Source organism: Sceloporus occidentalis, unplaced genomic scaffold (assembly GCF_023333645.1).
Source record: "Sceloporus occidentalis isolate IW3139 unplaced genomic scaffold, rSceOcc1.0.p SCAF_188, whole genome shotgun sequence".
Taxonomy (NCBI): Eukaryota; Metazoa; Chordata; class Lepidosauria; order Squamata; family Phrynosomatidae; genus Sceloporus; species Sceloporus occidentalis.
In genome coordinates this window covers 363,683-435,771 of record NW_028317168.1, presented here as the reverse complement: position 1 = coordinate 435,771, position 72,089 = coordinate 363,683, and the positions used below count along the sequence as shown (strand labels likewise).

Genomic DNA, 72,089 nt, shown 5'->3' with positions numbered 1-72,089 from the left:
TTTTAGGGGGCGGCCTATATACGGGGGCGAGCCAATACGGTAAGTAGTGTATTTTAATTCTTTAACAGGTTTAATGAATTTATATTATTATGCATACCCTTTAAATAACAGCATTAAACCAGAATTTTTTTTTTTACTTTTGTTGTCATCAAAGATACATTCCATACGTTTCATAAATTATTTAATGAAGTTTTCAACCATATGGTTAATGTTAACCCCTTAAAGCCCAGGGGTTTTCATAACCAAAGGACCAAAATGTTTTTTTTTATCGTATGTTTGTTAAATCACAACTTGCACAAATTATTACTCTTTTTGTTCAGGAGAAGTAGGGCCTTCTTTTAAAATCATAGTACCGTATTTGCTCGATTATAAGACGACCCTGATTATAAGACGACCCCCCAAAATCTGAATATTAACTTAGGAAAAAAGAAAAAGCCTGAATATAAGACGACCCTAAAGGAAAAAAGTTTTACCAGTAAATGTTAATTCACGTAAACTATTTTTTTTAATAAAAGCTATGATTGAGAAAAATATTTTTTTTGTTTTTATTTCTTGTATTTTCCAGCCTGTCCCCCAGTTACGCACATCTGCCCCCAGGCTTGCCACACCAATATGGCACTGTGGCCCATGATATGCCTTTTAACCCTCTATATGCCACTGTGCCCCATGGTATGCCTTTTGACCCCCTATATGCCACTCTGCCTCCAGAAATGCCTTATACCCCTATATCCCATTCTGGCATTTAGGGGGTTAAAATGCATATTATGGGGCAGAGTGGCATATAGGGAGGTATAAGGCATTTCAGGAGGCAGAGTGGCATTAAGGGAGTTAAAAGGCATTGTATAGAGCACTCTGCCTCCAGAAATGCCTTATACCCCTATATGCCACTCTGGCATTTAGGGGGTTAAAAGGCATATTATGGGGCAGAGTGGCATATAGGGAGGTATAAGGCATTTCAGGAGGCAGAGTGCTCTATTAAATGCCCCCTTAACGCCACTCCAGAAATGCCCTATGCCCCCATTTAACTAACACACACACACACTCTCTCCCCCCCCTCCCCTCCCCTCTCCTCTCTCCTCTCTCCCCTCTCTCCCCTCTCAGCCCTCTCTTACCGGTGCTTCCAGCCGGGGCAGCGGGTTGACGTCGCCTTCTGCTGCAGCCGGAAGGAGGTGGAGTTGGCAGCGGGGGTTTGTATGCGTCCGTCGCGTATACTTTCCCCGGCTGTCAGAGATCAGAGATCTCTGACAGTCGGGGAAGGTCTACGCGACGGACGCAGACAACCCCCGCTGCTAGCCACACCTCCTTCCGGCTGCAGCGGACGTTGTCTACGCGGATCGCGTAGACGTCAACCCGCTGCCCCGGCAATACAGCAGGAAGCACCGGTAAGTGTGTATGATGGGGGGGGGGTGAGACAGGAGGATCCAGGTCCCCTGCAGCGGTGCGGGGGATCTGGATCTTAGTCTCCTAATCAGACTCTATTTGAGGTCTGATTAGAAGACGACCCCGATTAGAAGACGAGGGGTATTTTTCAGAGCATTTGCTCTGAAAAAAACCTCGTCTTATAATGGAGCAAATACGGTAATACATAAAATATAATAATTATTAGTGATAATTTAAAAACTTATACTAAAATAGAAAAACAATGACCCAATATGTGTTGTCTGCCACCCTTCTGGCTCTCACCAAAGGTGATACTCTCAACCAGAAAAAGGAAAATGCAGGCTACGTCCAAACAATCAGCTTCCAGATGGGTGCTCAAGCATCAAAAGATATCTGAGAGATCCTAACTCCAGGGGCGTACCTAGAGTATTTGGCACCTGGGGCTGATCCTGTATGTGGCACCCCCCCCACCACACACACACACTTTAAAACGGCATAGCTTCTATCGTTATATACTGGCGCAGGCACTGAAGGTGGTACAGCATTACTGTTATCATATACTGAGGCAGACATTGACGGTGGTACAGCATAACACCTATCACTATATACTGAGGCAGACATTGATGGGGGTACAACATAACACATATCACTATATACTGAGGCAGACATTGACAGTGGTGCAGCATAACACCTATCACTATATACTGAGGCAGACATTGACGGGGCACAGCGTAATCCCTATCACTGTACATTGAGCCAGAAATTGACAATAGTGCAGCATAACCCCTATCACTATGTACTAAGCTAAACATTGATGTGGTGTAGGCTTACCACTTCAGTGTCTGGCTTAGTACATGCACCTTAGTAGGGATGCACCGAAATGAAAATTCTGGACCAAAACCGAAAATTCAGCATTTACGAAAATGACCCCCCCACCATAAAAAAATAAATCTCACACCTTTATTTAAAGTAAGTAGCACACCAAAATTGGACCAAAAAATTAAATAACAATAACATTATTACATGTGAACTCAGCAATGGAGGCATAGAATCAGACATACAAATCCTTTATTTGCAGGTATAAAATAATAATGTATGGAAACATAGCATTGCAGGTATAGATCAACTGGAAATCACATAAAAACTCAGCAATAAAGGTATAGATAAAACCCCCTAAATTGCAGGCGTAGATGATAGGTTGCACAACCCAAAGCCAGCTCTGGCGTCCACACCGCCCATTTAGAACCTGATCAGCACCCAAATTCCACACATAGGACTTCCCAGCTTTGTCCCCAAACAGCCCAGCATGAGTCAACTTTGTCCTCAAACAGCCCGGCCTGTGCCATATTTGTCCCATAAACACCCTGCCTGCGTCATCTTGGTCCCCAAGGCCCAAACATCCTGCTTGTGCCATCTTTGCCTTTCCACAAATGAGTTATACATCTATGATACACACAAACACTTTTACAGTCGCTCACTAATTCACACTTTCATTCACATAATTAATTCACACAATCATTTATTCTCACTCATTCACACAAATTTACACGTTCATTAATGCATTCACACAAACTAATTATCTCCCTCATTCAGACAATTTATCCACACATTCATTCATTCTCTCACGCATTCTCACTGTTTATTTCAATATACTTACTACCATCGTTCTCAATATCTACATTTCCCCCTTTTCTACCTCTTCTCACTATCTACCCCCTCCCCCTTCCTTCTCACTATCTACCCCCTCTCCCTCTCTTCTCACTATCTACCCCCCTCTCGCTGGTAAAAAATATTTTTCCTTTGTTCAATTCTTTAATCCATTATTATATAAAATATTGAAATTGTATAAGGACTTTACCAACACGAGATCCTCAATAAGCTAATGCTTAGAACAATAAACAAATGAAAAGACAAATGAAAAAACAAATCAAGAAATCCATTATTACAGAACACATCAATAAAACATTTATTCATAAATTCATCTGCCCATTTATCCACTTTATTATAATCTGAAAATGTGTTTGCTTCTCCATTTGACTCCATAATAGAGTCAAAACAACTTTAATTAATCTCTAATAGCAGTATAAATGACACATGTTAGTCAAATACCCATTAAATATAGGGCTGCGACAACTAATCAATAAAATCAATAATAATCGATAATTAAAATCGTTGCCAACAAATTTATTGATTAGTTGAATCGATTTTATCGAATATAAGATGCGGGTTTTTTCAGAGCAAATGCTCTGAAAAATACCCTTCGTATTATAATCCGACCTCAAATAGAGGTTGGATAATAACACTAAGATCCTGATCCCCTGCAGTGCTGCAGGGGACCCGGATCCTCCTCTCTGGCTGCTGCTACTCCTCCGCTACTGTCCTCAACTTCTGCCGGGGCTTCTATGATGGAGCACCAGTGTGATATGACCTTCCGGTGCTCCACCATAGAAGCCCCAGCGGAAGTAGCGGCCTGCAGCGGTGGAGGTTGTCTGTGCGCATTGCGCACCGGTCGCCGGCTGCCAGAGAGGTGGATCCTCCGATGCATGCAGACAGCCTCCGCTACTGCTGGCACTTTCACTGAGGCTTCTATGATGGAGCACCGGCGTCACATGACCTTCCGGTGCTCAGTCATAGAAGCTCCAGCAAAAGTGTTGGCCAGCAGCAGAGGTTTGTCTAAGCGCATCGTGCAGATGCTCACCGGCTGCCCCCGCTAGACACCAAGCAGTATGGAGCTGGGGGGGCAGAGTGGCATATCAGGGGCACAGTGGCATATAGGGGTATATGCCATATTTGGGGGGGCAGAGGGGCATATTTGGGGGCAGAGGGGCATATTTTGGGGTATAAGGCATATCTGGGGGCAGAGTGGCATATAGGGGGTTATATGGCATATAGGCATATATGCCAATATGGCATATAGGGGGTATAAGGCATATCTGGGGGCAGAGGGGTATATCTGGGGGGTATGAGGCATATCTGGTGAGGATGGAGTGGCATATCAGGCGGTATAAGGCATATCGGGGGGGGGGAAATAATCCGGCAACTACTTGATTATGAAAATAATTGTTAGTTGCAGCCCTAATTAAATATACTAGCTGATAAACTTCACTAATCATAAAAGGCATGTGACATAATATCACAATATTATGTCACATGCCTTTTATGATTAGTTTAAAGCTAGTGGTTTGTACTTAATTTGAAAATCCAAAACACCTCTGGCGCATCTCCAAATCACCTCCTCTAGGAAATCCGTTCAATCCCCATAAACTTAAAAAAAATTGAAGAATGTTTTCCCAAAGGGGATGTGTCTATTTTATTAATTATGCATTCCTTAAATTCTGGCGTACTGTGACCTATATATTGTATGCCACATTTCTGACACTGTATTAAATAGATGACATATCTATTAGTACAATTAATGTACTGTTTGATATTAAACATTTTGCCATTCACCGAAGAGGAATAATATTTTTGCTTATTCACATACTGGCAACATTTACACACCTTGTGTGCAAGGGTACATTCCTATAGTTTGTATACACTTATTTACATTAGTTACATCACCTGAAAAGCATGATGGACATAAAATGTTGGCAAAGACTGGTGGTAAAATGTGTGGATGGAAATAGTTAAAATACTAGCATTTGAAATACCCTGGGGTGTCTAGTCTTCAAAAATATATGGCTTGATGGGGTAAATTGCATTGGCTGCCTTCAAAGATGTTCCAAATAGCACATAGGGGCCAAATTACCAGATTTGGAAAAAATGGTTTTGAAATGGCAAAACACTACTTGGAATTATTGCCTCATAACATGCAGAAAAAGCAAAAAAACATAAAAACATTGGGTATTTATAATCTCAGGACAGATAGTAGAATCTACTAGAAAAAACCTGTATAATGATCTGAGAGTCAAAAAAAGCACTTTGGTAGTATAGAAAACAGTTCTTGTAATTTCAGCAACCTCCTTCTTTCTGAGAAAGTAAACCTAGATGCTTGCAGCAAACAATAAATGATTCAATATAATTAGCAAATTAATTAATATTGCGTAGATCAGGCTAATTTTTTGGAATTTAAAGTGCTCTTTAGAGATTGGAGACTTTATTCACTATCCCTTTTCATTAAACAAAGTTACTGAAAAGCATTTGAATAAATAAAAAAAGCTCATATGACCTTCTAAACTTAAAGTGCATTTTACACGCCTGAATGTCCAGCTACAGAACAACCTGAGGGGGGAGAGAGATTATCTATGGGTCAGGAAGGAAAGGAGGAGGGAAATGATTGCAATGGGATATGCAAGCGGGGGTCTAATTTACATGGTAATTGCCAAACCATGGCAAGATTTAGCATCCTGTGCCAACATACCACACAAAAAAATTTACATGCACTGTGTTATTGTTAAAGTGCTGACTATGAAATTTCTTTTATGCTCTTTGATGCTACAATATAACATTCCTGTTATTATTAGCAGGGAATTTTAACAGCCTTGCACTGACAGCAATTATGTTGCACATACACAAAACAATAGTCTCACATCACAAATAAATCATTTGCCTCTCTTAGGTTCCAGCTCGTTGCTGGCTGGATTTCATGGTCTGGTGACTCTGTGTGACCCCTGGTACACTGTTGTTCATAAACTGCCTTAACAAAAAAAAAAAAAAGATTAAAAATTGCAGAGTACCTTTTTAAAGGAGGAACCACATTCTCACTATTGCTGTGTTTCACTTTGCAATGGAATATGTAGACACCAAATTATTAACTAGTATGTTAAAAACTGTGTAGCTTTTAAAAATGATTCAATACTTTTTGAGTATCATGCTACAATTGTAAACACTACCAAGTTGTATCTTACACAAAATCATTCTCTGCCTATTTCAATACATCATATAAATACTACATTTGCCAATTTTGTTAATTTGTATAAATGTCTGAAAATGAGGAGGGAGTTTTCATTTAGTTTGCATTTTGTAACTTTTTTTACTTTCTCAAGCTCTCTTGCACACACATTCTTGCTCTTTCTTGCACGCTCTCATTCTGTCTCACACGGCCACTTCCCTGTCCCCATCTTCTTTTTTCACAGCTCCTCTTCTTCTCCTGCCTCTTCTTTCATTGTCCAATTCTCCTTGGTATCAGCTCCGTTAACCAAGCCTCCTGGAGCACTTCCGTAAAAGGGCGGAGCCACCGTGCACACCCTCTCACCCAATTGAAGGAATGGGGGAGAGGCTGTCCCTGTGCCTCTGCCCTTGTGTGGAATTACTTTGAGAGATCAGAATAACGTGACTGGATTCACAAAAAAAGAGAGGTCCATGTACACACGTCTGAAAAATACATATAACTTATGCGGTGCTGTAGTATTTCTTGGTGCTCTTTATAAATAAAATAATACACTTTTTATCTTGTGGAACAAGATTAGATCCTGTATTTAACCTGTTTAAGACAATATTCTGATTATTCATTGTTAGGTGACATTATTTTCCCTGTGGCAATATAAAACGTGCAAGGGATATTGCAGTAGTGTTTAGTCATAAGACATGTAATATTATCCCCTTCACGACCTTTGCCGGTTCAGGACCGTCATGACAGGAAGGTCACTAAATGACCTTTGACGGTCCTGAACCGTCAAAAAATTAAATAAGCTTAGAAAGTGATCAACGATCACTTTCTTCGCTTAAACGGCGTTACTGTAATGCCTCGATGTGGAGGCATTCAGTAACGCCGAGATCGGCATCGGGGGCCATGTCTGGCCCCTCCCCGGGGCGTCAACAGCCGCCATACATTGTATGGCGGCGGACGCCCGTTTTAAAAGCGTTTAAATGGTGTCGCTGGAATGCCTCGATCAGGAGGCATCCAGCGACACCAAACACCTACCTTTGGATGGGCTGTGACCGCTCCGGAGATTGGTCACAGCCACAGCTGCCGGTGATCTTCGCCATCAACAAGATGGCGGCGGCCCAGGAAAAAAAATAATAAAGAAGAAAGAGTTCGCTAGACGGTCTCCTGACCCTCTAGAGAACTCTGGCTCCACTTGCAGGTTGAATACAGGTACTGCATTCAACCAAGCAAGTCAATGGAACCCAGCTTTCTAATCACTATGTGATTAGTAAAATATTAAAAAAAAAATTTAAAAAAATGGAAAAAATTAAATAAAAATGTGCTAACATTTAAAAATAATTATGCAGTGTTGTCACTTGATGTACCAGCAAAATGTGTAAAAAAAATATAAGTATTAAAAAAATAAAATAAAATAAAAAAATAAAGTTTATTATTTTGAGCAAGTGCTAAAATTTCTCAAAAATCTCAACAAAGAGTTAAAATAAAAGCACTTCAAATACCCAAGTGGTGTCTAATATATATAAAAAATGGCTGATGGGGTAAATTGGAGTGGCCGAGCTCAAAGATAGGGCATAGGTACAGACTGAACAAAATGGAGAAAAAAAGCGCACTTCCCAAATGTGGCATTTTAAATCTCAAACAACCCGACAAACCCATGCATGTCGGGTATCACTGCACTCAGGAGATGTTCCTGAACACACATTGGGGGGTTGTTTGACAGTGACATATACCAGAACCTGTATATCTATAACTAAAGTACAATTTGTGTTAAAAAAAAAAAAATTACTATTACAAAGTTTGACAAAGTGTAGTTCTATAATTAGTGCATGGAAAGGGTTAAAATAACAGCATTTGGAATACCCTTGGGTGTCTAGTTTTAAAAAATATATGGTTTGACAGGGTTAAATTGAGTTAACCGGCTTCAAAGATGTTCCAAAGAGGAGATGGAGGCAGACTGACCAGATTTGTTAAAAAAGATTTGGAAATCATAAAACGCTGCTTGTACTTATTGCCCTATAACTTACAAAAAACAGCAAAAAAACATAAAAACATTGGGTATTTCTAAACTCAGGACAAGTAGTAGAATCTATTTAGCTAGTTTTTTTACTTGCTTTTTTAGGTGAGTAAAAGATTTTTCAAATAAAAGTCATAACATGTGTTTTTTTTTCAATTTTTCAGCATGTTTTTTTTATTTTTTTTTATAGTAAATAAGATGATACGATCAAAATGGTATCTGAAGAAAGCCCATCTTGTCCTGAAAAAAACAATATATAACTTATGTGGGTACACTAAATGGGTGATGAGAAAATTACAGCTGAACACAAGCACCACAAAAGTGTCAAAACAGCCTCGGTCCCACAGGGTACAAAACGAAAAATGAGCACGGTCCTTAAGGGGTTATTTGTTAATTTATTTTAATAACAGGTGTCTCAAACATAGTGATCCCTACTGACATGTATATTTCTACAAAGCATCTACTGTAAGTCTTGGCATCTAAGTGGGATAGGAATAGCAATAGTTATATCCCCTCTTACAGTTTTCCTATTATAACTTCCACAAAAGGCCCCCTCATTACTTAAAACTTAAGGTTCGGATATCATTCAGGAGAGCATTCCCAAAGGGGAAGATCCCTGACACCTTCTGGACTTCAGCATATAAATTTCCCCAATACTATATATATATTACACATATTATATTGTCAACAATATTTATCAATGGAGAATAAAAGATGATATCATAGAAAGATAATAAAAAAAATAGCTTGTCCACAAATTACAGGTTTGGCTGGAAGCATAAATGGGCAACTGTCGTAATCAACTAAACTCCACTCAGGAACAGGGGAAAAGTGTCATGGCGAGCCAGGAGCCGGTAAACAGAGTTAGTCTGTTTTGACAGGAAACACACAGCACAACAAGAGCCAGGAGTGGTAACAAAAGGGTTAAAGCCAAAATCCAGGTCAGGTCACAAAGCTGAGGTCGAGCTAGGCTGCAAGAATCACTGGTAAATATCACGGAAAAGGGTCTGGTGCACGGTCAATAAAAATAGTAACAATGCTAAGGTATAAGGAAAATAATCAGCTGATACCTGAGCAAAGTGTATAGGGAGGCCAAGGTTTAACCGCGACAACTGCTGATTTTTTTTTTGTACCATTTGTGACAATATGTCACGTTTCACCATGCGCTAGCTGGACTTGTTCAAACTTTGTTTTTCCATTTTCATTTGCCGACCACTAGTGGCCGCCCTGGCCATTCAGGACCTCTCAGACCAATTATCAGGCCCAGCTGCAGTGGCTTACCTGATCAAGTCAGCCTTGATAAACCTGCCCAGCCCTGCAGTCTGGGCCTTGACATTGAAGTTGGAGGACTACCTGTTTGGTTCCTGCCTTGTTCCAGTACCTGCCTTGTTCCAGTACCTGCCTTGTTCCAGTACCTGCCTTGTTCCAGTACCTGCCTTGTTCCAGTACCTGCCTTGTTCCAGTACCTGCCTTGTTCCTGTACCTGCCTTGTTCCTGTACCTGCCTTGTTCCTGTACCTGCCTTGTTCCTGTACCTGCCTTGTTCCTGTACCTGCCTTGTTCCTGTACCTGCCTTGTTCCTGTACCTGCCTTGTTCCTGTACCTGCCTTGTTCCTGTACCTGCCTTGTTCCTGTACCTAATGTTTGAGGACTACCTGTTTGGTTCCTGATTTGTTCCAGTACCTGCCTTGTTCCAGAACCTGCCTTGTTCCGGTACCTGCCTTGTTTCAGTACCTGTCAGTACCTGCCTTGTTCCAGTACCTGCCTTGTTCCAGTACCTGCCTTGTTCCAGTACCTGCCGTGTTCCTGAGTTGCGGCCAGCGCCCCACTAAGTGGACTCCCAATAGGAGTGCCCTGCATTGCGACTCCCAGGATGACTGCCCACTAGCGGACTACCCTGGTTGAGTGCCCTGCAAGTGGGCAACCTGCCGTGTGCCCTGCAAGTGGGCAACCTGCCGTGTGCCCTGGAAGAGGGCTTCAAGCCGTGTGCCCTGGAAGAGGGCTTCAAGCCGTGTGCCCTGGAAGAGGGCTTCAAGCCGTGTGCCCCGCAAGTGGGCTTATCTGCAGTGTGCCCCGCAAGTGGGCTTATCTGCCGTGTGCCCCGCAAGTGGGCTTATCTGCCGTGTGCCCCGCAAGTGGGCTTATCTGCCGTGTGCCCCGCAAGTGGGCTTATCTGCCGTGTGCCCCGCAAGTGGGCTTATCTGCCGTGTGCCCCGCAAGTGGGCTTCCTGCCGTGTGCCCCGCAAGAGGGCTTATCTGCCGTGTGTCCCGCAAGTGGGCTTCCTGCCAAGTCGAGTGACTTTGTTTATCTTGATGTACCATCGCATTCAATACAACTCTTAATCCAGATCTGTTGTCTGTGGTTTATTCCTGCGCCTGTCTGTAACAACCCCAGACCATAATGCATCGTGGGGTACAGACAGAGCCCCTCGTATCCCCTGCACCTGGGCTCCTTATCAACCTGTGTCCTCGGTTCGTGACACAATATCTGTTTTTAACATACGGTGCTCGTATTTAGCTTAATTTTTCTTCTTTCCCATTTACTGAACCCACAGAAGTTATTTATTGGCTTTTTTTAGGACAAGAAGGAATGTCATTATTTTGATTTTATCATATCATTTACTATAAAAAAATGGTGAAAATTTGTGAAAAAAAGTACCTTTTCTGACTTTTACTTGAAATTCTACTATTTGTCCTGAGTTTAAAAATGTTTTAAAGTTTTTTTTTGTTTTTTTCTGCACGTTAAAGGGCAATAATTACAAGTAGCATTTTGCTATTTCAAAACCATTTTTTCCATATCTGATAATTCTGTCCCAGTGTGCCATTTGGAACATCTTTAAAGCTGGCCAATGCAATTTACCCAAACCAAACAATATTTTTGAGGACTAGACACCCCAGGGTATTTTAAATGCTAGTATTTGTAGTCTTTGTCAAACGTTGTGGTAGTAATTGTTTTTTTCACACACATTTTAATTCAGGTGTGAATTTACAGGTCCTGGTACGTGTCACTGTCAAACACCCCAATATGTGTTCAGCAACATCTCCCGAGTACAGTGATACCACCCATTGATGGGTTTGCCTGGCTGTTTGGAATTGGAATTGGAATTGTGCCTTTTTTCTAATTGGAATTTTGACATGTTGAAAATTCTGAACCCATATCCTATTAGGGATATATTTTAAGCCTGTCAGTTCAATTTACCCCATCAAATCATATACAGTATCTCACAAAAGTGAGTACACTTTAATATAAATTTATATGTGAGAAATTACACTCTGCTACAATGTTAAGTAGTGAGTGCACAGCCTGTATAACAATGTAAATTTGCTGTCCCGTCAAAATAACTCAACACACAGCCATTAATGTCTAAACCTTGGCAACAAAAGTGAGTACACCCCTAAGTGGAAATGTCCAAATTGGGCCCAAAGTGTCAATATTTTGTGTGGCCACCATTATCTTTCAGCACCGCCTTAACCCTCCTGGGCATGGAGTTCACCAGAGCTTCACAGGTTGCCACTGGAGTCCTATTCCACTCCTCTATGACGACATCACGTAGCTGGTGGATGTTAGAGACCTTGTGCCCCCGCCCTTCCGTTAGAGGATGCCCCTGTAAGGAATGCTGGTGAGGAGTCCAGTATGCAGCATATACTTGGGGTTAATAACAGGAATCAATATCAAGACAAGGAAGAGCTCTATTAGGCACATAAAAGGCATAAATGCAGGACTAGCCTAGGACTATATGATAACAATTGGAGATTTAGTCACATCATATGGCCATAGTATGCTTAGCCCACCACTACACTAAAGTACTCCAATATTCGGTGGGTCATAGCGCTAAACCTTGCCTATTGAATCACTAAACCTGAAACTAAACATTGAATCTAAACACAGAACAGAGATAAAACATACCTAGAGACTTCAGACTGAGACAAACATAACAAACGGGTGGGTCACAACTTATAAAGGAAACAAAAGCTGAAGCTAAGACCAGGACTGAAACAAAGTATCAGAAGTAATCGGTAGAGCACAAGGAAATCCAGGAATGGATTACAGCAAAGGGGGAACTGTAGCGAGACAGGGGAACTGTAGTAAGACAGGGAAAACTAGAGATAAGCAGCTCTGCAGCCTGAATGGGGCCTGACAGCCCCACAGATGCTCAATAGGGTTTGGGTCTGGAGACCTGCTTGGCCAGTTCATCACCTTTACCCTCAACTTCTTTAGCAAGGCAGTGGTCATCTTGGAGTTGTGTTTGGGGTCGTTATCATGTTGGAATACTGCCCTGCGGCCCAGTCTCCGAAGGGAGGGGATCATGCTTTGCTTCGGTATGTCACAGTACATGTTGGCATTCATGGTTCCCTCAATAAACTGTAGGTCCCCAGTGCCAGCAGCACTCATGCAGGCCCAGACCATGACACTCCCACCACCATGCTTGACTTTAGGCAAGACAAACTTATCGTTGTACTTCTTATCTGGTTGCCGCCACACGCTTGACAGTATCTGAACCAAATAAGTTTATGTCGGTCTCATCGGACCACATGACATGGTTCAGGTAATTCATGTCCTTAGTCTGCTTGTCTTCGGCAAACTGTTTGCAGGCTTTCTTGTGCATCATCTTTAGAAGAGGCTTCCTTCTGGGATGACAACCAAGCAGACCATGGTATTCTTTAGCTCAAAGCAGCAAGGTGAATTGTTCAGTGTAGGACTCGCCTAAGAGGTTTGCTGTGACGTGGCAGGCAAGCTTCCACTTTCACTTTAGTGAAACTAAAAACCTCCATTTGTCTAAATAAGCATAGGGATTTGGGATAGTGCGCAGGTAACTATTTTTTGGTGTTTACTTCATGTATTTTGGGCTGATGAATACTATAGCCATTGCTGCAGTTGAGTTATTTTGAGGAGAAGGGGTTAAATGCCACAGGGTTAAATGCCATTGTGATGTCACTGTAAAAGACACATTTCCATGGCAACCCTAGATTGCGTTCCTCTCTTTGCCTGCCTCCGGTGGCAACGGGGAGGACGTGTCATCATAGGAACCCTGCACACTTCCATGTCAGCGAGTAGGGGAGGAGAGGAGACATGACAGAGTCTCCTTTCACCGCTAGATTGTGGCAGCGGATGAGTAGCCTATTTATGACAAAAATAATGTCTGCTGCAGTCCTTGTAATACACTACAATAGCCGCTACAGCTTCTCCAATCCACCCTACAAAAGTACATTTTCTGCACTAAAATAAACTAAGTTAAAATCAATTAACTTTCAGTATGGTAGGTGATCAATGAGCATCAATCTCAGCCTCTGCTAAGCTGTCACTATGTCACGCTCCAAATCTCTTCAGTCTGTAACAGCTGCTACCGGAAAGTTAAAATGGCATCAGCACACTTATAATTTAATCTCATGCTTGTCCCCTCGACTCCTAAAGTGAAAAAAGTGAGTGAAAAAACTCAAACAGGTTTTTGGACCAATCAATCACAGCCATTACCATCAATTAGACCACCACCCCGTTTTCTTGGCTACTTCTACCTATCATTGATATGTACCTTCCTATTCTCTCTTATCTGGCAGGGTGTCAAAAGACTGTTGTAAATTTGAAATAGCATCTATATTCAAAAAAAGGATTAAAATCTCAGTGGGGGTAGTTAAAAACCTGTGAGCTTGACATCTGTGATAGATGTGTTATCTGAAGATTTGTTAATCATGTCAGGACCAGGGCTTTTTCAATACCCTAAGGACCAGATTTTTTTGTCATTCATTTTTACCATATGTTTGCTAAACCTTGATTCTCCTTTTCCATATTTGATGAATCGTTTGGAAGTGAGCTAGTCACAAGTGAAAACGTCTAGGAGTAACAGCTTAGCCTCAAAGCTTTAGACTATGCACACACAGAGCAGGGCTGCCAAGTTCTGAAGTTTGTAGCACCTAAAAATCACCTGTCATATATAGCATTAATCAATTCAGAGATTTGTCATAGGAAAATTCTCCAGTTGGGCAGAAGTCGTAAGTTGAGTAACTCAGGATTCTGCCCTTGCCCGTGTCACAATTCGTCACCCATACTGGTCCTGGTAAAGCCTTAACCTGCATTATTTCTGAGATCAGACAAGACCACGTGCTTTCAGATTGGAATGGCTGTAGGCCTATGCCTCATTCCAGGGCTGTTTCTTTACAGGCATTTTATGCCCCGGGGGTTCATTCCAGATAGATTTGTGGAAAAAGCGTTTCTGAACATTTCTTTCTGCGCAAATCTATCTGCATTACTGGCCACTTGGTGCACTCCCCCCAAAAAAGGTGGAGAATGAACCAGGAGCAGTGATGTACTTGGGGGGCACACGTGTCCCTGTGGTTAAATGCGAGGCTGCTGACAGCCACAGAGAAAGCTGCGGGAGAAGTAAGTGAGTGAGCGAAGCAGGGAGAAGGAAGGAGTGTATGTGTTTGTGTCTGAGCATATATGTATGTGTGTGTGTGCCAGCATTAATGTGTATGTATAAAGTTTTGAGCATTGACAAGGTTGGCACTGTTAAGCTGTCTGGGGACAAAGATAGCACTGGGAAGCTGCTTGGGGACAAATACGCCACAGGGAAGCTATTTGGGCATACGATTGCATTGTTAAGCTATTTTGGTCACAAAGATGCCACTGTTAAAATGTTTGGCACTGTATGTATGGCGCAAATGATGTGTGAGTGTACAGTTAATCGTAACGTCCCTCTGTTTGGTCAAAGTGGAGAAATACAAAGTTATCTATTTTGAAAAAAATGTCCAGATTAGACATTAACCTCTTAAAGAATGTGGATGTAATATTACATCTTCAAAACATGACACTTAAAGGACAATATGTAATATTACTTCCTCTGCTACCTTCACCAATCATAGCAAATTCCTGCCGCCATCAGAGGGGACTACTCCTGCTGTCTGTCTGGAACAGAGGGATCCTTGCACTGCCGCAATTGTGTCAAAGCTGTGTTGTGCAGCTCCTATCATGTGATTGCAGGTGTCTTCAGTCCTATGGAACTCCAAAATCAAAAGAGTTAAATACAAACACATTAAAAAAAAATCTTCCACAGCACTGACCTGGAAAACAACAAACATGTTTCCAAGTTAAGTGCTGTCAGTTAAGGCTCTATTGTAGTTCAAACCAATAGGAATGATCTGATCTTTATGACAACCATGTAATGACCCCTCTCCCTCCCATCTGTGACAGCTATCATAGAGATACACATTATTAGTAAATAAAAAACATTTATTTTTTAATACATAATTAACTATTACTACCGTAATTTGTGACACTTGAGGTCACTGATTATTGATCTGCCTCAGCGACTGTCAGTAGCCAAAACTTGTCACAAGTGATCTGACAGCAATTATTAAACATATTTAGTTTTTCACCAAATTATCTGATCACTGTTTATCATTCCCTAACACTATAGACTAACCCTAACATCTAACTGTACCTAATACCATCACTATCCACTAATAGTACCCCCAGCACTATCCCTTAACCTAACCGCTAGATATACTTACTAAACTGTTAATGTAATTATTTTTGAGCTAGTTTGCTTTGAGACGTAAAAAACATTATAAAAAGAGAAGACAACAAAAGCAGTAACAGTTGCCCCCAAACCCAGGGAAGGAGCTATAGCAAGGATATACTCCAACATGTAGCTTTTGTCCTGATATGTACAAGAAAAGTCTAAGAAGAAGACCTCAATATCCTGTGGTCTTGTTAGATTTGTGGTTGTGGCAGTCTATCTAGAAAGGTAAGTGTGGTGTTGTCAGGATCCACATGGATTCAAACCTGCAACCTTGTGGAATATAGGTGACTCACCTATCCACTACTCCACCGGGTGGATCTTGGATCATAGTCTCTTTCTGCCTCTCCTTGGACCATGCTGTTCCCTAATGCTCTTGAAACACCTGCCCCTCGTTTGGTCAATTAAGGCTCAATATAAACCAGGCATCAGCCTAGCCTCATTGCTAGAGCATTGTCTTCCTGGCCCTGTATACTGACCTACCGCGGTTCTGTATCTGATGTCTGTGTATGAATCTTGGCTACTTCAACTATCCCGATTTGTGTACCAGACCCCGGTGTATCCTAGACGTACCTACCTGTTCGGCTGCTTCCTAGCCGTGTGCCCTGCCTGAGGGTTTCCTAGCCGTGTGCTCTGCCAGTGGGCTTCCTAGCCGTCTGCCCTGCCAGTGGGCTTCCAGTTTCCTGCCTGTTTATGACAGAAACCTAACTATATTTTGTTTTTTTTAAGTTGCACTGGCTATGTATAGTTTTTATAGGTGAAACCATAAACAAATCTGTCTTTTTTTCTTCATCTAAGATTTGTTTATATTTATTCACGGTTTAACCCCTTCAGGACCGGGATTTTGATACTAAGGTGTCGCTAAAGGACCGGAGCCGTTTTTGTGTTTTTGCCATGTCTTTCTTCAACTGTAATTTCTCTCTTATCAATTGGTGCACCCACACAAATCATATATTGTTTTTTTCAGCACAAGTAGGGCTTTCATTTGAAACCATAGTAAGCTGGGTAGTACATTGTTTTGTTTGAAAAAAACTGGAAAAAGTGGGGAAAAAATGAAAAAACGCATTTTTTTTACAGTTTTGTATACATACAAATTGTACACACATTAAACCAATGGGAAAAAAATTATCCCAAATATATTCATTAACTTGTCCTGATTTGGAAACCACCCAACATGGCCAGGATTTTTATCTATTTTGACCAGTATAGGGCAAATATTGCAAGGCATGCATCACGTTTTTGAAATGTAATTTTTTTCAAATTTGGCATGGCAGTCTAATAACTGCAATAGTTGTCACAGATACTGATTACCCCCCCAAAATTATATGTTTATGAACAGTAGATAAGTCAAGGTGTACAACTAGGGTCATTTTGACACTTTTCAAACAGGGATTTTATCGCCAATTGCTGCCAAATTTTGAGGTATTTTTATATTTTTTGGGGTTTTTTTGCATATGTTGCAATGTTGCTTTAGATTTTATATTATATTTTGTATAGAATATGTGCAACTGCAGAACAAAACACCAAATTGTGTTCACCAACATCCCCCGGTTCCAACAAGGATTCACATGCATGGTTCATGCATTTTTTGAGGAAGCTATGAGGGCAAAACTGGAACATGCGCATTTTCGTTTTCACATTTGGAATTTTCAGAAATTGGTTTCCTGGGCCCATATCCCATTTGGGACATTTTGGAAGCCCCCTGCTGTAAATTACCCCATAAAAGTATATATTTATGAACAGTAGACAAGTCAAGGTGTTCAACTAGGGTAGTTTTGACAGTTTTCAGCTAGCCTTTTCTTCACTGATGTCTGCCAAAGTTCACGGAAAATTTATTTTATTGCGTTTTTAACAAATACATTTCAATGTTAAAATTTATTTCTTGCACAGCATATGTGCAACAGTGGAAGAAAGCACCACATTTTGTTCACCAACACCCCCCGGTTCCAACAAGGCCTCACATGCATGGTTCATGTATTTTTTGAGGAAGCTATGAGGGCAAAACTGGAACATGTGCATTTACATTTTTTTAAATATTTTTTTTCATCAGATTACTTGTAAGTGACAGGTTTAGGCCGCTGACATCAATCAGGGAGACCGATCAATAATCAACGACTTAAAATGTCACCGACAAGTGATCAGGTAATAATTATGATTTTTTCATTTTATTAATAATTTGTGTTTTTTCATAATTACCCTAGATGACCCCTCTCTCTTTGTAGAGCAGGGTCATCCGTGGGCTGCCATAATGATCCGATCACTCCTATTGGCCAGGGGCGATCTGATCAGCCCAGCATTTGACCTGGAAGCACCCTGGACTTTCAGGTCAGTGCTGTTATTTTTTTTTTTATTATTATTATTATTATTATTTTATTAAAAAAAAATTTATTTTATTTTTTAATTATTATTATTATTTTTTACATTATTTTTTTTTAACTCTTTCAATGCTGATGCTCCATTGAAGCACAGCATTGATTGATATTTAGTCCCCACAAGCTTGTGGGGACTAATATTAACCCCTGCAATGCTGCGATGGGGGTCATACACAATCGCAGCATTGAAGAGGTTAATTGAGGAAGAGGGGGGTAGGGGTTAACTGAGGAAGGGTGGGGGTGGGGGTGGGGGGGTCTGGTCTCCACACTCATGTGGAGACCAAAGAACCCTGTCTCCCTGTCCCTGAAGCTGCCTCTGGCAGCTGGGACACAATCTCCAATAGACTGGAGATTGTAGGGGAGGAGTCTCTCTAATCAGTCCTACAGGACTGATCAGAGGACTTCTGGGGGCTCGTTTTTGCTGTTGCTGGTCTGCCTGGGCTTCCAGGCAGACCACCAGCAGCAGAACCCCCTAAAAAACGGGAATTAACCCCTTCAATGCCGCGATCGCCGCTCTCATGGAGCGATCAGGCAGCAGGGGGGTGTTGGATTTTTCTGCAATCGCTGTTTCTGCCTACAAAATCACTCCGTGGGAGTGATCGTGGGCTTGGGGGCGGGCTTAGACAGGCTGTGCTGTCTGCCCAGGAGTCCTGGGCAGACAGCAGCAGCAGCGCCCCCACGATCACCGCGATTGTGGTGATGTGGGGGCGTTTTTTGGAGGAGACGTACCTGGTACGTCCCGGTCTACCGGTGACTGTTAACCAGGAAGTACCAGGTACGTCCCGGTACCGAAGGGGTTAAAATATACACAGGTATATGTGTACGGCTTGAAAGAAAAAGCTTACTTCTCTTGTGAAGACCTAGAAGCAATACTCAACTTCCGCCATACACTGTTTTAAAATAGTTTAGAAGGCAATCAACGATCGCCTCCTAAGCTCAAATGGTGTTGCTGAAATGCCTCTATAGCGAGGCATTCAGTCACATTGAACACCCACCTCAGGACACACTGTGACCTTTCCAGAGAGCAGTCATAATCGCCACTGCAAGCGATTTTGCCACTTGCAAGATGGGGGGCATCCTTTAAAAAAATAACCACGTTGCCATTTGCTCTGAAAAATAACTTCTCTTATAATTGGCAAATACGGTAACTTGGGGTGTCTAGTTCTCAAAAATATATAGTTTGATGGGGGTAAATTGCAATAGCCGGCTTCAAAGATGGCCCTGTTAGGACATGAGTATAGTAGATGTCAATGTTCCAAGTTTTAAAATGCGCACTTCCCAAATGTGGCATTTTACCTCCCAAACAACCCTACAAACCCATACATGGCGGATATCGCTGTACCCAGGAGATGTTGCTTAACACATATAGGGAAATTAGATGATATGATCAAAAAAATAGTGTTTGAAGAAAGCCCTTCGTGTCCTGAAAAAAAACAATATATAACTTGCATGGGATTCCTAAATAGGAGAGGATAAAATTACTGCTAATCACCGCAAAAGTGTTAAAACAGCCTTGGTCACAAAGGATACAAGAAATAAAAAACCGCCTAGTCCTTAAGGGGTTAAGAGAGAAAGAAAAATCATTGGATCCTGTAAAAAAAATAGAAAAAACACCCCTGGGGTCATATTTGGTTGTGTTAGGGAACTCATTAAATGAGAAGGACTTGAGAATAGTTGTAGACAAAAAACATAACAACACTGCAACAGCTGCTTCAAGGGCTAGTAAGAAATTGGGGGTCTATTCACTAAATGGATAGCTGACATTTCCAGTCCCCCCTCCACAGCCAGCATGTTATATCATTGAGTCCTCTGTCTTGAGCTTAGAATTTCTTTGTATCCCACTAAGACCAGCCAAGATGTGATTGAGGTTAACAAGAGGACTTGTTTATTAACAGAAAAAAACACAGAGACCAAAGAAGGACAGTGGGGATGTGTAAACACCCGCAATTGTGGTAGTGTCATTCTTTGTTCAGCACTTACACCATAAATAATTTCTGACTGCTAAAAGCTGTTACACTGTGTAACCTCTTGTGTCAAATAGAACTCTGTAACCTTATGATTTGTTTTTGGTAACTGTCCAACAAAAGATTTTATGGCAGCAACTTGGTCTTTACATTTGTGACAATTGAATGTATTGTAATTCTTGCTCTTAAAGTGGCAGCTGTTGTCCTCTGAAGTGCCGGATTGTGATTTATTTTTCTTTGTAAGTGATGTCACAGATGTAAGCAGTTTCTTTTTATCAATGGTAACTCAGCCCAATTAGCATTTGCCTTTGTTACACTATTAGTTTACCAGACAAGAAGCCGCTTTTCTCACATTTGTAAGTAAAGCTGAACATTTCTAAACAGAAAAAATAACATGGTTTCATAATTATTCTTTTGAAAAGATTCTAGTTATTTTGAAGATCCAAAAACAAAGGTTTTGGGATCCTACCTCTGATATAACATATTAAGTTAAGCGCAGTCTAAGGAAATCCAACCTATGTCAAAGGATCGATTATGTTTATTCATAGACTAGACATACATTTCATATACAAGGCATGCTGCAACACAGTGCAGAACACAATCATTGACAGCTTCACCATGTATATACAGGCATATCATTTGTAGGTTTGCTTCTTTAAATATCCAATATTTAACATTCTGGCAGGATTCTCTGGTGTATTGCCTCATAACTTAGCAAAGTAAATATATAAAAAATACAAAATACAGCTTAGCTAGCCCACCTAAAAAGTGTAGAAGCCAAAACTAAGGAGACTCAACATCATCCTCTCCTCTTACATATTATTAGCTACCTATTGAGTTCACTGTAATATACACTTAAAATAAGTTCAAAAAGATCAATATATTGCTTATCAAATGGAAAATCTAGAAGTATAGAAGACAGAATATGGTCAAGGTCATGCCTGGATTACAAAGGGTGATTATCCTTTAGAAACACAGACATTTCGTGAGTGACAAGCTTAATCCTCTATTAACAATTAGCCTTGTCTGTGTTTAGACTTGCAGAAACATGATCTTCGTTGTAGACTGATTTAGGAAATGATACCTTATTTCACTTACAATAAAATCATACACCAGAATGAACACTTTTTATTATCATTATTATCTTTTATTTATATAGTGCCAACAATTTACGCAGCGCTTAATAGAATACATTTATTCAAGGTGTATGACAAGACAGGAATTGACAGACTAAGAGAAACCGACATATTAGGTGGAGAAAGCCCTGCTTGCAAGCTTACAATCTTGAGGGAATGGGGTGAGGACAAACATAAGGCACAGAGAAAAGGTGAAAGTTAGTGTCAGGTTGTATCAGTTACAGGAAAGTTCTAGCAGCTTTCTGAGCGGTGTTTATAACATTGACACCTTGGTTCATGGGATAATGGTTTTGATCCCTAGAAAGCTACAAACCTGACCTGAATCTTAGATTGTGTTGTTGATCTATGACACAAAAATGTACAGCAAAATTATTTCAAATAATACGTCCCTCCCTACTTATTTACTTTTTTTTTAAATGCTTTATTTTGTGTATAACCACATTGTACAGCGCCATGGTATCTGTTGGTGTACAAGATATTTCCATTCTACATCCTTCCCTTACATTTTCCCCAATATCCTCTAAATCATTATAAGCAAATGGTTCTCCATTATGTGTATCTGGATGTTCTACTATTCTTTTTCACTCTTTAAAATGATTAATAGAGTGTGCATGTGAAATAATGCTTTGCAATGTGTAACATAAATGTTTTCTTTTCATATATTTTTTTTCTTTTGATCTCTCTCGTCTCTTTCTATATGTTCATTAATATACACACACACAAATGCTCCCAATATATCAGCAATGCCACATATAGTGACTGATGCTTTCCTCAAGGATAAAAATGACCACATGCAAATCATTATTGCCTTTGTTCCATTCCCAAGATTCTAAAATTTATAGATATACTGTGGAGGTTTCTATTCCTGTTTTACTGACCCTTGTTACATCTGATTCTTAAATGACAAGAGATTTACTGCCGATCCATGATAACATATTGCAAATACATTAAACACATAAGGAGGGCTGGCCTTCCTTTTATTATTCCAAATTCCATGAAGAGACATATCTTTACCAAGTAGAACTCGATGCAACTAGGAACATATTCTAATAATCTGTCTAGTCACCATGGATCACCATAGATGATTATTTAGACAAAGTACATACACTAGATTATAATTGGTGTTCTACTTTTATGTGTAAATATTAAATTACCACATCAGGATCTTGTTTAAGCCTCTAAAGAGGAGGCAAAGTGAAATATGGGTTGCACCTCAAAGGGTTTAAAATAAATATAAATAAATCCAGACTTACTCAGGGCCCCCTGGTTCCAGGAGCAATCCATGGATCAATTGACTTCATACTGGAATACCCTACCCCTCCCATCTGCTGCCTGAGGTCTATGTATTTGCTGGTAAATAACAGGAAAAATATGATTTATAGTTTGTTTGTTTTTTTGGACCTTTATGTTATGTGATGTATGATTTCCCTGAAGCTAGACACGTATAAATGTAGCAGGGGTGTACCTAGAGTATTTGGCACCTGGGGCGGATTCTGTATGTGGCACCCCCCCTCCACACACACACACTTTAAAACTGCATAGCTTCTGTCGTTAGGAAAACATTGACATGGTTACAGCATAACTGTTATCATTATATACTGAGGCAAACATTGACGGGGGTGCAGCATAGCACCTACCACTATATACTGAGGTACACATTGACAGTGGTACAGCATAATCTCTATCACTATACATTGGGCCAGGCATTGGCAATAATGCAGCATAGCCCCTATCACTATATACTAAGCCAAACATTGATGTGGTGTAGGCCTACCACTTCAGTGTCTGGCTTAGTATAGTAGGGATGCACCGAAATGAAAATTCTGGACTGAAACCGAAAATTCAGCATTCACTTGGCGGAAACCGAAAATGACCCCCCCACACCTTTAAAAACAAAAAAAACAACTTTTTATTAACGTCACACAAAAACGGTCACTTAACGACCAATGACGTGCCTGACACGTCATTTCATTAAAACAAGCTTCTACGGTCACTTTCTTTGTTTAAACGGTGTTGCTGTAATGCCTTGATGGCAAGGCATTCAGCAACACAGAGATCGGCATTAGGGACCATGTCTGGGAACAGGCGAATATTCGTGGAATACAAAGGGGTTTTTTTTCCACGAAGACTTGGGCGCTGGCTAGCTGCAATCTCCAGACCTAAATGCTTGAAACTTCAACCGGAGGTCAATGAAATCTGACAAGACAGCACAAGTCTACTACGGTGACATCCGCTGTCAACACAGCTTGCCATAAACAAGGAGGGTCTTCTTCTGTTGCTACTCGCTTCCACTTCCAGGGACCTCCATTAATCAGGCAGAACTTAAAAATATCACATTTAAGCCTAGTTAGAGGATATGTCCCACATATCTTTTATAGTGACATCCACTCACTGTACAAAAAATAAACAAAAAATTGAGCACATATTTATGCAAACTTCCAAGAACCATAATATAGGATTGCTCTTTTTTTGGGGGGGGGTAAATCGATATTTATTACATTTTTATAAACAGGGCACAGAAAAAAAAGGGAAGGGAGGGGGAAATGGTCAAACAATACAGAGGGGGCAGTAAGAGGATTTCTCATTTTTATTCTGTTTTTATTCTGTTTTCAGTAACTCATTTTCCCTTTTAATGTATGAATTGGGTAATATCTTGTATAAAAGTTAGTAACATGGATATTAAAGCTCTAGAGGACTATCTCTTCCAAAGCATAATGATTAAGGAATTAATCATGAGTCTTTAAGGTGAAACATTTGTGCTTGCTGTGTAACAGATGTTTTCATGAATTTGGTGACATAATTTTGGATTTGTTTTATCTGATGTCATTTTGTGTGCAATACTGTGTAATGTACTATATACCGTTTTCATGTAGGCCAAACTAAGCATTGTATGGTATCCATGTTACCAAACTTCTTGCCACTTTCAAATTAATAAAAGGATAATTTAAAATGATTTGATGTATTGTACACCTGATGCAAAGTGTTGGATTTATCATTGGAAGTCTATTATTATAAAATTTATTTTTTTATTTTCCAAGTGATCTGTTTGAATGGCAATTAGTTGTGGAACTAACTACAGTTATTTAGTCTTCAAAAAGCATCATTTGAATTACGTTCCTGGTCTCCTGTCAATCAAAGACATCCAGCACTACAGAAATAACTTGAAAAACATTTAGACAAGAAAAATCTTTACAGGAGGCGCAGAAACAAAGTAGGTGAGTTACGCGCAAAATAGGTGGATTGTGGTCTAAATGGTTGAAAGAAAGTCTACAAGCCTGTTGTGGTTTGGGATGAAATTGTGCAATATTGGGTGCAAAATGTTATAATAACAGCTGTGTTAAACAAAGATGGCCACTGACCATGTGCTGTTTTGTAAAACAAGATAAGTTAATAGGACTCAAATGCATAACAAAGCCATACAAACTTTTTATCCTAGAGAGATCTTGCTGTGTAAATTATTTCATACTAATTATATATGAGAAGTACCCGTAGCGTGGGTTGGCTTGCACCGGCAGGATTACCAGCCCTACAAGTATATTTACATGTATGTAGGTAGTGTGTACCATGCTTTAACACCCAGCTACCACTATAACCCACCAAATAAAGATACGGAGACAGAAATGGATAAAACAGGCCACAGCTCACTTTACTAACAAAAACATAACAGACTCTGTTGGCCTTAAAAACACATTGCATAAATTAACATAAATACAATGATTATATTATATTCTCAATTTGATGGTCTATCTCTCTTAGATATTTTTAGTTCCCTCAGTGTCTTGGTATCTTGTAAAACATTCTCCCCAGGTGCAGGCTCCGTATTTGCATTCTTAGTCTGCAAGAGACGTAAAGGATGACATATATTTACTTTCATATACATTGACCTCAAGGGTTTTGCCTGCATAGATGGTTTGCATGAGTAGTTTTGTTTATTCTATTTACAAATGTGTTTCCATATATTCTAGATGTTTGCTGTAACAGTTGCATTACAAAATACGAGCATCCATGGGTCACATTTTTCTGAAGATTTATAAACAGCTGCAGTCAAAAAATCTCATATAAAACATTTTACTGTTTTCCAGAAGTGTTTTCGTTATTACATGTATTACTATTAATTATTCCCAAACAAAACCACTAATACCACTGTTAAAGTGCACAGGTCCTAACAATTATAACCTTCACCCAGAATCTACACAGTGGAAAGGATAAGGAAATACAATGTCTTCAAAATATCTTAAGAAATTAGAACAAAAACTGTTGGCAAGGGTTGATGCTAGGGCCAAGGTGGCCCAGGCTTTAAGTCTGTACTGTGGCCCAAGCTGTCTGTTAGGCTAGTGAGATGGAGCAGTAGCATTTGTGTCTTACTGCCTATATATTCTGAAGACAGAGTGACAAGGCCGGGATACCAAGAAATTTCCTGGGACCGGTCCCGAGGCTGGCCATCCAAACATGTGTGGCCACAGCTGCAACAGTAGGAGACTTCTTTTGCCATTGTGGCATATCCGATGGAGGCACAGATATTCCATCCACACATCTGCCGCACCAGATAGGACATCATATGGGGCATAGCGCTGACTGACAAACACGCAGGACAAAACTGTATCAGAGACCTACAGGCAGACTACCAGACTCAGGGGACAGGGAGGTGAGGGGATTAATATACACATACTAGAATGTGAATTAAGGCATGCTGGCGGAAGGTATGAAGATAGGGGGAAAATAATGCTGGGTGAGTATAGAGATGGAGTGTGATTTTGGTGCAATATGGGGCGATAATGATAGGGGATGGAAATGATGACACATGTTTTTCAGTTGATCTATGTATCTCCCTGTGATTCTCATTTGATCTATACCTGCAAAGCATGGTTTGCACATGTTATTTAGTTAATTGTACTGGCCCTTGCTTATCCCATAGCAAATGGCCCATTTCTTCTGCCTCTATTTTTTACCTTATCCCAGGTGCCTACCATGGCACTTGCTGACCTCGGTTGATGCCTAAAAGCAGGGGCAAAGATGGGAACTGAAACAGTTTTGGGTCTAGGAGGGTGTCAGCCCACACACATCGCCCAGAAATAAACTTTTCAAAATTTAAACACATCATAAACAGACTTCCAAATTCCCTTTTCCAACTACAGTTTAGGCTTTTATGCTACTGTATATTATATGATGAGTATGCCACAATAGTGGCACATCTCCCAAACTATTATGCTGTTTGTTTATGAGGCATTCCTACTTTATGACATGCCAAAGATATTTTGATCTATAAATGTTTGGCACCTTATTTTTTTGTAAGGGAGATACAAGTTTATTTGCCAGTCTTTTATCAACTGTGAAAGTGATCTCTGTATTTTAAAGAATTTTGTTTTCAGTAATTTCTTTAAATAAACTTGAAAATGTTACAATATTATTTAGCATTATTTGATCTATACCGGTACTCCAGATCACAATTCATTATTCTGTACCGTGTTTTTATATTTATCTTGTTTATGACCGACTAATGTGTCCTTTAAATTTACTTTAAAAATGCATAGTTTATTCCTATTATGAACAAAGAAAAAACATTAGGGCTGGGACATCAAACATGTGCCGTGTGCACAATAATAGCACCATGAAACACGGGGCTGGAATTCCATTATTTCCAGGGCTGGTTTTTATTCCAAGTCCAGCCCTGCACAGTGAACTAAATATGACATTTTGGCCCATGCACAAACTCAACTGATAATAACAGGGCTTTGACATGAAACTGGCCTAGCTTTGAACCTCTTTATATTATATTACACTGTTTGTGTTTTTTTAGAAGAACCTGTGTAATATATGTTCATCTCACAAATAATCGATAGCCCTGCAATAGATGGTTACCTTTCCCAATTTGTTATAAAATCTGCTAATAAAGCTTGGTGGAATTTGGATAATAAAGGGAACAATTCATTAATTAATCTATACTTTCCCCAGCATTTTACCCAAGTATAAAGGAGGACCTAGCAAATGAATTAAACTATAATATAGGGCTGCAACTAACGATTATTTTAATAATCGATTAGTTGGCCGATTATTTTTTCGATTAATCGGATAAACAAAATTTATTATTTTTTTTCAATTTAAAATAATGTAATAAAAAACGTACAATTTACACTTTCATCTCTTTATTGCAATGGCCTCTCGCTATTCACCTTCTTATTTTACTGACATAATAATAAAAGCTACAAGAACCCAAACACAGTGTTTCTCAAACTAGGTTTTAATACAAAGTTATTAGTAAATATTAATTCATATGATAACTATTTTTCATATTTAATAAAAACTATGAGAAAAAAGCCTTGTTTAAAAAATTTTTATTTACCAAACTGCCCCCGGTTATGCACATCTGACCCCCAGCTTGCCACTCTGCCCCCATATATGCCTTATACCTCTTATATGCCAGTGATATGCAACTGAGCCCCCTGATATACCTTTTACTCCCAGATATGTTTTATGCCCCCCTGATATGCCTAATATCGATATGCCTTATACCCCCTACATGCCACTGAGCCCCCTGATATACCTTTTACCCCAGATATGTTTTATGCCCCCCTGATATGCCTAATATCGATATGCCTTATACCCCCTATATGCCCTGAAATTCATAATACCCCCATACATCAGTATAACTCACCCATACACCACTCTGGCTCCTCCCCCTCCCATACACCACTCTGGCTCCTGCCCCTCCCATACACCACTCTGGCTCCTCCCCCCTCCCATACACCACTCTGGCTCCTGCCCCTCCCATACACCACTCTGGCTCCTCCCCCTCCCATACACCACTCTGGCTCCTCCCCCCTCCCATACACCACTCTGCCTCCTCCCCCTCCCATACATCACTTTGGCTCCTCCCCCTCCCATACTCCACTTTGGCTCCTCCCCCTCCCATACTCCACTCTGCCTCCTCCCCTCCCATACATCACTTTGGCTCCTCCCCCCTCCCATACATCACTTTGCCTCCTCCCCCTTCCCATACTCCACTCTGCCTCCTGTCAGCCACGGAGGTTCACAAGACACCAGGGAGCCGGGTAGAGAGGCAGAGTGCCGTATGGGAGGGGGAGGAGCCAGAGTGGTATATGGGAGGGGGAGGAGCCAAAGTGATGTATGGGAGGGGGAGGAGTCAGAGGGGTGTATGGGAGGGGGAGAGAGACGGAACTGAGAGACCGGCCGACAGTGAGGGGAATCCAGGTCCCCTGCAGCGTTGCGGGGGATCTGGATTCTAGTGTTATAATCCGATCTCTGTTTGAGGTCGGATTATAATTTTTTATAATCGATAAAAATCGATTCGATTAATCGATAATGAAAATCGTTGACAACGATTTTCATTATCGATTATTATCGATTAGTTGTTTCAGCCCTACTATAATATCATATGCCAAGATTTACAAATGGCCACTTACGACAGAAGTACATTTTTAACATGTCTATAGAGAGTTAGTCAAAAGCCTATTAATACATTTTAAGATTCATCCAGTTGCCCAGTCTGCTATTGTGGCTTCGGATGTGCCATATTCTTTTTTCACTTTAAATTGATTGTTATATGACTAATGGTATCAGAATCGTGCCATATGTTTTTTGTTTTGTTTGTTTTTTATCCAATGCTTATTTATGGTTACAAACTTTACAAAAAATTCAAACCACATAAATATAAATTTAGTATGTGGTTAGGTCTAATAGTATGCTTGTCGAGCTTTTCAAAACACTTGTGTTCTTCAGAAAATGACACCCATAAGGCTAACATTACTGCTTTAAATATAATTTGCACTGGGCGAATCTAGTGTGTTGACTTCCTCTGAGAAAAATACATATAATTTCTATAATTAAAACATCCTTGTTGTCTCCTTATGACCTTATGAAACATATTTAATGCTTTTTTGTCAAGGCCATCTATCAAGGGGCATACATCACACAAGTGCACGAGAATGACCTGCTCCTATTTTATATAAAAAAAGCTATGTAATACTCAGAGCCGTCTTTAATATTGGTTGGACCCTGGGCAAGCATTTGCTTGGGGTTCACCCGTGTTGTATATGTGGCTGGAGGGTGCTGTATATGGGGTTGGGGGGTGGGGGGGCACTCAATGCATGAGTCAAGTGTACTTGCCACACTGGCTTTGCAGATTAGGAGGAGGTCTTCCCTACTTTTGAAAAGAGACTGCAAGAAGTAGACAGAGATAAAGAGGATAGAAATAGGAGAGATGACTTGAACAACACAGAAAAAAGAGGAAAATTAGTTATTAAAAAAATATATAGCAAAATAAACTGTACAAAAGGTACACTTGCAGTCTCTTTTGCCTTTGAGCTCTCTTTTTTTTTTTTGTCTCTTCGATTACTTTATGAGAACAAGGCAGAAAAAGGATGGCAAGAGAGAGAAAAAGGTTTACAAAAATCAGAAAAGGTCTTGAAAACCACAGAAAGAGAAGTCATCAAAAGAGGTGGCAAAAGAGACGTAGCAAACAAAAGGATTTTGCCATGTCTTCACTGCATCTCTTTTTACAAAGCTTTACTTTGTATATTTGTACAACCTGTACTTGTAGTACATTTCCAGAATCAAATTTAACATGTAGCATATCTTTACTACACAGCATTTTAACCAGCTTACATATGCTATATGGACAAAAGTATTGGGACACACGTCTTAATAATTAAATCCAGGTGTTCTGAAGAGCTCATTTACCTCAAGAGTGGTACTGTGATAGAACGGCTGCATGCAAGCCTCACATCACCAAGTATAACACCTTTGTTAGTAAAGCTGTTGTATGAATTTGATTTCCATAAATATTATAATTACAAGATAGCGTAACAACATACATCTGTGCATTTTTCTATATTGTTCTTCGTGCAAGCAGTATGGCTACGTTCGGATGACCATATTGGATATGTTACAGGACACGTATACATTTCACATGTTACTGACAGTCCACGTAAAGTGCTACCGTGTGGTATGTGAGATGTATAAACTCACCAAAGGAAAAACCTTTTTTATTATACATTCCATATTCATCTGGAAATCATGAGGTACTCAGATACTTGTTGATCTCTGCAGACCAGCTGAGACCAGATGTTGAACAAGCATCCTACTCTTATTTCTCCTGCTGTGCAGATCACTCTTTTAGCTTCCAAGTGGTAGAGGACATCTATTTAAGACCCCCTCTACCAATTGTGGTGAAACTCAGGTCACTTTGATCAGAAGCAGTGAGAGAATTGCGGACACAAGGGGAATGGTGACTGTCCAAAGACAGGCACCACAGCTTGGGCAAAGCCATAAATGAAAGAATAGCATTGTTTATTATAGGGCTATCATTGAGCTCCCAATAGCTTCAGCTGACTAAATTACTCAGAATGGTGTTGATTGAATGCTCCTGATTAAATTTAGTCTTAGTCAGGAAATATAGAACATTCAGTCTGTATACAAATGTGCAGAGCAATTCAATGCTCCTGACTACAATGCACAACAACAGGAGTTCTCAGCCGAAATTGACAGAAGCCAGAAATGATTGTATCACCAAAATAAACACTTTGAGAACAGCAAAACAATATAACCACCAATTAGGTAGTTGATCAGGTTCTCAGACTTATTGTGGGAACTCTGCCAACTCTTTCATTGGCCACTTAGAAGTTGGAGCTGGCAGAGTAAGTAAAAGTCTAGTAGATGTTTTACCACATTTGACTTTAGTCAGGTCATTGAATCAAATTGATTTGAGTAGGGAAGGTGTTGCCTGATTTGTAGAGTAGAGGAGCCTTGAGAGCATGTTAAAATTGGCTCTATTTAAACTTAAAAGCCAGCAGATACTGTTTATGGTTATCCTGAATATTTGCATACCCTGGAAGAAATTGTGAAATGTTGCCATTGATTTTGAAAATATGACTGATGATTTTATTTAAGGCTAATGATCATATAATGCCATTTATTATCACATAGTTGTTTAGCTCCTTCATAACGATAATATATATCACCCAAATGACCCTTGTTACAGACACACAAGGTGACACACACAGGCTAATATGGCAATGATAGTTTGTAGCTCTCATGTGGATGCACTGAGCAGGCTGGATACTGAGGTATGGGGAGCACAAAAGACCTGCGTAACAAGGTAATGGAACTTTATAAAGATGGAAAAGGATATAAAAAGATATTCAAAGCCCTGAAAATGCCAGTCAATACTGTTCAATCACTTATTCAGTTAATAAGTGGAAAATGCGGAGATCTCCTGATACCAAGCCAAGGTCAAGTAGACCAAGAAAGATTTCAGCCACAACCGCCACAAGAATTGTTCGGGATACAATGAAAAACCCACACCTAACCTCGGGAGAAATACAGGCTGCTCTGAAAAAAGAGTGTGGTTATAGCAAGGAGTACAATATGACGATACATGAACATGAAAAAAAAGCCTGGTTACAATATACCCAACAACACCTTGACACGCCTCACACCTCTGGCACACTGTAATTTGAAGTGACAAGACCATCACAACCATAAGCGCTACATTTGAAGAGGGATCAACAAGGCCGTTAGCGAAAAGAATACCATCCCCACTGTGAAGCATGGTGATGGTTCACTGAGGTTTGGGGATGTGTTGAGCTCTAAAGGCACAGGGAATTTGTGAAAATTGACGGTGAGTTGAATGCAGCATGTTATCAGAAAATGTGTATTCTTACGCACGAAAGCCACACATCGGACTCTCTTGGACTTACCAGCACGACAATGACCCTAAGTACAAGGCCAAGATGACCGTCCAGTGGTTACAGCAGAAAAAGTGACCATCACAGTCTCCTGACCTTAATATCATCAAGCCACACTGAGGAGATCTCAAACGTGCGGTTCATGCAAGACGACCAAAGACTTTGCATGACCTGGAGGCATTTTGCCATGACGAATGGGCAGCTATACAACCTGCAAGAATTTGGGGCCTCATAGACAACTTTTACAAAAGACTGCATGGTGTCATTGATGCTAAAGGGGGCAACACACAGTATTAAGAACTAAGGGTATACTTTTGAGCAGGGGTCATTTCATTTTTTTCTTTGTGGCCATGTTTTGTTTTACGATTGTGCCATTCTGAATTGAATATGAATCCCATAAGAAATGAAAAAATGTGTTTTGCCTGCTCACTCATGTTTTCTATAAAAATGGTACATGTATTACCAATTCTCCAAGGGTATGCAAACATTTGATCACAACTGTGTGTTTACTGCTTCCAATTGTTAGGCAAGTATTAAAGACCATCACAGCCCACTTACAGTATGAATTGTGAAATGGCCTCATAACTATGTCTCTACAATTTTCACTATTTCTTTATATTTTTGTCACAAATTCATATTTATACCCGATATAAATTTTTAGAACATAATTTAAATAATAATAAAGTGTTTTCAACCTAATATAACTTTTGCTCAATTTCTATTTCATTACTATATAAGCTATATACATTATTTGCTACTTTTTGTACGTTGCATTTTTAAAAAAAACAGGCATATGGATACATACGCAGTTATTGGTTACAAAGGACATGTCCGTGATGTGGATATTCTGCAGTTCAGCTTCTATTTCTGCAAGACGATCAAGTTGTGCTGAGTTTGGAGCGTAGCCTTCTCCTGGTATGCACAAGGTCAGGTTTCCCTAAAAAGATATCATTATTACACAGTGGCATTGTAAATAAATCAGCTGGCTAGAAAATGATCACACAGAATATTGCCCATCACAGGCCATATACTAGTATTGGTGACACCAGGATCAGTTGATTTTGACAGAATGTTTTTTGCTTTTGTTGTTCGATAAAACTAAATAAATTATTAGTGTAATTTATAGTATCGATATCCCCTGCAGCGCTGCATGCAGACAACCTCCGTTGCTGCCAGCCACTTACGCCGGGGCTTCTATGACAGAGCACCGGTGTGACATGACCCTCCACCCCAGGGACCCAAAATACACAATTAACATGGAAGCAATAATTCCAAACATCTCCCTGGGGTTGGTAAAAAAACTGCTGAGAGTAACCACCCTGTTATCCCATGCTTTCTGTCACAATACATACATACACACATATATGTGTATGTGTGTGTTTTCTAGGTAACATGTAAGCTGTTAATAAGATTCGCACCTTAATATAACTATAGCAAAACTATGAAAATTGACCTAGCCTCCCAGGAGGGAAATCAGCCAGACCCATAAAATGCAAAGGTTTATACAAAAATATTGCAGGTGCAATCTTTCATTTTAAGTAAATAGATTCACAAACTAATTCATGCCTTCCTTATTTAAGGTTAGTGTCACTATTTGCCTCACCTCTGTTTCTAACTGAATTAGTGTCATAAATCTCAGTCTTTGTAAAAGTTAACTTTGTATCTTCCCTCCATCCATTGTGCCCAAACAGCTTAACAGTGCCATCTTTGTGTCCACAAAGCTTCCCTGTGCCATCTTTGTGTCCACACAGCTTCACAGTGCCAACCTTATCCAAGGGCTAGGCGCTTTGTACATTTTATGGTCTATAATGTACATAAGAAAGTTTTTATTTAAGTTATACTAACCCATGGAATTGCTTAGTAGATGTTGTTTTCTATTGCTTTCAATGTAGTTTTTTTTTTTTTTTAGATGTCTCAATTTTGAATTTAGTCAGGGAGATGAATAGCAAATCATGCAGTTTCATCCTCAGTTAACAAAAAAATATCATTAAGGTGGGTAACTGAATCAGGCCAGCACTGTCTGCTCTAATTTCCTGGCCTGAAATTTCTTGGCTTTACCTCGCCCCTTACAATGCAAGCCTGAATGCAACAACCATCAGCATGTAAGTAGGCAAAAGAAAACATATGGAAAATGGCAAAAAAAAAAACATTTAGTGTGATGTGTGTGTAAAACTGTAGCATGCAGGAATTGGGAAAGTGACATATGCACTCTAGTATTGTATTTAAGTAATACATTAACTTACTATAATGTTTTCATCACTGCAGTCATTGTCAGAGTCTGTGGTAAGTTGTTGCAACCTCAAATTTTCCTCTTCAGTTAAAAAAGTGGACCCTGCGTCTTTCGCTAGCTGTAAAATAAGCCATTTAGTAAAAATGAGTGTGGGAGTGAAAGGGTTAATAAAAACCAGCCCTCTGGTTACCTAAGTAACTGATTATAAGGCACAGAGCTCTTGCTGCCACCATCAAATTATATTTAGGACATTTAACATACTTACCAACTCCTTTGGACTATACCTAATACTGATATAAAAAAAACATTTAGCAAAAAACTAACTATAACCATTCAAATTAAACAGAAAATGGTAATGTGGTATCCCTAATAACGGTTCAAAGAAAACAGAAAAATGATAATATGGTTTCCCCCAAAGATGAATGAATAGAATTTAGAGCATAAAAGCAAAGCACATTATATTTAATGTTTAATCTCAGTACAAATAGTCAGTAATAAAGAAGACAAACAGAAAGAAAGAGAGTAAGACACAGAAAGACATAGAATCACTGCTGTAACTAATGGAAGTCTGTGGCAATTTCTGAATGTTAAGGTCCTTGTCAAAAAGAAATTGTTTTCTCTCATATTCATTTTTAGTAGAAAAAGTATTTGTTTGTCTACATGCGCTCGACACTCATTGTCTGGAGATAAACACCTGCAATTCAATTACAGTTTCCATGTACATGCCCTGAGTAAACATTGTTCTGCAGAACATGAAAAGCCGAGTTTCCCTTCAATAATGTTGTCTTTTTTTTTGGTGTATCATGACAGGCATGCTGTGCTGTTGGTGGTTTCGTGCCTTGTAGATCTTTTCCCGAGAGGAGATATGTTTTCCTCCAAGGATTCCAAGGAAGAGTTTACAACAGTATTACATGATTTTACCAAACCTAGCACTAAATTATAATACTTAGCATAGCGTAATTATGGTACCTCATATGTAAGTAACTTCATATTCATGAGATCCCTTATTTTATTATCAATATAGGTACCAAATATATTTCCTGTGTGCCTGGGAAATAACACATTCTCATTTCCCAGTCACTGAATATTGTAGAGAACGCCGTCAGCCCATTGAACATGTTCATGTTGCATGTCTAGTATGAAACCCCTGGAAATATTTATGATATTATTATTATTATTAACATGTTCGTTTCCCTGTGGCTTGTGACCCCAGTGCAGTTTTTATGGCCCCAGAACAGGATTTCTGGTATCTTTCAATTCTATCCTGCTTGCATGCACATCTTTGGCAACAGGTTTGGTCAGGGTTCCAGAGAACTTTGTACGAGGACCTGTCATTTGTAAGATGTGTATCAATGTGGACAGGCAAGATCCATGACAGTAGGTAATATGATTGGCTGAGAAACAAAAACCTAACTAGATGTGTAGACAGATATTTCTGGTCACCAACCCAAGTTTCACGATTCAGCTACTGAAATAGCAATATTTCAAAAATTAAAACACTTTTAAGGTCCATCTTAGTGCCATCAACCCTTTTCTGTGTGTGCCACTGTACTAATCCAATTAAATATAATGGAATGAAGATTATAACATACCTCAATGTTCCTTTGAATAAAATCAACCCCTTTCTTCTGGTTTGTGTTTTTCTTTTGTTTTGCTGTCAGGCTTGTTCTTTCACTGTTTAGTATGCCAGCTGTTTCTGAGGTAGAAACATCACCTGATGGAAAAGGCACGTTTAGAGCATTATGAAAAAACATTGATCGTATGTTTTACATTAACTAAAATATTGCTAATTAAAAGGTTTTAACACGTTATCCAAGGTTTTTAACCTTGCACACATTATCCTCATGTTTCCAGGCCATTTATAGTTCTTCAAATAGGGCCATTCTGACTTTGACCAGCCCACGTGAGGAGGCCTGGTGGGGATGTTATGTTGTTAAGTGATCAACTTTAAAGAAGGCCTTCCAGTACGGTAAGGACGTCAGGTGGGAGGGAGTGGTGTGTGATAGGTGTGGTGGGAGTGAATTGTGATCTGTGATAGAGGTGATGAGAGTAAGGTGTGGTATGTGTGATGGAAGTGTGTTGTTTTAATGGGAGTGTTTGTTATGTGTGTCCCAGCGTATATTAGTTACTGAGGGGGCATTCAGCATTACTTGCTCCTAGTATAGAAGGTACCAACCCTTCCCTGAAAGTACGCAGCATTTCTAATGTCCATCTTTCTAAAAGCTGACATAAATACAAATATTACAACAATTTATAGATCCAATACAGCTACAGTAAATGTCAGAATTTAAACTTTCATAATAAGGTTTGACAACCATATTTTTTGCTCACACTAGGTCTTTTCACGACCAGTAAATAGTCTGCATATTTTAGGTCATAGGTTCGATCATTGTTTTTCCTTAAACAAATTAGAAGCAAGAACTCTAAACTCTCGGACCATATATATAATATAATATTTAATATATGTAATTGAACTATGCTTGTAGAGGTTAAAATGGGCCAAAGATGGGCCAAATTGCTATTATCTGCCATCATGTTCTAAATTTCTATGTTGCGTGTCTTCTCCATTTAAGAAACTAAAAAAATGGATTATTATTATTATTATTTTGAAACACAGACTTGTATGAGTGCACAAAGGTACCTTGTATAGTTTCTCTGTCATTCTGGTCAAAGTCTTCAACGGTAAGTTGAGTACAGAATACTGATAGGAACATTTTGTCTGTTTTGAGGTTGAATGCATCTATTGAACAAGAAAAGAAGAACATGGTATTGGAATGTGACATTCAGTCCTTTTATAATAACAGGTGCAATTTAATAGTTTTTTTTAAAAAAAATAATCTACAGTAATATCACTTGTATCATATTAGAAAAAAGTATTTCCCAGAATGTTTCGGACACCCTCTTCTTAACTGGCATTTATATATATAGTAAGTTATAAAATAAAGGACTCCTTTACACTATTTATAACACACATAACTGTTTCCAAACTAGACGTCTTTCAAATTTGGTATTCTGGGACGTTATTCTGACAGCGCTGCAGGGGAACTGACAGACATTAAACGGTGAGTATCTCTCCGCTTTGCTTTCTGTGGGGCTGGGGGTGCCAGGGCTCCTCGATGAGCACTGGCAAGTGTGCCTGGCCCAGCACCAACGGGTGAGTATGTTGGGATATAGAATAAGTATAGGGGAAAAGCTGGCGTCTTAAGGTGACTCTGTAGAAAATTCCAGAAGTCTCAATTGAAACTTAACTAGGGGTGGCTGCACCTTAAGCAAAAAACAAAGTAGAAGATATAGAAGGGAGAATTTCTAGAGATATTCTGATAATCAGTTAGGAATTCAGATTCAGCTTTCCAATTTCCAAGGGTAGTTTGGGAAAAATCGTTGTAAGTTGTGGCTATCTCCACTGGGGATCATTACAAAAATGGTGCCATGTAAATACAGGCTAATACATCATCTATTTTATCCCAAAAGGGAAATCGGTGAATGATGATATTGGCCGGAAGCCCGTAGGGATGATGGATTTTCCAAGAATCTGGCATTCTTAGAGCTGTTCCCAATCGTAGTGGCGGTGGTATTGTGGGGTGATTGTATTTAGTATCAGAGAGTAATGTTCCACTGCGACAATCTGGCAGGAGTTCAGGCTTGGTTTTACAGTGCCTGCGTCTCAATGTGACGGCGTATAACACGCACTTTTTTAACTAAAATATGAAGCTGAAACCCTACATGCGTGTTTTACGCTGATAAATCCTAGAGCTGCACAATCTTCCCCTGCACAGCTCTCTTGCACACCCTCTCTGATGCCGGGAGCCGGGTGATGATGTCACTCCGGCCCCGGCATCAGCACAAAAAGTTAAACGCTGGAAGATAAAGAGGACCCATACCAGAACTCCCAAGAGGTAGGTAGTCTGGATGGGACTCTCAAATACTGGAAATATATAAAATTTATGTGTGTGTGTCTCTGAGTGTGTGTGCGTGTTTCTAAGTGTGTGTGTCTTAATTTTATTTACATGTTACATGGGAACATCTGCTCAGTATATCATATGCTTAGTATAGGCTAAATCCTCTCAAGTCCAAATGGGAGATTCCACAGAAGGTTGGGGAGAATAGTAGGGCTGAGATCCAGATCCAGATGGACAAGCAGGTACAGGCCACTTAACCTGACATTGTGGTAGTAGGCCAGGATCAGAGGACAGTGGTGGTGATAGATGTAGTGGTGCCAAGTGACAGCAACATCCGAAAGAATGAGTATGAGATTAGTAGTGATTAGGGAGCAAGAAACCCGAGGTCTGGAGTGACAGACCTCGCGCTCACACAACAGGATGGAAGACAGGGACGTGGATAAAGCTGTGCTGTGTGACCTAGTATGTTTGTGTGTATGGTCAGGAGTTTGTAAGGGTGGTGTATGTGTATATGTTTGTGTAAGGGCAGTGTATGTACATGTATGTATATGAACAGTGTATATGTGTGTGTGTATATGGTCATCCACTATGTGACATCATGTCACATAACCCTCCCTTGCTCTTCCGTACATGTACACACATATGCATACTTCTGTTTCTGTCCATGAATCCTCACCTCACAGACCTGTGTGTCCCTGGAGTGGAGCATTTGGAGAGCAGGGAGGGCCTATGCTCCATTCCCCCTCCCAGTCAAAATTTCATGCAAAATGTTGAAGAATGATGCCTGGAGAACCCAGTCTGGGGTTCTTATGGAGCCTGCATCTGTTGAGGGAGCTATGCTTAATTTTTATGATTTTGTGTTGGGCATTTTCAAGTGCACCTGTAAATAAAAACAACGTTTCCTGCAAGATCTGCGTTCCTGAGGATCACTCCCCTAGATCACTCCCCTAGAGATAGAGATAGCATTTGATATGCCATAATGCACCATCTTAACTGAAATGGTTTTGTCACAATATACTGTATATACAAAATGTAAACATAGCTAGTTAGCTAAATGGTGTTCTGCTTACTGCTTAATCATTTGTAATATTCAACGTATAGAGTTATTATAAGTTACTCAACTTATAGAGGTATTTTTGAAAACTAGCAACTGGCTGCGGTCAAAATGATTTTAAGTCAACTTGAGTTGCGTTGGAGGGTGAACCGAAATTGGCAGGAAATTTGTAAATATTATTCAGTTGCAGAATTCACTCGACCTTCAGGACTAAAATTTGCTTTTAATGATGGTAGTTAAATGCTCGAACAGTCTGAAAGTATGTAACAGGTATTTCAAATATGAAGCAATCAAGTTTAAGGTCTAAACTTGTTTTAGTTAAAATGTACAAATTCAAAATATGGTAACAATTCTATCAGTATGGCAACATTATTTTGCAGTAAGAACTAAAGTTATCAACACACATTTAAGACACAATATTTCAAATATGGGATATTCATGCATAAAATAGAAGGTATGAGGGTGGTAAGTAAGTGAAACAAAAAAGCTTCCAGCAGAACAGGAAGGGAATTTAAATATACACCAAAGACCAAAAAAGATTTGAGGTTTTAACAGCAGGAAAGAATGGGAACGATTAAAAGGCCCTTATGCTTCTTATCTTGTATAACATTTTCCTCTCTGTTAAAAATGACTCCTAACACAGAAACCTGACTGTGAAGGAATTAAAGTCAATGCTGCCATCTACTGGATACCAATTTCTCTAAAACTAATCATTTTGCACAAAACTTTTTTCATCAAGGGCAGTTACACAATGAAGTTTGAGTAACATGAAAAATACTCAATTTAAATGAAACAAAGCAGTATAAAGAAATTGGGAATACAAAAAAGAAACTACTGAAATTCCATAACAAAAAAGAGTATTAAAATTAAAAGTGAGTTTTTAAATCTGACCCATTTGTGAACTAACTATACAGTCAATTATAAAAATAAGCTACTAGAATGGATAGTGATCTTTTTATATTAAAGCCTGTGACGTATCCAGGCCTAGAGCTGCAGCAGTCCCCCCTGCTAAAAAACTGGGGGCAGATCAAGCACCCGCAGCCCGTTGTGAGCTCGTTACAGGGGAAATATTTGATCCCCCAGTCAAATTACACTACAGGGGCGATGTAGGCTGAGCACAGCCTTTTTAATCACTTTTTAAATTATCAGGGGCGTAACTAGAAATCACAGGGCACTGGTGCGAAAAATGTCCCTGAGCCCCCCCAACTACACAACTTGTCTGTGCCTTCTTTGCCCCTTGCCCCCCCTTCCAACATACACTCTAGCACACCTATGTAAACACACTTACACAAGTTACACACACTTACTAATACTCTCTAACACACGCTCCATTTCACCCATTACACATCCATGCTCACACAAGCACACATACATACACACACACACGCGCTCACAATTACACATACATGCTCACACACACAGTTACACATACATGCTCACACACACAATTACACATATACATACATCCCGCCTGCCCCGCTTTCCTCTCACCTCACCAGCCGCTTTATCTCCGGCTGCTTGCACACCACTCGCAACATCCTCTGTTTCACTGCGGCACCACGTGACCCCAATACGCTCCTGTTTCCTGTTCCGGTTCAAAATAATTAAGGAAGGGCCCACACTGCTGTAGTTCGGAAGGGCCTTTCTAAACTATATTGAACAGGTACGATGAGACAGGAACAAGTGGTCGCACCGGACCCCCTAGAGGCACAGGCCTCGCTATGACCCATGTAGTTACGTGAGTGTATTTTAACCTATATAAAGCTTCTTAATGCATGTGGTATGTAAGGCTGCTTCATCTCCATCATCATTATTTTTTCTTCCAAAGTCTCAACAAAGATTTTTTTTTACAAGAACTAAGCGATCTAAATAGTGCCAAAGTAATTTCTATGTAAATGAGGTTCATCTGCCAGGCTCTCCGATCCTGCGCAATACTACTGATAACGCCACACATAGTGGCAATACAGTGACACATTAATGTAGTTACACAGTACATACAGAATAGGTTTTATTACTGTGACATTTGAAAACAAGCTTATGTTTCGTTTACCTTGTGCTTCATCAGGCTCTGGTGTTAATGCCAGAAATGTATTTGTGTTCAAACTCTCTTCATGGCTTTGTACAGGTATTTGCTAAAGAAAAAAACAAAAACAAAGAGTGATCAAAAATAATATGTACGAATTTATTAGCAGTATAATTCATCAATCAACACTTTCTTTATTTGAAAAGATGAGTAAATATGTAACCAAACAAGTGAAATATTGAAAGTTGATACTCAGGTCCATACTGGGAATAAAAACTGAGCGATGCTCTTACATGTTATTTAATGTATTGTGCTGTAGTCTACCATTCATGTCACCCCTGTTCCTTATAGCCAGATATAATTATTTACATTCCACTGTGAATCTGCAGGTGGTCACACTTAATATGATGCTGTAAATTTGATAAAGTTGGGAGGCTGCTGGTTCTACTGGAGTGCAATAAGGTCAGATTGAATTTGAATTTGATGCATTTTTTTTTTGCATTTGCAGGGAAATCTCCCTAGAGATGTGATGGAGATAAGTCTACTAGTTATAAGTACATTTTACTGTCATTCTCACACATCTGTCTATTTATATTGGCCACAGAATTGCATTTTTGGGAATTCTTTGGAAGACTGCAACCTTAAGCTCTTCCCGTAACTGCTTTCGAATTGCTAGACTCTGAGCAATAACTTCCTTCTCTTTGGCCAATGCCTTTTGTAGTATTTCATCCAGAGTCTTCATCTTCTTTGTGGCTTTCTCCAACATGGGGTCTGTCTTTCCTTCTGCAGATTCAGGCACTGAAGTAAAGCATGTTAAAATATAGTCACATGGTGAATAGGTGAGAAGAATCATCTTTTAAACTCAAGCACTTGAATTAAGGCTTAACAATGAAATAAACCCTGTAGCCTGAAACACCGAACCTGTCTCATCTGTATATGGTTTGTGTATGATATCTTCATCATCTTGATCATCCTAAATATCTTGCATACATTTTGCATAATCACAGTATGAAGTGACCTATGTTACACTTGTAAAGCTCCCATAAAATTAAATGAATATTATTATTTATTATTATTATTATTATTATTGTAATATTCAAAAAGACGTACTGCATGTCCATGCATCTTCTTTCCAAATATTTTATTATAACTATATATTTATTCTTAATAAATTAGACAATTTTAGTCAAAGTAATACACTAAATTCTACAAACTTAAAGAAGAGCCTTATCTCTAAAATATAGTTTATAATGCATGTTGAAGCCTGTTTTGCATGGACGACATATATTGTTTAGTTACCAGCGTTAGAAAATGAGACTTCTGTCTCATTTTCCTCCTTCCCTGATTGCCTCAACTGAAACCAGAAAGCATTAGTATGTAAAGTTGCACATGCTCACTAGCATTTCAATTGAAATCAATGAAGCGGCAGCCTTTGCTAGCAAAATATCAGTGTAATCCAGGTGGGATACAAAATTACTGTCCGCCTCATTAGCATTTGCTTAACATATTAATCAATTTTGACAAAACACTAACTGCACTCTTTACTATGTTAAGCCTAAATATGTTACTACAATTGTATTAATGCATCTGAAATTTCAATCACATAAGAACAATGGAAAAGCTTTTAAAAAGTGCAAATGTTTTAAGTTCAGCAGAGTAGGTGGAACAGCATCTTTAACTTATAGTGCATAATGATGAATGGTGAATATCACAGACACTTTAAAGTCTACATTAGGTTTAATTGTAAGCAATGGCAATTGATATGTATGAACATGTTAAATGTGTTAACATGAAAACTGTGTAAATTCTTTGAATTCTATGGTTTTACATCAGGACATAATACAACCTCAGATGAACAATAACACATGACATATTACACTGTGTCATGATTTATTCATTAAAAAAAACACAAAATGGAGAAGCCATGTGTGAAAAACTAAGTACATCCTCACTGCTTCCATAAGAATTAAGATTCTAATTAGCAGACGGGAGCTGCTAAACAAATGCCCTTCATTAATTGATCATCAACAAGTGTGACCACCTCTATAAAAGCTGAAGTTTTAGCAGATCAGCAATGTTCTTAGAGAAGCAATTGTTGCTGCCCATCAATCTGGAAAGTGTTATAAGGCCATTTCCAAACAATTCCAGGTCCATCATTCTACAGTGAGAAATATTATTCAAAAGTGGAAAATGTTCAAGACAGTTGCCAATCTTCCCAGGAATAGACTTCCCAGCAGATTAACCCCAGGTCAGACCGTGCAATGCTCTGAGAATACAAGAGTTACTTCTCACACTGTACAGGCCTCAGTTAGTATATTAAGTGTTAAAGTTCATGACAGTACAACTAGAAGAGGGCTGAACAGGTATGGTTTATTTAGAAGGGTTGCCAGTAGAAAGCATTTTCTCTCTAAAAAGAAAAATATGGCAGCATGGCTTAGATTTACAAAGTTGCATCTGAACCAACCACAAGACTTCTGGAACAATGTCTTTTGGACAGACGAGACCAGAGTGGAGACCATTATGCGCAGCGCCACATTTGGCAGAAAACAAACACAGCATATCAGCACAAACACCTCATACCAACTGGCAAGCATGGTGGTGGAGGGGTGATGATTGGGCTTGTTTTGCAGTCACTGGACCCGGCACCTTGCAGTCATAAAGTTGACCATGAACTGTATACTAGTATACAGTATTCTAGAGTCAAATGTGAGGCCAGCTGTCCAACAGCTAAAGCCGGGTCGAAATTGGGTCATGCAACACCTGCAAATCTACAACAGAATGGCTGCAAAAGAAAAGAATCAAGGTGTTGAAATGGCCCAGTCAAAGACCAGATCACAAGCTGATTGAAATGCTGCGGTGAGACCTTAAGAGAGCTGTGCATAAGCAAATGCCGGCACACCTTAATGAACTGAAGCAACATTGTAAAGAAGAGTGGGCTAAAATTAAACTATGTGGGAGACTGATAAAGTAATACAGAAAAAAAGATATTGCTACTAAAGGTGGCTCTTCAAGCTATTGAATCATAAGGTATACTTAGCTTCTCCATTTTGGCTTTATTTTTGTTGACTAAATCTTGGTCACGGTGTAAAATGTCATGTGTTGTTGTTGATCTGAGGTTCTATTCACCTATTTTTTAGACTACACAATCTTTGAATTTTGTGGTTTTACATATCAGGACATAATAACAATCCTTTTCATTTGACTGTACATAATATAGTTACATTTATTTAAATGCAAATATAATTTAACTTACCTTTATGTTCATTTTTTGTTAGACCTTGACTCAGATCATTACATTCAAATAAAGAGTCATTGAAATGTTCTTCAAACCCATCACTACTGGAAAGTACATCTAAAATCAAAAGGTTTTTTTTTTTTTTTTGCTTATTCTGTACAATACTTACAATATTAAGTCATTTAGCATCTCAAATGTAATCCAAATATAAAATACCAATGTACTGATATTGCATACAAAAAAACTAAACATTTTCTTCAAAAGTTGCCACTGTTAAATATGTTTTACATGTGGAAGGGGTCAATAAATAAAATTTGATTGAGAGTGAATGCAAAGACTAGGCTTAAAGACATGAAAAAACTCATTGGAATCCTCTCACTGGTACAACAGTTTGTCATCTTATTGTGTGAGAGGACCACCAAAATAAAATAAGGGCATGTATACGCACACATGCAGTGAAGCCTCATAGTGGGACAATGTCCTCTAAGGGGCAGGGGGAAGGTAAGAGGATAGGGAGGTAGAGACCTTACGGTAGGCTATAGATGTGGGCTATCCACATTCGTTTGTCCATAATTTCAAAAGAAAGTGAATCCAAGTACTTACTGAAAAAAAAATACTTTCAATAAACAGGCATCAAAGCAAGCTGCTGGGTTTTTTTTAAGGATGGGATTCATTCAAATTCTTTCTTGCCTTCAATTTTTTTTCTTACCAGAGAGGTTGGCATAGTCCTCAGTCACCCCACTTTTCTATCTCCTGCAGGCTACATTGGTTCACCTATGGTGCCAGGAAGAGAATTTCCAATATGGGGAGCATTTTTTAATGCTCACTGGACAAGCCTTGTGGAAATCATACTGCTCTGCCTCTTCTGGTTTCCCCCTGCAGCAGTTACTCTACTGCACACATAGGGACTAATCAGATTAATATCAACCAGGGCCCTCTCCCCGCAACTCCACCAGTCCTAAATGGTGGAAATGGATTATGCCAGCACCAGTGGTCAGAACAGATCATTGGGTTCTGATACTGCAGGTTACCCAGTTGCCAGGTTAGGCAATGAGCTGGGATGTCCCTGTGACTTTTCTGCGGACCCTCACAGAGGCAGCCAGCTAAACTGTCAACTCTGAGATTACACCATACAGATGCAGTGGTTGGTAATGGTTCCTGCTCCCAGCCTAGTCCGTTTTCAGTCAAAGTCTACCAGTTAGAATAACACAGCCTAAAACATCTAACAACCCAGGTGAGGGTTGTAACACAGCTTTATCTCAAATTACTCATGGGGGTCATATGGTTAGTGGTTTCATCTCAATGATGTTGATCTGGATTTATTGAGTTCAGAGTTAAAGGGCGATCAACAAGAACAATAGAGGTGTGGTTGTGTTAATGTGCTTGTGGAGATAGGACCTTGTGCCTACCTGTTGGGGGATTGCATTAGCCGTAGGGCTAAGCACTACATTAGGCTTTTTTTATCATCATTGTGATTTTTTTTGCCCCAGTCTATTGGCTGGCGGTAAGAAGAATTTAAAAAAAAAACACCCTCGACCGAGTACAGGTGAGTACAATTAATTTTTGTGTATATGACACTTTTCAGGGCAGAATGCCCAAAGATGAGATTGTTTTGGTGGGAACGATAGCTTCAGACCTTCAGTATCACTCTCTACTGGATCTGGTCATGCCCCTTCACGCAGAAGACTGGCGCCCAGTACACTGTGATTCATCACTGCATTACACAAAAGTTGAAACTTGGACATGCTTTTTTTTTTTTTTTTTTTTTTTTACATCAGACCACTTTCATAATTTTCATAATCATGTATTTACACATTTAACGCAGTCATTTCTTTTTTATGGAGACATTTATTTCCCCAAAACTTACCCTCCACTTCATGCACTTGTGAGTGCAATCCCAGAAACCTATTTGTGTTTAAACTTTCCTCGTGACTATGTGCAGGCATACCCTAAAACAAAAGCAAAAAATAGTCAAGGATAACATTAGGTATGAATTATACTAGTATGACCGTACTAACAGCAAAACAAATCCAAGCCATATACCACTTTGAAAAAGTCTAATTTAATTAATGATTGAATACTTTCCTTATTTTTTACAGAGACCATGTAAAAAATTATGTTACATGACAGAACCTAAAATACAGATCTAAGGATCAGTTGATGTTCTTCAATATGTCTATGAATGAAACATATGGTGAAGAAAAAAGCTGAGCATATCAGAAATGGCATTAAATGTATTATGCAATTCCCCAATATTCACTTCACCAAAAAAACAAAGTGGATAGTGTGCTTAATACACATTATTTTTAAATACCGTATTTGCTCGATTATAAGACGACCCTGATTATAAGACGACCCCCCAAAATCTGAATATTAACTTATGAAAAAAAGCCTGAATATAAGACGACCCTGTAGGAAAAAAGTTTTACCAGTAAATGTTAGTTCATGTAAACTATGTGAACAATTGTTTGTTAATAAAAGCTATGATTGAGAAAAATATTTTGTTTTTATTTCCTTTTTTTTTTTTCAACCTGCCCCCCCAGTTATGCACATCTGCCCCAGAAATGCCTTATACCCCATATATGCCACTGTGCCCCATGATATGCCTTTTAACCCTCTAAATGCCACTGTGCCCCATGATACGCCTTTTAACCCTCTATATGCCACTGTGCCCCATGATATGCCTTTTGACCCCCTATGTGCCACTCTGCCTCCAGAAATGCCTTATACCCCTATATGCCACTCTGGCATTTAGGGGGTTAAAAGGCATATTATGGGGCACAGTGGCATATAGGGAGGTAAAAGGCATTTCAGGAGGCAGAGTGGCATTAAAGGGGTTAAAAGGCATTTCCCAGAGCACTCTGCCTCCAGAAATGCCTTACACCCCCCATTTAACACTCCCCCTCCCTCTTCCAAACTTACCGGTGCTTCTGAGCATAACACAGGAGGATCCAGGTCCCCTGCATCTGAGCCCCCGGTGCTTAGTCCGGGCAGCATGTAGAGCTCCACGCGAATCGCGTAGAGCTCTACACGCTGCCCGGACTAAGGATCCAGGTCCCCTGCATCGCTGCGGGGGATCTGGATCTTAGTCTCATAATCAGACCTATTTGAGGTCTGATTATAAGACGACCCTGATTATAAGACGAGGGGTATTTTTCAGAGCATTTGCTCTGGAAAAAACCTCGTCTTATAATCGAGCAAATACGGTAAATATTAAAATGGCACCTTACATCTTTCACATAATATTCCAAGTATAAACATAAAAAATATTATTTAAAAAAAAACAGAATAAGCAAGGAGGGTGAAACGAGTAGTGTGAGCGGAGAGGAGTGTGGCAGACATCTTTTTATTGTATGAGGAATTCAACCTCGAATAATTGGAGCAACTTTCAATATTTAAATGTAAGATCTACGCTATATATATTTTTTTAAATAAATGTGCTTTTTATATATGCCAATTCCAAAGAGAAACACGTGGCTGGTCTTTCGGTAATTTAAGCAGTTTATTTTAAGAATATTTGGGTAATTAGCTTTATTAGTAACTAAATAGCTAGGTTTATAAGGTTTATAAAAAAGTTGATAGAACACCACATAGTAAACTTCTGTTGATTTTTATTGGTCACAGCTAATAATTGCATTTTTTAAATGTTTTTGAAATGTAGCAACCTTAAGTTCTTCTAGCATCTGCTTCCACATCTCTTGACCTTGAGCTTTAACTTCTTTCTCCATTGTCAACGCCGTTTCTAATAAGTCATCCGGTGTACTCATCTTTTTTATGGCACTGTCCAGCTTGTGGTGTGCTTTCTCTTCTGTAGATTCAGGCACTGAAGTGAAATGTTAAAATATATTTACACAGTGAATACTACAGGAAAAATGAACAACTGATAATCCAACACTGGTATTGAACAAAAGAGCCTGCTACAATCTGACGTTTCCCTTGTATTTACGATTTGAAAAGTATGTGCTGTAAACCATATATTTGAAGGAAAACTTCAGTTGTAAGAAAGTGATCTTGTCACAGAAAAAAAATATCCAGTCCAAATAAAACGTAAACAAACATGAAGCAATATTTTAAAAGTTATCAACTCTGAAGTAAATTTTACATGTTGCGTCCGTGGGCGAGCAAGGTAATTGTAAATTTTCTTTTGATCCTGCGCTATTTGGCTTGCATTCTGAAATGTGTTCAGTGCTGGAAACTCCTCTCAGCTGTGTCTTTCCTCCATAACTGTTTACTGGTTCAGTTTTTGCAGGAGACCAGGGTCGATCATCTGAAGATTTTCGCTTCAACCGATGTTCTGAATTCATCTGCGTAAATAAAAACCACGTCACAATAGTTGATTTAATCATGCATTAAAAATGCTACATTCATCTTGTATAATTAGAGGTGGAATACAATAAAACATATCTCAATTAACATAATTGGATAATCCAAGTCCCCTGCAGTGCTGCAGGGGATCCTCCTCTCTGGGAGCCGGTGAACGTCTTTGCTATGCGCGTGGATAACCTCCGCTTCTGTCTAGCATTTACGCTGGGGCTTTTATGATGGAGCGCTGGAAGGTCATGTCACTCTGGCGCTCAGTCATAGAAGCCCCAGAGGAAGTGCCAGCAGAAGGGGAGGTTGTCTGCGCGAGGTCCAGGTCCTCTGCAGCGTGGCGGAGATCTGTATCTTAGTCTTATAGTCAGACCTCTATTTGAGGTCCAATTATAGGTCCAAGACGAGGGGTATTTTTCAGATTATTTGCTCTGGAAAAAAAAGCTTGTCTTATATTCGAGCAAATACCGTAAAATTTTACTTTAGTGCAGAAAATGTATTGTAGTGGAGTGGATTGGAGAAGCTGTAGTCACTACTGTAGTGTATTACCGGTACCGCACAAGCAATTTGTAATACATCAATTTACAATTTACACACATTTTATGCTATAAACTCCAGGTCCAAGGACTAAGGAAATGCAGCCAATTGTAAAATAACATTTGCTCACATATATTTTAGTTGGTATTTCAGACTTACTGGCTCTGGGGTTAACACTTCCAAGGATCTTACAGCTGAATAAGGTCTTACTTTATGACGTGAACTTGAAATAAGAATTCCAGAACTAGAAACAGTTTCCAGGTCTCCTTTTATAATATCCATCTCAGGAAGCCAACTTTATCATCTAAAGATAAATGATCAGATACTTGTTAGGTTCCACTTTTCCTTTTTTTCAATAACACACATATATCAGTTTATCAGTTGCTTTATAATATACTTCAAATACTAAGGTGAAATAACGCATTCGCAAAACAACAGTAAAATAATTTTCTTGTCTAAACCCTTCCTGAATTATCTACTTCAATCCCAACCATCTAATGCTGCTCCAACAAAGGTAATCACATTTATGTAACATGCTTAACATATCTTAGGGTGACCACATGTCCCAGAATGAGAAGTCTGAGTGAAGGAGGTCTCAGCCAATCAGGAGAGAGTCCCTCCTTCACACCTAGCTCAGTGTAAGCTGCAGCCAGCACCAGGTGGGTTTGACTGTATGTATGTTACTGTGTTTGTCTGTGTGACTGTGTCACTGTGTTTGCGTGATTGATTTGTCTGTTTGTCACTGTGTTTGTCACTGTTTGTGTGACTGTGTGTCACTGTGTTGTCTGTTATCTGTTTGTCACTGTGTTGGTCTGTGTGACTGTGTTGTCTGTCACTGTGTTTGTCTGTGTGACTGTGTGTCACTTTGTTGTCTGTTTGTCACTGTGTTGGTCTGTGTGACTGTGTGTGAAATATCTGGTAACGGAGGAGTTAATTATCTGAAATTGCTCATGTCTGGATACAGAGCGGTTAATTGTATGAAACTAGTCATGTCTGGAAATATAGGGGTTAATTATCTGAAACTTCTCATGTGTGGTAATGATTGTATGTATAATATAATATATGAAAAATTAACAAGGTTCCCAAGGCTTCCTAATAATTAATATACAATTTATGTGTATGTGACCGTGTGTATTTGTGAATCAGTGTGTATGTTAGATATATATATATAATATAAAATGTATTTATGTGTAAGCGACAATGTCTATATGTGAATCAGTGTGTATGTGAGATATATAAAATATAAAGTGTATATGTAATGGTATGTATATGTGAATCAGTATGTATGTGAGATATACATATATAATATAACATTTATTTTATGTGTATGTGATGGTGTGTATGTGTGAATCAGTGTATATATATATATATATATATACACCGGTGAGAGTAATCTCATCCACTTCATAGTGTGGCAATGGTTAAATGCAAGAAGGAAAATATAGATAATATATCATGTGTAACACTTCTCTTAAAAAGCCAGTAGTATATCGTGCATGCCTGCCCATAAAATACTGATAGTGTCATTGGACACCTTGTGGGCTGCAGATGTCTAGGCTACACACCTGGTGCTGAACATCTGATGCACTAGATGGTCTTCAAAACATCCCTGAGGTTACCATGGCAATAAGTGATCACAAATGCATTTTTATGGGCATGTTTTTTGCAACAATTCCGATACTGCCTTAGATGCATAAAATAACTTCACCCCCAACATCTCACACAAGAAATCATACCAGATAATGTTCCCAGCGGCGTCCACAATTCATGTTTTTCCGTTTCCTGTATTACCTCCCAATATTTCCCTAATTTATAACTCCATCTCTCTATGCCCCATTTTACCTGCTTCCATTCGCGTTTTCCAGGTCTTGTTTACAGCCAGCAGTTGCTATGTTACCAGTATCTGCGATGCGCGATCGCCACCTACTGATTGTACAGTATACAACACAACATATCCCGGAATGTACCAAACCGGAAAAGGAAATCACATGCAGCGCATGCCAGCCAGGCACAGATCCCCGAGGAATAGCAGATATCTTGTATTGAGACCAACGTAGACTAATTGTTGTTGCTGCAACTAAAATCAAAGAAAAGCTAAGATGAAGCATTAGTACAGTCTTCCAGAAGTGAAAGTTATATTCACATTATGGGCATAATAAAGACACTTTAGGAGTGTTTTGTGCATATCTAAAGTTTCCTTGAATTCCTTTACCGTGTTTGCCTTAATCACTTACGCTAGAAGTCTATTCGCGTAGAAACGGCTTATTCAAAGTGCTATCCCATATCTCAAAGTCCCTAAAACTGACTTGGTAAACTTGCGTTCCCTGTTTATTCACCTTAAGGATACCGCCCCAAAACAGCTGTGCACGCAAACATTGTGAACATTGGATGCGGTACAGAATCATTAGGTCATTGACTTATTTAATAACCACAAATTAATTTACTTAAACTCCCTGACATAAAAATAAGTTCAAAACTGGAAGTAGCACAGCCATACTAGCCAAAGCTTCCATATGGAATGAAACCAGAAATGGTGGTAACATTATACGAGACAAGAACCCCCTTAGGATGTAGCGGTATTTTTATTTTATTTTCTGGACTCCCTTCTACTGACAGCGGCCGCCAACGCAGGTCTTATAAGGGGAATGCCAGATGATGTATTCGACATTTTCTTCTAGTAGGTGTCAATGGAATCTGATTGTTCCCCTGCACACAGATTGTGACCAGCAATGCAAGGCTATGGGGCCATGCTTGCTGATCACAGTGTTATCAGTGCAGGGGTGATCAGATGGAGGAAAGCAAGAAGCAACATTTTTCTCTCTAAGGAAATGGAAATATTATATATATATATATATATATATATATATATATATATATATATATATATAATATATATCTGGTATGATTTCTTGTGTGAGATGTTGGGGGTGACGTTATTTTATGCATCTAAGGCAGTATCGGAATAGTTGCAAAAAACATGCCCATAAATATGCATTTGTGATCACTTATTGCCATGGTAACCCCAGGGATGTTTTGAAGACCACCTAGTGCATCAGATGTTCAGCGCCAGATGTGTAGCCTAGACATCTGCAGCCCACAAGGTGTCCAATGACACTATCAGTATTTTATGGGCAGGCATGCACGATATACTACTGGCTTTTTAAGAGAAGTGTTACACATGATATATTATCTATATTTCCTTCTTGTATTTAACCATTGCCGATAGAATCGAATAATCGAATGCTCTACATTTCTTGAATAAATTCAGCAATGTCTTATTTGTGTGGGTAAATCAAATTTGGAAAAGGGGAAGCATGGTTTAACAAACATGGCATAAATGACAAAAAAATATCAGGTCCTTAGGGTATGAAACCTCCTGGTCCTGAGGGGTTTAGCTTGTAGGATCACTGCACAGTGCACACCTATGTGCAGGACTCTGCAATAAAGGGCTAGGATCGCTGGCTCCTTGCTTAGAAAGAATGTTATTGGGATTGGCGATTCCTTAATTCCGGGCTCAGTGGCGGGATTAACCCTATCCAATTCCTTCACTTTCCCTCACGCCTAAATAACAGATCCACATAGCTGGGAGAATACACAAATGTAGCAATAGTCATGCAGATTTATGGAATATCTGTTCCCGTTATATAAGTAGAACTGGATTTGTTTTATTTATTATTTTACTTAATATACTGCTTATTTCAATCTATAAACACATGTGGTGTGCAGAATCCCAGTTAGTGTAAACATAAAACCGTTTTCTTTGGTACCGTTCGTGTCTCCTTAAATGAAGGACAGCGTAACGACGGATAACGTTTCAGCTGAAAACGTTACAGACGTCGTCATCTGGCGGAATGGGAGGGGCTGTAATAGATACCGGAAGCGGAAGTGCTAAACGCAAGTCCTCGGCCCTTTTTGCAATGGCAGTGATGCCGGTGTTAGTTGTACTGTGTTCTGCCTGGCGTAGCCAGATTTTACTCGGTCTTGTTACGTTAATTTCGCTTTGCAGTGCAGACACGGAGGTCCTAAGTATTGGGTCAGGTGGGGATAAATTTAAGGTTGAGGGTCGCGCCATTGTGCCGGGTATACGGCTGCAAGATTGGGTGAGTAGTGCCCGAGTCTTGGTGGATGGGGAAGAACACGTCGGCTTCTTAAGGTAAGAGATATAACATCTTTGTGGTTGGAAGCTGGTGGCTTATAATGAATGCGTAACGGTGGCACGTAAATTTACCCGCTCCTTCCCGAACAGTAAAGGTCCGTTTTCATTGTAAGAAAATACCGGTTAGGTGTTATTTTCCTTTATTAAATACTTTCCTATTTACACAGCAGTCTGCCCTATTCATTTACTTGTGTTACAGAAAAGCAACATTAAGCATATAGCGTTCAATTTCGCAATGCATTAATGGCCTTCCTCTATCGCATTACCATTTAAATAATTTGCAGCCTATGTGTGGAGGAGTGGAAATAGGTATTGCATGTGTTTTTATATTTTATTATACATCTTGTTAATTCCTTTTCTTGTATTGTAAGTAAAATATAGTAATAATGTTACTTACTGGATTTGTGATTGGAATAACATTTTAAGTGTTTGTTCCTTTTTAAATAATATCTTAAAATGCATATTTTAGGTCTTAGTAACCATATTTATTTTTTACTTTTAGGACAGATGGCAGTTTTGTGGTTCATGACGTACCATCCGGCTCCTATGTTGTAGAAGTTCTTTCTCCAGCTTACCGCTTTGAGCCAGTCAGAGTGGATATCACTTCCAAAGGCAAGATGAGGTACAGTCTTAATGGCCTATAGTGTTTAGCACTTACATACACACATACATACGTCGATGAAGAAAAAGGTGCCAGTGCTCCAAAGTAAAGGACCACAGTGGACACTAGGTCCCCAATCATCATCTTCTGGGGCTATACTCCCATGGGGGAGATATCAAGCCCCTCCCTCCCTCCCTGACCGAAACCAAAAGAGAGTACCCGCTGACGTCTTCAAGGTGGATGGCAGCCAAAAGGCACAGACACCCCCCCCCCAGAAAACAAGCAGCGTTTTGGGGGACCCAGCTCCACCATATGCACAGAAAAGAAAATGAAACCCCTTAATCATGGGTATTGTAGGTATTAGATTACAAAAAAAATAGTTCTTGAAGATGTATCCCCTATGTCATGGGGTTTTGGTACCGGCAACGTTAAATCCCTCCCGGGCAACTGCCTGTTTTTCCCGCACCGCCCCCCCGCCAAGCTGTTGGGTTTTATTTTTTTGCCATTTGTAAATTTATAATGTTTGCTTTTTTTGACATAAATTTGTGATGATACTTAAGTAATGCTGAGGTTCCAGAGTCCAAGATCACTCAAGCGTCTTAATAATAAAAAAAGTGTTCATGCGACAAAAATGTGCACTTGAATTCATGAATAGTTTAGCTTGGTCTGAAAAATACGGGTCTCCATAGGTAGTGTAAGCTGTATTCATGTTTGTATCTCTATATCATATCTATAAATTATTGCTAAACCTGAATCTTAATGATTGCTGCAACAGATTAGTTTGAATATGTTCCTACTCTTCCAATTTTAATTCTGCAAATTGTTTTTCTTCTCTTAAGGGCAAGATATGTAAACCACATAAAAACCTCAGAAGTAGTCCGCCTGCCTTACCCACTTCAAATGAAATCTTCTGGGCCACCGTCCTATTTCATTAAGAGAGAAACCTGGGGTTGGACTGACTTTCTGATGAACCCAATGGTTAGTGCTTAAACATCCGAAGTGAAATGTGAAATCCCTATTTATCTGTAACGAATGAAACAATTTACGTCACAGGAATACATCCCCTTAACAGTTGACATCTCCGTCATGCCATCGGTTTAAACGAGCTTAGAAAGCTATTAATGATCGCTTTCTTCAGTCAGTGTTGCTGCAATGTCCCGACAAAAAAGGCATTCAGCAACACCCTAAAAAAGTTGGGGCACTGTGTGATTGCTCTCCGGAGAGACCGCATGCGCCCTATTGAATATGGCGGTGCCCGCCTGCAGAAATGAGTTTAGTGAAGCAATCAATGATCACCTTTTAAAGCTCAGCCAATGTTGCTGGAATGCTTCGACATCAAGATATTTAGAAACACACGAAAAATGGCAAGGGATCCTGTGTGATCCCATGCTGCCGCTCACGTTGCCCAGTAAACGGCAGGTTAATTACAGGTACTGCAATCAACCATGTAGGTCATTGGAGCCTAGCCTTTTAAAATCACAGTGGTTAGATGTGCCAAGCGTATAGAGATGTACCCCAAGAGACTTGCAGCTCCAAGGGGGCTCTACAAAGTGTTGACTTTGGGGGGGTGAATAGTTATGAATGCCCAAGCCTTTTTTTATTATTATTTCTTGTTTTACGATAAAAAAATATTTTACATCTTCAAAGTGGTAGGCATGTTGTGTAAATGGTACAAACCACCTAAAATCCTTTTTAATTCCAGGTTGTAGTTCAGTGAAATTGGAAAAATGCCAAGGGGTGTGATTACTTTTGCAAGGCACTATACATGCGTAAAGGGATTTAACAAGCTACATAAGGATGTTTATTTCAAAGGCAGAGTAATGTTAGAACAAGAGGATGTAATCTAAAACTCAATATAAGGGTGTTTTACTCGAATCATAGCGTAGTGATAAGTGGAACAGCCTCCCTGTAAAAGTTACATAGTAAAGGACTGATTAAGGTTTGATTCTTTAAAGTGGGTAAGAGGTTTTCCATAATGCGTAGCTGGTATATTCTGCCTCTGAAATATTGCTCAGAAGCTATAGCTAGGTTTGAGCAATAAATGATTGGAAGTTTTTCAGACAAAACTGAATAAACAGACTCTCAGGGGTAGAATCCAGAAGACAGCCACTTAAAATGCTTAACTTGCACAGAAAAGTCTAACTACACATTATCTTTTATTTATATAGCGCCAACAATTTACGCAGAGCTTAATACAATACATATATTCAAGGGGTATGACAAGACGTGAATTGACAGACTAAGGCAAACCGATACATTAGGTGGAGAGAGCCCTGCTCGCAAGCTTACAATCAAGAGGGAATGGGGTGACAAACATAAGGCACAGAGGGTGAGAGGTAGTGTGTGGGGTATCAGTGACGAGTGAGGTAGTGTGGGGGGTATAAGGCACAGAGAAAGGGTGAGTGGTAGTGTGGTGGTTGTATCAGTGACAAGGAAGTTCTAGCAGTTAATGTGGTGCGGCTTCTCTGAAGATGTGAGTTTTGAGATGTTTCTTGGATGTTGGGAGGGAGGGTGAATGCTGAAGGTTCGATGGAAGTAAGTTCCAGAGATAGGGGGCGGCTCGAGTGATAAGTGAGGAGGAGAACCTTAGCCCATGGGAAGAACGTAAGGATTGAGTAGGAGAGTATTTGCTTGTGAGGTCAGAAATGTATGGAGGGCCTTATATGTTAGTACCAGGATTTTAAATTTAATTCTGAAGGAACACACCGCCACACACTAATTGCCTGGATTTATCATTGGGGAATGACTGCACTAACCCTGTGAAGATGACAAGTTAGAGACACTCCAGACAAGAATGCAGTCTTAATGGATAGCTGAAATGTCTCTTGAAATATACATGGTGTAGGCTAACCCCAGCTTTTCCTACACTACAAAATATGAACCCAAACATTTGATAACATTGAGAAACAATTTAGCACTTGCTCTATTTTAAATGTTAAAAATTTAGAAACTTAATGAGTATAAGTGGGTTTTTTTTTTGTTTTACACGTTTTTTCCCCCCAGTCAGGGCCCTTTACAATTTTGTTCTCTATTTTCTACGGATGATCTGCCACTTCTCAAATCATTGGTAAAGGTGAAATACCTTTTTGGAAAATTTGGAGAATCTTACTGCAACATTAAGACACACTTTATCATGCCCCCAGAAAATTACACATATGTAAGCATTCCCATAGTAAATTTCGTATTTAATTTAGTAATTGTAGAAAGGTCACCGCAAATGCTTTCAGTTTCCTTAGGTTTTTTTTTTGTTTTTGTTTTTTTTTTTTACTGGAACTACCTTGGTTCACACTACTTTTGGCACTATATAAATAAAAATGTCTTTTGATCATTGCATATTTTTTGTCTGCAGGTAATGATGATGGTCCTGCCTTTGCTGATCTTTGTGCTGCTTCCTAAGGTTGTGAACACAAGTGACCCTGAAATGAGAAGGGTAAGTAAAAAATCTTCTGTGGTATTGTTTTTATTACCATGTTTGCTAGATTAAAAAAAACAACAATTATAAAATGACCCCCACCCCCAAAAAAATTTGAATATTTAGAAAAAAAGCCTGAATTTAAGACTACCCTATAGGAAAAGTTTTACTAGTAAATATTAATTCACAGGTAAACTATTTTTTTAATAAAAACAATGATTGAAACATTTCTTGTTTTTTTTGTTTTTTTTTACCTCTTATTTGGCAACCTGACCCCAGGCTTGCCACTCCACCTCCCAGAAATGCCTTATACCCCCTATATGCCACTCTGCCTCCCTGATATGCCACTCTTGCCCCCCCCCCCCCACATTTACCTATGCATCCCCAGACTTGTCCCCCGTGCTTCAGACTCCCTGCTGTCTAGTGGGGCAGCCGGTGGACTTCTGCGCGATGTGCATAGACAACCTCTGCTGCTACCGGGCACTTCTGTCGGGGCTTCTATGTCTGGCACACAGCATAGTCATGTCACGCTGACGCTCTGTCATAGAAACCCTAGCGCAGGGGTGGGCAATTAATTTTCCCATGGGGCCACATGAGAAATTGGAATGGTTTTAGAGGGCCAGACCTCTACAAACTACAAACTCCGAAGCCTTGTCCATTTTGTTAACTTATGTGCTGTTTAATAAAGTTATTCAAGCCTACGTCATTGGTAGAGGTGCTTGAATAAGTAAGGCCTGAATAACTATTAGCACAGCACAGAAGTGAACAAAATGAACAAGGCTTCGGAGTGCATACCGTATTTTTCGCTCTATAAGACGCACCTGCTGATAAGACGCACCTAGATTTTAGAGGAGAAAAAAAAGGAAAAAATATTTTGAGCTAAAAAATGGGCTAAAATATTTATTACAATAACTGAATAAGCTATGAACACAGTAAGACACACGCAGTAAGACACACACAGACGCAGTAAGACACACACAGACACAGTAAGACACACACAGACACAGTAAGACACACACAGACACAGTAAGACACACACAGACACAGTAAGACACACACAGACACAGTGAGACACACACAGACACAGTAAGACACACACAGACACAGTAAGATACACACAGACACAGTAAGACACTCACAGACACAGTGAGACACTCACAGACACAGTGAGACACTCACAGACACAGTGAGACACTCACAGACACAGTGAGACACTCACAGACACAGTGAGACACTCACAGACACAGTGAGACACACACAGACACAGTGAGACACACACAGACACAGTGAGACACACACAGACACAGTGAGATACACACACAGACACAGTGAGATACACACACACACAGTAAGACACACACACACAAACACAGTAAGACACACACACACAGTAAGACCTCCCTCCCTAACCCCCCTTCTCAGTATCTCCCCTCTAACTCCCTAACCCCCCCTTCTCAGTATCTCCCCTCTAACTCCCTAACCCCCCCTTCTCAGGATCTCCCCCCCCCGCCCCGGTCACTTACCTTAAACTCCTGTGTTGGAAGCGTGAGGCGTTTGTCTCGGGTGCCGGCGCTTCACTGCTGATCGCCGGCGTCTGACGTCATATGCCGGCGCCCAGCGTAAAGCGCCGGCACCCGAGACAAACGCTTCCAACACAGGAGTTTAAGGTAAGTGACCGGGGCGGGGGGGGACACCGGACTCATTGGTGAGTCACCAGGACACTCTTTGCGGGCCGGTCCGAGCTATTCAGCGGGCCGGATGTGGCCCGCGGGCCGTGCTTTGCCCAGGTCTGCCCTAGCGGAAGCGCCAGGTAGCAGCGGAAGTTGTCTTTTTTTTATTTTTATTTTTTGCAAATTAAAACATTTAATTAAGTAGCATAGAGGTTTTATTTTTCCACATGTAATTTAGTTAGTTAACTATTTTGTTCTTCCTCTAAGGAAATGGAACAGTCTATGAACATGCTGAACTCAAACCCAGAGCTTCCTGATGTTTCCGAATTTATGACCAGACTTTTCACCTCAAAATCTTCAAGCAAATCCAGCAGTAGTGGGAAAACAGGGAAGAGTGGGATTGGCAAAAGACGGTAGTGCTTGTTGCCCAACATCAGCTCAGACTTAACCCATGAAATTCTGCCACAGCTAACTGCAGGAATTGAGCACAATGTCTGCAGCAGCATGGGATGTTCCTACATACCTTATTGCACTCTATACTTTTAGTTAGGAAATATCTTATTAGGTCCATATCTGGTTAGGCTTCAGGTTTAAGTAACTGCAATGTTTTGTGCATCAAAATTATTAAACTTGAATGCTCTATTGCCTTTGTGGAAAATAAATACTAAAATAAGCTAATTGTTCTTACTTGGATTTATGTACATGAAGTCTCTTGTAAAGTACCTAGTTGTGTATGCTGATTTGTTATCACTAATGCTTGATTTTTGCTTACACACATGGTGGTCTGAATAGTTGTAATAAATGGCAATCTTGGGAAATGGGAAACATGAGGTTAGTGGGGATAGCTTGAAGTCTAAATGTAATTTAGTAAAACATTTGCAAGAATGTATCATATCTATGTGGCCTAGAATGCATAGACTTCCAACGTCCAATTATTTATGTCCCTTTTATCTGAAAAATGGTAATTTGAAATTACGGTTTGTAGAGAGAATCTGCTACAACTCCATGCCTGCTGAAAAGTCCTTTATTGTATTAGTGAATTTGAAAAATATTTGAAACTGAAATATTAGAGCTGTGTGTAAACAATGTTATAAGTCAATTAAAGAAAAAATTATGGAGAGACCTCATGCTTTTTATGTCTGGATTTTACATCTTTCTAAAGGTGTGTTATCACCTGAATGGGGGATGACATTTAATATGTGTAGTGTGTCATTTGTATATAAGAGACTCATACTGCTACAACATGGCAGTGGCCAGTAATATATAAAATTAGTATAAATGTCTGAGACATTTTTTATCTGTTAAATCTTTATACGAAACCAAAATGTTTTCATCCAATGCAAGACCATGCCTACAGGGCAGCAACAAATAAAAAGTTTAACCTCCCTCTTCCTCCCCAGTTTTTGTTCCTGCCCTACTCCAGGTAGGGACCATAGTTTTCTCCTGTGCTGCAATTCCGCTCAGTGCCTCACTGCTCCTCTGGATGAGGAAGTAGGGTTTTTTTGGTAACCCAATGAAGTTTAGGTATTGTCTTGGAATGTGGCAGGTCAAAATACACTAATAAAGGGGGCCCAGTTCTAACAGTAAATTATGGTGTTAAATGATATAAAAAACCTGCAAACCGAAATATAAATACATTGTGAAAATTAACTTTCAAGTAAGAGGTGCTCTAGGGAAAACAACACTTTGTTAGGAGGTTATAGAAGATATAGAAGGGTGTAGAGATCAAACAAACAACCAATGTGCGAAGTGTTGAATGATTAATAACCTGATTTTTTAATTTGCACGATAATCCTTTATAAAGGGTTAATAGTTCATACCATGTAAAAATGACGACAAACATATCATAGTGTATACAGGGGGAGAAAGTGCTTCAATTTTGTGTATTTTATTTCACTCACAAAAGGGGCAGATATGAGGACTCTTCAAAATTGTTCCAAAATCTTGGGACAATGACAACCTTAACCTCAGGAAACGAAAGAAACGCGGATGGTTTGAGTAAGGTGTAAAATATACATACGCATGCGGTACCTCACATTTCAATCCTCAACATAGCAATAAAATCTTTGAATGTGAAAGTCCAAAAATGACCGTTTCACATTTGCGAATGTGTTTTTTGGCCAACGTGTTTGGCTTCTTCAAAGCGGAGATAGCGACCAAAGGTTTCTATTTTATTGCGCTCCATTCACAATACCACAGTGATGCAAATTACCGTATTTGCTCGATTATAAGACGACCCCCCAAAATCTAAATATTAATTTAGGAAAAAAACAAAGCCTGAATATAAGACTACCCTATAGGAAAAAAGTTTTACTAGTAAATATTAATTCATGTAAACAATTTTTTCATATTTAATAAAAGCTATGATTGAGAAAAATAATTTTTTATTTCCTTTTATTTGCCAACCTGCCCCCCCAGTTATGCACATCTGCCCCCAGGGTTGCCACTCTGCACCCAGAAATGCCTTATACCCCCTATTTTCCACTCTGCCCCATGATGTGCCTTTTTACCCTCTATATGCCACTCTGCCTCCAGAAATGTCTTATACCCTCCTATATGCCACTCTGCCCCATCATATGCCTTTTAACCCCCTATATGCCACTCTGAGTGGCATATAGGAGGGTATAAGACATTTCTGGAGGCAGAGTGGCATATAGAGGGTAAAAAGGCATTTCTGGAGGTATATATATATATATATATATATATATACATACACCGTATTTGCTCGATTATAAGATGACCCTGATTATAAGACGACCCCCCAAATCTGAATATTAATTTAGGGAAAAAAAGAAAAAGCCTGAATATAAGACGACCCTATAGGAAAAAAGTTTTACTAGTAAATGTTAATTCATGTAAACAATTTTTTTAATAAAAGCTATGATTGAGAAAAATATTTTGGTTTTATTTCCTTCTATTTTGCACATCTGCCCCCAGGCTTGTCACTCTGCCCCAGAAATTCCTTATACCCCTATATGCAACTGTGCCCCATGATATGCCTTTTAACCCTCTACATGCCACTCTACCCCCAAAAATGCCTTATACCCCCTATATGCCACTCTGCCTCCCTGATATGCCTTCTAACTCCTATGTGCCACTCTGCCTCCCTGATATGCCTTATACCCCTATATGCCACTCTGGCATTAAGGGGGTTAAAAGGCATATTATGGGGCAGAGTGGCATATAGGGAGGTGTAAGGCATTTCAGGAGGCAGAGTGGCGTATAGAGAGTTAAAAAGGCATTTCTGGAGGCAAAGTGGCATTAAGGGGGTTAAAAGGCATTTCATAGAGCACTCTGCCTCCAGAAATGCCTTATGCCCCCCATTTAACACTCCCTCCCCCAAACTTACCGGTGTTTCTGGCTCCCCTGTCATGTAGGCGGGGCAGCGTGCAGCCGGAAGGAGGTGTGGCTAGAAGCGGGGGTTTCTGCGTCCATGCCTGCGCGATGGAGGCAGAAACCCCCGCTGCTAGCCACACCTCCTTCCGGCTGCAGCGTAAGTTATCTACGCGAATCGCGTAGACATCTTCACGCTGCCCCGGCTACACACCGGGGACTCAGAAGTAAGTGGGGCGGGGGGAACACAGGTGGATCCAGGTCCCCTGCAGCTGCGGGGGATCTGGATCTTAGTCGTCTTATAGTCAGACCTATTTGAGGTCTGATTATAAGACGACCCCGATTATAAGACGAGGGGTATTTTTCAGAGCATTTGCTCTGAAAAAAACCTTGTCTTATAATCGGGCAAATACGGTATATATATATATATATATATATATATATATATATATATAACTGCTAACAGCAATCACACTCCTATCAAGCCAAGGCAGCCAGTACATGCTGGAACGTGGGAATGATAGGAGGAGTGTGAGTACAGCCTCCCTATGCCATGCTACCACCACCACCCCCCTTACACATCCATGCTATCACACACACACACACACACACACTCATTCACAAACATTTAAAAACGCATTCATTCCATTAATCACACATACTTCACACATTAATCACAAAAACCCTACCCCACCCCCTTACCTGAACTGCAGATCTCTCACTCGAAGACTTCTGCAGGGGCCCGGCTGTGCGAGCAACTTCTCTGGCCCCGCCCCCAGAGCAAGGAGGGGGAAGCAGAATTATGTGACACTCTGCTAGCTTCCTGTTCTCCTGCTGCTAGTAGAGACACTGCTCGCGACCAAAGCCCGGTAAGCAGCCTGGCCCTAGCGGACATTTTTTTGAGGTCTTTTTAGAAGACGACCTCGATTATAAGACGAGGGGTATTTTTCAGAGCATTTGCTCTGGAAAAAACCTCGTCTTATAATCGAGCAAATACGGTACTTCCAGGTACATCCTAAGCAGCCTTAGTAAGTCCATTCAAGGAGACAGCTGGTAGATTCAAATGTATCTTCGAAACAAATCTATCAAATGGCAACATGAATTGGAATATAGAGCGTGATTGGAAGTAAGCTGTTTCACCGTACATGTAATGATATGGGGAGAAGCTTATTAAAAAGAAGTAAGTTGAATGTAGAAGTGTTTATGTTTTGCAAGTTATAAGGCTAAAAAGTAGCATATTGCTATTTTATAACCATATTTTTTAAATCTGGTCATTCTGCCCCATGTCCTATTTTGGATATGTTTGAGATGGTCAGTTCAATTTACCCCAATCAAACCATATATTTTTGAAAATTGGACACCCCAAGGTATTTAAAATGCTAGTATTTTAACTCTTTTCATGCATTAATTCTACTACCAGCCTTTGTCAAACTTTGTGGTAGTAATTTGTTGCATTTTTCACACACATAGTATTTCATATAAGTTTACAACGCCAGGCATACTCCAGTCACCTTGACAGGTGAAGTGAATAACACTAATACGTTTGTTATAATGGATGGGAAATATTAGGCAGCAAGTAAACATGTTGTCCTCAAAGTTGATGCGTTAAAAGCAGGAAAATGGGCAAGTGTAAGGATACAAGCGACTTTGACAAGGGCCACGTTGTGATGGCTAGACTACTTGGTCGGAGCATCTCCAAAACTGCAGCTCTTGTGGGGTATCAAAAGAAGGAAAAGAAAATGCGGAGACAGGGTCATGGGTGCCCAAGGCTGGTCCGTGTGACCAAATCTAACAGACAAGCTACCATAGCTCAAACTGCTGAAAAGCTAATGCTGGTTCTGATACAAAGGTGTCAAAACACACAGTGCATCGCTGTTTGTTGCATATGGGGCTGCGTAGCCACAGACCAGTCTGGTTGCATGTCGACTGCAGAATGAGCCTACAATGGGCATGTGAGCATAAGTACTGGACCACGGAGCAATAGAAGGTGGGCTGGTCTGATGGTTCACATTTACTTTTAGACCAACGAGGACCGGATTTAGAGCATCATGTGCCTGGTTTTGAGGATCTTGGTGGGCCTTTTTATGGAAACAGACGGAATCTTAACTCCTCTGCATCCATGTGTACTGAATAAAGATGACACCAGTGCTAGGCAGAAAGTATAGAATATAATCTTATGTGATGGAATTGGGGGTACATCAGTGGACTAAAAAAAGGAGTTATACATGGGATGCCTGAAGCCACAATTTAGTGTCACTAATCCTTTATAATAAAATATGCAGATTGAAATAGAGTAACTAACACAACACCTTTACTTTTCCTCTCACTGATTTCTGGGCCTGGAAAGTTTTGTCCTCTGAAGTGACTACAAATTCAGGATGGCATTTATCTCTGGATAAATAGTTAAATTTATTCCCACAGTAAGTAAAGTGCCAGGAAACAGATGATCAAATACACACACCAGGACAGACTCTGACACACCGGCACCCAAACACACAAACCAGGACAGACTCTGCCACACTGACTGTTAGTGTCCTATCTCAATCCCCCGGTGGCAGCAGAGGTCTGCGTCTGATGACGGAGATGTGGGACGTCCGGGACTTCGTCCGCGTACCACGCGGCTCCGTTGTACGCGACCACGAGGTCACAGACCACTGCGGCCTAAGTTAGGCCGCATCCTCGGACTCCAGTGCGAATGCCGCGCAGGAGGAATGCCACACGTGGGGTGATGGTGGGGGAGGCGTGGCCTGCGCCTCCAATGACATAAAGGTCCTGGCTAGGGGCGGTACGAGTAGTGATTGACAATCACTACTCCATTGGACATACTGATGAGGGATGGGTCTCTGTAATTGGTAGGGAGGAGCTGGTTCCTAGAGGGCTATTTAAAGCCACAGCTTGTTCAAGTCCCTACCTATCTGTTTTGCTGATACCCATTTACTGTTACATGTTTGCTGATACCCTTTTGGATTTACTGGACTTTTGACCACAGTTAGTTTATGGACTTTGATGTTACTCTCCTACCCTAGACCTCTGATTGCTACACGGTACCGTTTATGCCTTTTTACTACTCAGTGGAATAAACCTTGCTGATATTCCTTATATTGCCTTTTTGCCTCTATTGCACGTCTGGTGTCTCACTGCGCTACGCTTCAACTCTACATACCCTATACTGACACCAAAACACACACACCAGGACAGGCTCTGCTACACCGACACCCAAACACACAAACCAGGACAGGTTCTGCTGCACCGACACCCAAACACACACCAGGACAGGCCCTGCCACATCGACACCCAAACACACACACCAGGACAGGCTCTGCCACACCGACACCCAAACACACAGACCAGTACAGGCTCTGCCACACAGACACCCAAACACACTCACACCAGGACAGGCTCTGCCACACTGACACCCAAACACACACACCAGGACAGGCTCTGCCACACCGACACCCAAACACACACACACCAGGACAGGCTCTCCCACACTGACGCCCAAACACACACACACCAGGACAGGCTCTGCCACACTGACACCCAAACACACACACCAGGACAGGCTCTGTGTAAGGACTTACCTGCCTCTCCGGTCCCGCGCCGTGGCTGGTCCCGCAACGCTTCCTCCTCGGCCGGCTTCCCGGGCAGCGAGTACCACCGCTACCCGGTCGGCGTCTTCACCGCGTGGTCGGCAAACAGGTAGCACAGCGCCACCGTGTGGTCAAAACATTATATTACACGTTACATCTGTAACGTGTTCTTATAACCTCGGGTGACCTCCTTAATGCAGGACACACCTCCTCCTGTCCCTATTTAAACCTGGACTTCCTCTTCTGGGTCACCCTTGGTTGGTGTATTTTTGCTATTTGCTTGCACATTAGATTGTTACTGACTGCTCCGGTTTGACTTGGCTTGTTTACCTCGTTCCTGTCTCCTGATTCGGCTCCTGATTCCTGCTCGTCTGGTATTGATTCGGCTTGTTGACCTCGTCTCTGGATTCTGATTTGTCTTATCCTGATTACCTGTCTGACCCGGTTGGTTCTCTGACTTTCTGGTTCCTGTTTGGCCTGGCCCACTCCGCCATCTGGGGTCCTACCTCACCATACCATTACACTCTGCCACACCGACACTGAAAATGTTTCGCCCCTCCTCTTATGGGGTACACCTCTCTTGAGCCGAAAGCCTCCCGGGAGCTCTTGAGTAAATCTGCAGAACCTTCAGAGTGGCAAGCGCAGATCTGGGAGAAGTAAATAATTCAGACACACACAAGGTGTTCGTTCTCAGTCACTCCTCAATTTATTCATTGTTGTGAGCGGGTTTAAATACTATTACAGGGGGATTGCTACAAAATTGCTTTCACAAAGGAAAATGTAACACTCAGCATATAGTGGGTACAACTAATCCACATCAAACATAGACTAAGGTAAAAAGTTCTTATTTACACAAGAGTAAATATCTTCCTAGCATCCAGACAAGTAAAGATATGTTATCTCGTTACTTAAGGATGAGAATGAAATCATTAACAAGACTTATCTTCATTGGCAAACGTGTCTACAACAACATGTATATTTAATACAAAATGGTGTTCATTTAAATGTCATATTTACAATCCCTCCTTTTATCACAACGTGATAACGTTACTCGCTATCATTGTATTGAAGCATAATGTCCTCAAATGTAACTTTTGGGTCCTTAATAGGTATCATACTATAATCCTGCTGATTATCACTTATTGAAAGGTATGCTTCGTCTCAATATTCTTATTGGGAGTCAGAGATTTCCCTATTGCTGAACACATACATTTAAAGAGTGAAACTAATGCATAAATAGTTGCGAAAATACATATAATTATAATGAAGCCTAACAATACTTGCTTGCCTATATCTCCTAGCCAGGAGCCTATACCAAAGAAATCCCATTGGTCTTTTTTGGGTCTCAATCTCTCTTGGATTTCTCCTGTTTCTTCCAAATCATGTTCAATGTTACTACTCTCGTTATTATTAGGGTACAACAGGTCTGCTTAATCATTGCGCAGACCCCTCCTTTTGCAGCCAATAAATAATCTAGGGCTAATCGATTCTGTAAAGCTACTGTCCTAATTTGGATTTGTTCTTGGTTCAGTCTATGGATAGCGTCTCCTGTAAAATTAAACAATTAATCAATTATACCTACTAGTATGTTAAACCGTACGTTTAGTTCACCTACTCCAGCCATAGGGAACATTGCCAAAAATACTTGTTCTGCTGTGGAGAATTGGATCTTGTCCGTCTCTGATACAGATCTATAATTACGGATTCTCCCTTCAGGTAGTTTCTGATATATCTGTACCGCAGGCAGAGGCGTATATAGGGTATGGCAGCCATGGCACGTGCCATGGGCGCCATCTCAAGGGGGGCGCCGGTGAGCGGCTTTTAAATGCCGCTCACCGGCATTTTTATTTATTTTTTGATGCGGAGGAGAGAGAGGGGCGCCTAGCAACCGCTCGGCGCCCCTCATTCTCCTCCACGAGCCCTCTACCCCCATCCCGGTGCCGGCATTTCATGCAGAGCACCGCAATATTGCCGGCATATTGCGGCGCTCTGCATGAAATGCCGGCACCAGCGAGCGGCTTTTAAACACTGATGCGGAGGAGATAGAGGGGCGCCTAGCAACCGCTCGGCGCCCCTCGTTCTCCCCCGCATCAAAAAAAAGAAGACAGCGTTTAAAAGCCGCTCGCTGGTGCCCGCTGCTTCACTGCTGGGCGCTGAAATATGACGTCATATTACGGCACTCAGCAGTGAAGTAGCGGGCACCAGCGAGCGGTGCAGGAAGACAGCAACATCGTGCTCCCGTCGCTGGATTTCAAGGTGAGAGGGGGGGGGCGTTAAAAAGTGATAAGGAAGGAAGGAAGGAAGGGAGGGAGTTAAAAAGTGATAAGGAAGGGAGGGGGTTAAAAAGTGATAAGGGAGGGAGGGAGTTAAAAAGTGATAAGGAAGGAAGGGAGGGGGTGGGTTAAAAAGTGATGAGGGAGGGAGGGTGTTAAAAAGTGATAAGGGAGGGGGGTAGAAAGTGATAGGGGAGGGAGAGGGGGTAGATATAAGTAAAGAGTGTGCATTAATGTGTGGATGCATTGAGTGAATGAGAGAGAGCATGAGTTAATGTGTGGATGAGTTGTCTGAATGAGAGCGAGCATGAGTTAATATGTGAATGTATTGTCTGAATGAGGGAGAGCATGAGTTAATGTGTGGATGCATTGAGTGAATGAGGGAGTGCATGAGTTAATGTGTGGATGAGTTCTCTGAATTAAAGTGTGAATTAGTGAGTGACTGTAAAAGTGTTTGTGTATCATAGATGTATAATTGTGGAAGGGCAAAGATGGCACTAGCAGGAGGTTTGAGCCTTGGGGACCGAGATGGCACAGGCAGGGTGTATATGGGACAAAGATGGCACTGGCCGGACTGTTTGGGGACAAAGTTGACTTGTGGTGGGCTATCTGGGGACAAAGATGGCAAATCTTATGTGTGTAATCTGGGTGCTGGCCAGGTTCTATGTGGGCAGTGTGGACGCCAGGGCTGGCTTTGCGGTGTGCAACCTGTGATCTATGCCTGTAATTTAGGGGGTTTTAAATATACCTTTAATGCCGTGTTTTAATGTGAATTCCAATTGATCTTTACCTGCAAAGCTGGGTTTTTGTGTTATTCTGTAGATCCATATCTTCTATGCTATGTTTCCATACATTATTTATGTGTACCTGCAAATACAGGGTTAATATGTCTTATTCAGTTGATCTATACCTGCGATGCTACGTTTCATATATTATTATTGTATACCTGCAAATACAGGACTTGTATGGGTTTGCGTGTTGATCTATACCCGCTATCGGCAGCAGGGACTAATATATATATATATATATAGGCAGCAGGGGCTAGTAAATGGGTTTTTATTTGGACAGGGGCGCAATTTCAGTGCTTGCCATAGGCGCTATTTTCAGTAGATACGCCTCGGACCGCAGGGACTAACACTCCTAAAAAGCAAGGTTGACTATGATTGCTTGGTATTATTATTATTTATTTTTTTTTCTTTCTTCCTCTTTATTTATTTTTAAAAGACACGTATAACAAACATCCAACACACAAACAAATAAATTAAGTTACATTATACCTAATACAAGACTTAACATAAATGACAAAGCTCTTTGAAAGATGGACCTATTGAAACCCTAAATCTTTAAGGAAAGGGGGCAATAGTGTCGCATGGCTAAGTAAAGATGGTTGAACTCTATCCAGGCTCAACTACTAAGAAGAATTTCTTAAGATCTGAGTAGAAAATTTTGGTTCCAGCTAGACCAGATCTTATTATAAGAAACTAGATTATTTCGGAAGAAATATCTCTCTGAAGTAGCCTGAGTATTAATTTGATTAAAGATTTCGTCTCGTGATGGAGTGTTCTGCGATTTCCAGCAACGAGCTATACAAATTTTACAAGCCAATACTATGTTAATAAAAAAAACATTATTAGATTTAGATGTATGTGGTAAATCCAGATGAAACATAAAAGTTTGAGGTAACAAACAGGTTCTAATTTGCTTGGTATTATTTTAACGGCCCATTTTCCACATAACCAATAATATCCTGCAGGTAACGCCAATATAGGAGGGTCATTAATTGTTAGCCTGTTTTCTCCAGGAGTCATAGTAGTGGGGAAATATAACCCCCCATTATGCTCTTTGACATCAAATTTCTCTCGATAACAACTACAAGCTCTAGAAGGATATGATGATATATTTGCTAACCACATAGAAAGAGATGACCGTTGCATATTAAACCATGTATACAGGGTATTATTGATTTGTGCCCCCAAATCTCTGAGCCCATTAAAAATCCTCTTTAATACTCGATTAGTAGTGTTAAATTGAACTGTGGTTCAAAACTGAGTACAATTTATATTCAATTTTAACCAGTCGCGTACATACGGTTGGTCATACGTTCGATTACTGTAGATCTGTAAAAGATTATCATAATCTATCATATCTTGCTGGAGGTTCCTATTGTAATTTTCCTTTTCCTGGGACATATTTAGTAAAGGAAGTTTTAAATTGAATTCAAAAACCACGGTGGCATTAGCACATTGAGAGGTAACATTTATTCCTCTCACATTATGATAGCATATAGCTCCTTGCTTAGTTGAAACTGCTAATTGAACTACTTGTGGTTCCCTATAAATGTCCTTTGCTTGATTATAACTAGTAAAATTCCAATCTCTGTCAGTGTTGATTAGATACCTTGAGTTTCATTAATGGGAAGTGGTAAAAATGGGTAACTACTTTTTTGCCCATATGGCACATAACCACACACCCAAGGACTTTTGGTCAATCCACGCTTGACTCGAAATGCGTTATTATTGCTGTTCATGTCACTCTGGGTGGTGAGGCCGAATACCTGGGTGGCCATAACAATAGCCACAATTAGGATAGCCGTCCCACTGATTGTCCAGATGACGTAATTCGAGAGTCTCTTATCCCTTTCTGTCATGGTAGAAGTCCTTTGACTCGAGAAGCATGGATCCATGATGGTGACTGTCACGGAGCTGGCTAGTCCGACCGACTGCCTCCGCTGTCTTCTGCTCCCTTAGTCTGGGACAACACACTTTCCCCGGTTCCCCAGTCACTAGCCGAGACTCAGTGTAGGGTAAAACCAAACGAAGACTGATTTATTTTAGACACACAGAGCTGGATATATCCAGCAAAACACACATTAACATAAAACAAGATATTGGGACACAAACCTCCCCCTTAATCTGCCTCTCAGAGACAACAGGGGCAGTAACGGGATTAACAATACAATAGGGGGGAGACTGATTTATACAACATTAAACATCAAAGAATGGTGGTCACTCCCTGGTGGCAGATCCTGGCTGTCTGCCGGAGATAATCCCCTCAGCCAGTGATGAGATGATACTGCTGGGGGTAGCCACAGAAGTCTCTACAAACCCAGGGCCCATAGTCAATAGGGAGGAGGCTGGCAGTCAGGCTTCTCCAGTGGCCCCAGTGATGGAGGCTTCCGTCACAATTCTCCCCCCTTCGAATTGGACTGACATAGGATGAGACCCCAAACGGGTTGACTCCGTAGTCAGTCAGTTTATTTGGCCCATTAATTCCCTCCCAAAATTGGTGCTCCTGCTGCTGCTGGGGAGATGGGCCGGCTGCGCCATCTCCCGGGTACCGCTGGGGAGTGATGCCGCCTGCATCCCCTCCCTGGTGCTCCTGTTGCCGTTGAGGAGAGAGTTCCGGTTGATCCGGTCCTGGAATTAGGTTCTGCTGCTGGGGGGGCGGGTCGGCCGCTGTATCTCCCTGAACTCCTGCAGCTTTGGTAGGTGCTGGGCAGAGGCCAGCGATGCTCTGCCTGGTTGCCAGCACTTCAGCTGGGGTTAGGGAATCTTGTGGGTCGGCCTGCCGCTGGGGAGGGAGGGCCGGTTCCTCTGCTCCCGGACATGTGAGCTGCCGCTGGGAAGATGGACCTGCTGTCACATCTCTCGGTTCCTCCCACTGCCGCTGGGGAGGAAAAACAAGTTCCTCCGCTCCCGGACATGTGAGCTGCCGCTGGGGAGAAGGGCTGGCTGCCACATCTCCCTGGATCCCTGTAGTCATTGCAGATGTGGGGCAGAAGCCAGCAGCGCTCTGCCCTGTTGCCAGCTCTTCAGATGGGACTAAGAGATCTGGGCAGACTGCCCAGCATTCTGA

General features: G+C 40.4%; 1 protein-coding gene across 1 annotated transcript; it reads left to right on the top strand.

The window, feature by feature from the left end:
• Window positions 1–53,125: 53,125 nt before the first annotated feature.
• On the top strand, window positions 53,126–59,455 carry LOC149278452 (endoplasmic reticulum membrane protein complex subunit 7). Its single transcript, XM_089501936.1, has 5 exons — window positions 53,126–53,352; window positions 53,858–53,977; window positions 54,796–54,934; window positions 57,306–57,386; window positions 59,306–59,455. Exons 1-5 carry the CDS (start codon window positions 53,126–53,128, stop codon window positions 59,453–59,455), a joined length of 717 nt encoding a protein of 238 aa, XP_089358062.1.
• Window positions 59,456–72,089: the final 12,634 nt, after the last annotated feature.

Bases quoted from the DNA above. Each gene is read 5' to 3' on its own strand.
- LOC149278452 (XM_089501936.1), top strand. From the start codon at position 53,126: ATGCCGGTGTTAGTTGTACTGTGTTCTGCCTGGCGTAGCCAGATTTTA. The intron at 53,978-54,795 runs GTACAGTCTTAA...TCTTCTCTTAAG, and splicing joins ACTTCCAAAGGCAAGATGAG to GGCAAGATATGTAAACCACA. The intron at 57,387-59,305 runs GTAAGTAAAAAA...TCTTCCTCTAAG, and splicing joins GTGACCCTGAAATGAGAAGG to GAAATGGAACAGTCTATGAA.